General features: G+C 38.8%; 3 protein-coding genes, 1 non-coding gene and 1 pseudogene across 4 annotated transcripts; 3 read left to right on the forward strand and 2 right to left on the reverse strand.

Moving 5' to 3' along the window:
• Positions 1–43,725: 43,725 nt before the first annotated feature.
• Positions 43,726–43,832, forward strand: LOC130741516 (small nucleolar RNA R71). The gene has a single exon (XR_009020411.1). It is a non-coding gene; the product is annotated as a small nucleolar RNA R71 (small nucleolar RNA).
• A 5,044-nt stretch (positions 43,833–48,876) lies between these two features.
• Positions 48,877–49,547, reverse strand: LOC130735486 (60S ribosomal protein L23-like; annotated as a pseudogene).
• Positions 49,548–58,878: 9,331 nt separating this feature from the next.
• On the reverse strand, positions 58,879–60,803 carry LOC130736700 (uncharacterized). Its single transcript, XM_057588497.1, has 3 exons — positions 60,420–60,803; positions 59,280–60,230; positions 58,879–59,058 (listed from the first exon to the last, which is right to left on the reverse strand). Exons 1-3 carry the CDS (start codon positions 60,801–60,803, stop codon positions 58,879–58,881), a joined length of 1,515 nt encoding a protein of 504 aa, XP_057444480.1.
• Positions 60,804–66,900: 6,097 nt separating this feature from the next.
• Positions 66,901–68,157, forward strand: LOC130736701 (uncharacterized). Its single transcript, XM_057588498.1, has one exon. It carries the CDS (start codon positions 66,901–66,903, stop codon positions 68,155–68,157), a length of 1,257 nt encoding a protein of 418 aa, XP_057444481.1.
• Positions 68,158–68,246: 89 nt separating this feature from the next.
• Positions 68,247–69,095, forward strand: LOC130736702 (uncharacterized). The gene has a single exon (XM_057588499.1). The coding sequence runs from the start codon at positions 68,247–68,249 to the stop codon at positions 69,093–69,095; it is 849 nt and encodes a 282-aa protein (XP_057444482.1).
• Positions 69,096–72,089: the final 2,994 nt, after the last annotated feature.

The raw sequence follows: 72,089 nt of genomic DNA on the forward strand, positions 1-72,089 counted from the left end.
CAAATTCCTAAAATACATAATGGATTTCCCTTTATTCCCCTGTTTCAATTTCTTTCCTAGACTGTTTGTATTCCTTTTCTTTCAATTGGATCTGCCCCCCTTATTGTCCAATAAACGATGTTCATTCCCACTAACAGACCCTACTGCCCAATTATTAAAAACCCCAAATTATATTTACATTTTCTTAAACCCTGAAGAAGTCCAAATGTTGCACTGGCTGGATAATTCTATATAAGACCCTTATTAGTTCTCATCTGCTCATCAGTCCTCTTGCCACCCTGTCTTCCTTTTCCTAATCTCTGTTGTTTGAAATTTTGCAATGGCTTTCAAAGTGGATGATGACTCAACAATTGACACATCCTACCCTTCCAACGAAACCGTCGCGGTGGAATTATATGCAGGAGTGATTTCTTATAGGTATTCAATTTTGACGTTTCTTATTTTCCATTCTCATTTCTTTACTGTAGTGTTTTTTTTTTTTTTTACTGCAGAAGTTCCTTCATTCCATCTCTTATAGGTTTCTACCTATAAGGATTGATGTATATTAGTTTCATATTTGTTTTGTTGGGAAACAATGTCACAAAAGATGAGTTTTTTTTAAGTGTTGTTCTTGTGTGTTCTATTTTTACTAATTAGATTTTGTGTTTTTCCCTCTTGCTTTTAATCAGATTAAAATAGCAGGGATGTTCGTCTCAAAATCCGAAAATGAGCAGGTCCTATGATTACTTATGTTTTCAAATTACTTAATTTTTGCTAGACATTATATACTTATTAAATTTTTTCCCTAATGTTTTCAGACTCAGGAAAAGGAAGCTGAAGTTGATGGATATATGAAAGTTGTTGTCCCAATCAATGGCAACTCTCAGGACTCCCTTCAAGCTGAGGATCATGATTCTCCTCCTTCTAAATGTCTCATCCCTATTGACGCTGAAGCCATTGCAACTGATTTAGCAAGCAAGTAGTTGAAGATTGTCAAGGAGGAAATGTATTGTTATTGATATTGCTTTTATTTTTTGATGTATTTTGTTGGTTCTTTGAGCCGTGGTTACCCTTTTAAGATCCTTGATTTAGTTTTTCTTCTTTTCTTTGTTTTCTATTTCAAGTTGCTCTATGAGCTGTGTACCTGGATGTAATGAATGTTTCAACTGATATTATGTTCATCCTTTTGTTTGATGCAATGGTTACAGTTGTCAATCAGTATTATTTTCATTAGATATGTTTTTTTTTTAAATTCATTAGATATATTTTTTTTTTTTAAATCATTAGATATGTTTTAGAGTTATATTTCCAAATCTGTTCTTGAATAAACTTTTTACAAAAAGTTGTTTATTTGATATTTTTCCTACGTTCTATCTTTCAATTTTTTCCTATTTTTACGGTAACATGTAGGTTATCTTTTTTTTTTTGAAATCAATAAACAAAAAGTTCTTTCTATGTATTTTCAATTTCTCTTTGCCATGTTTTATAAAACAAAATCATTATTTATTATATGATTTGCAATGACATGTTTTTTTAAGTTCCCCAATAATGGGAGAAAATCATAACAATTTTTTGTTTCTAAAGAAGTTTTTTTTATGAAATTTAAGTTTTTTGTTATTTGATTATTTATTGTTTTTTTTTTTAAATAAATGAGTAGTAATTGTTCTTTTTTTTCCTGCTTCTATTTATACGTTAATTAAAATATTTATTTTTCTTTATTTTCAATTTATAACTTCTTTCACTTTCAAAAAAAAAAATTTATAACTTCTTTCCAAAGCTTATCATATCTATTTGATATGACATTGTGTTATTTTTTCCAAATCATAACAATATGATTCTGTTGCTATTATAAAATTTCGAATTGTCCTAGTATGTATCTTTTCTTTACAAACAATTTAATTTTTCCATTGAATCTTTACTCATATCTTTTGGGTTTCCAATAACTTCTCTATTGAATTTTTCCATTGAATTTTTCACTACCCTTTAATATTCGAATACATAAATGCATTTCAATGGGGGTGCTTATCCATTAGTATACGTTTGGAATTCCCACATGGTTTAATTTAATTGATTTAGCTTAAGTAGTTCCCAATTAAAGGTTGATTCGTTATTTAAAATTTATATTGGAGTTAGATTTCTTTCGAAAAAAAAAAGACTTATTTTTATTGTTCCTGAAAATTATTTTATAAAATGAGTTGATTAAAAGATTTAATTTAATTTAATGTTTTAAAATAACTAAACCTGTCTATCGTTTCCTCTGCCTATAGTTTGAGCAGATCATGCAAACTTGAAAATATTTGGTTTTAGCAGATAATGAAAACTTTTTAAGAAGAAATTAATTTTTTTGTTGACAAAAATAAAATATTTTAAATCATATAAAAGAATAAATTTTCACTTGATTTAAGTTTTTTCATAATTTTTAAATGATTTTCTATAGAAGTTGTGCGAAACTTTGCAGGTTATATGAAATTCATTTTGGTTTTATTTTGTTGAATGCTCATCTTTATTTAGTATTTTTATTTTATCAATTAAAAAATTAACAAATATTGGTTTTAGTATACCAGTTTTATTATGGATCATTGTATTGATACATGCTTAAATAATAAGAGCTAAATCCATTGTACAATGACTACTTTAAACGAATATATGTAAATTATCCTTTGAGCTTCATTATGTCGCTTTATAATTTATCTCAATCTCATGACTTTCTATCAAATTCATTTTTCCCTTTATAAGGACTCCGTTAGTTGATGTGTCTAATACAATATCAAACTTCGTCGTGCAGCGCACGGGAAAAAGCACGGGAATGAACATTTTACAATCAACTACATTAAATTTTTTATTCTTAGAATAAATTCACACTTCAAAGCTATTATTTTTTAATAATAGAAAATTCCTAAAATTAGAATTAATTTTCTAATAAATTTCAGTAATAATATTTTTTTTATTGATTGTTTAAAATTGGTAAACTGACATTAATAAAAATATAAGATTATAACTAATGTTAAATAAAATATAAAAATAAATTAAATAATTTTATGAATAAGTATATACAATTTTAACTAATGTGAATGTAAAATTATGTCACACACTTTGAAAGAAAATACTTTGAAATAAAAATTAATATATATATATATATATATATTTTCATAATTTTTTAAATAATTTTAGGAGTAAATATATATAAAAGTTGTGTGAAATTTTGCGGGTTGTGTGATATTCGTTGTGGTTTTGGTTTGTTGAATGCTCATTTTTTTTAGTCTCTTATTATAGCAGCTAAAACATTTGCAAATATTGATTTTAGTATATTAATTTTGTTTTGAATCGTTGTATTGGTACATGCCTAATAATAAGAGTAAAATCTACCGTGCACGGGTAAGAACATTCTACTTGAAATCACTTTCATGTTAAAGGTTCATTTTCGAATAATTTTTTGCTGCATGGAAAATTTATTTTTAAATAATTTAAGTGCACTGTTAATAATTCTAAGAGAAATTTAGTGTAAGGCCCAAGTTTTAACGCTTTGGATAAGCGAATAAAATAAAAGAGTTATTTGATTAAGATAAATTTGGGAAGGAAAGAGGTTCAGGAAAAGTCCAAGAATGTATCGAAAAACCGAAAGAGTTATAGCACAACTAACATACGCTTAATCCTAGGTCGAAGGTATTAGTGAATAGTTAATTTACGCTTTAGGACACGATGGAAACTAATTCCAAAAATCCTCAGAGAAATGTTAGAACTTCTCTTTTCCGTCCTTAAACAACCATTTCGATGCGAAATCCTGGAAAGTACGAACGTCAAATTCCAATTCTCGGAAGTTTGCCGAAACGGAATCCCTGATAGTTCGAAAAACCTAAGATCGACAGACGATGAAGACTTTTTCTATCCGGAAACTCAAATGAAGATTCCACCCGCGTTCTCCTACTTCTCTCATCATTCCTAATCTTTCTTCAGAAGGAAGTTTTCTCATCCGACGATCACTGCAAAAAGTAGTTTTTCGGGATAAACCGACTTACACCGACTTATGCCGATTTTGGATCTTTCGGTTTAATTCCAAGAATCCTATTTTGAGTTCTGGAATTCTGTCGCCAGAACCTATCTTAGAATGCGCAGAGGAACGCGCAGGAAAAATCGGAATCGCAAAAAAATCATTTTTCCGTTTTTTCCAAAACCTATAAATAGCTTGAAAATTAGATTTTTTGAGAAAAAAAACCCATTTTCCCCACCCCCAAAACCGCGAGTTCCTAGAGAGAGAGAGAGATCCGGATCTTCGTCGTTTCTTGCCCGTTTGCTTCACCGATCGTCACTAATCGAAGACCTCGAGGTAGGTAATCTATACTCTCCTTCGAATCGTCGTTTCTGTCCATTTCTCCTGCGACTTTCTGAGTTCAAAATTTTGAGGTTTTTGAAAAACTGTTCAAATCAGCTGATTTCAGCGTCTAAACTTCTTCCCTGCATGCTCCTGAGCGTGTTCTGCGGATTAGATTTTGTCAAATGTCGACGAAATGCCGCCGGGATCAATTTCTACCCTAAATACCCATTTTTCGGCAAAGTCGCAACCTTTACGCTTTAATCTATCGACTTGGCTTAGTGCTAGTAGGATTTGTCGTCATAAACGTCGTTGTGGACGTCCCCATCCAATTTGTTTTTCAAAAATCCAATTTTGAAATTCTGAGCTAAAAATAATGACCAAACTGCCCCTATATCAGTTTTCGATCCGAAAATTTTTCCGAGCCTAGAACCGTCTTAGTTACGGCTTATGTTAACCTAGGAACCAAGTTTGATCGAAGAAAAATCGACCCTCCCAATTAAGGAAAGTGGCCGAGAGCTATATCAAGGGGGGAGGAGAATCCGATTTTTCGAAAACTTGTCTTAACGCGTTAGATTGTCGTACCAAGGAGGTAGTAGTGTACTGTGTAACCCTAGGACTCTTTGATTGCTGAGTTTCTGACTCTTGGTGTTGATTTCTGTGATTTTTGCTTAAGGTTCGTTTGAGGAGATTCCCAGAAATCAAGGAGAAGAGTTTGGAGAACATCTTGAGGAAGAAGCTGGAAGACCCACCGGTGAGGGCTACTCTCTGAATTACTAGATAATGCTCTAGGTGTCGACAAGTTCGACTTGATCTATGTGTTATGCACTTAATTGCTAAATGTCTGAATTGTTCTCTGAGGCTTCGGCCGACCTTGTTGAGTACTTGAGGCCATGATATTGTGTGCTAAATGATTCACATGCTATGTGCTACATGGTTAACTTAGGATGTGTTGGAATATGCTGTTTATGCTTTTGACTGAGCTGTTTTATTTATGCTATTCCACTTGTACCTGAGATTCTGAAGAGTGAGGTTTACGGGCAGGTCATGCCGAATTTTTATGAGATTTTGAGAGAGTTTTAAAAGGACGAACGGAGTTCGGACCTTGTCATGCTCCAATGGATCGAGACCTTCTCAGGGAATTACTTGGGTTCATGGGAACTTTGAAACTCATAGGGAATACGATAAGACTAAAAAGAGCTATTTTTATAAAGAAAATTCATAAGATATTAAACAACCTCTAAACCTTTAAATAAAGATAACAATCTCGGATGCAAGCTCTGGATTGAAGTTTAGTTTTGGAAAACGAGAAGTGTCGTCGGATCCAAGTGTTGAGAAGATTTCGAGTTCTGGGTATGTTGATACTCATTCGCTCTGGGAGCAGTTTGTTTAGCCATCCAAGGGATGAGCCGAGAAGCTTCACGGAGGTGTGAGACCTTGTGAATGCGTGATACTCCACTGAGGCGTGAGACCTTGTGGAAAGCATGGATCTTCACTGAGGCGTGAGACCTCGTGAACAGCATGAAACTTCATTGAAGCGTGAGACTTCGTGCAAGTGTGTAAATTCACTGAGGCGTGAGACCTTGTGAAAGCATAAAACTTCACTGAAGCGTGAGACTTTGTGAATGTGTGAGACTCCACAGAAGCGAGAGACTTCGTGAGAGCATTGATGACTCGAAGAGTTGTCGTGAGTGGTTGCACTCTTTTGTTTATGATTAATTGTATTTTGTCGCAGAATCGACATTTACCTTAGGGTATTCTTTTAGAGACTTTAAGTTATCTAGAACACGTGGCGACGTGTCGGGTGAGGTCGGAGACGTTGTTTGGCTAATCACTTGCATTCATGCACTCATTTTGAGGTTAATACACGGCGTGATACCGGACCTCGGTGGATTCCAAAATGGTCATAAGACCCGGATTTCCATATTTAGGACACTACGGTGGTCCTCAGTAGCAGACGGAATGGCAGACCTACGGGTTCACTGCTGATCTGACTACTTTTGTGTGGTGTAAGAGACACGCGAGCAGGAAGGTACCCACCGTGGCTGGTGTTAGGGCCTCGTTGATGTCCATCCTTCTTCCGGAATGCATTTTGTTACCCAGCATTACATTTCATGCAACATACATGCTGACTTAGTTGCTGAGTGTGATTGGTAACTGTTTATCCTATTTTTGAGGCATGCTACTTGTTTTTATGGCTCTTTATATTCATTGTGATACATGCAACCCTAGGAAGCTATCCCAAAACTTATAAGCCTGAGAGGCGAGTATTTATTATCCTATAATTATGTCTGGTTTTATTAATTATATAATTCTTTGGAGTTGACCCTCGCGTCTGCTGTGTGTGGTTGGGCGGACTACGCCATTTGTCAGATGAGTATGGGGGATTGGTTTACCATGGTCAGCCCGTCGGGGGGGACCAGGTACGAGATGCTTGATCAAGACGACCCAGGTGCATGGGTGGTCGATCCCGAGGGCCACCGTGCGACCTACACCGGTCGGATCATGGAGGACCGTGTCGACCGATTTGGACGCTTGACGGAGGGAGTGATGAGGAGGCACATAGTGAGCTTCAACCTGCCTCCAGGAGTACACTGTGGACCCGGCTTGGGAGTACCTCCACCGCCACCATCCCCTTCAGATGATGAGGACCCCTCTGAGGAGGTGCCAGTAGGTGGGGCTTCGACGGAGTCTAGTCCGTCTACTGCTGCTGCTGTCGTCGCGGATCTCGTTCCGGGCCCCGAGCCCGAGAGTCCAGTGCAGGAGCGCATTAGGGTGGACAGAGAGGGCAGTGTTGAGTACGTCGACCTAGTTGTCCTGGATGCAGATTCGGATGACGACCGCGCTAGCGTGTAGGATCGAGTGCTAGTGTGGGCTCCTCGGGTAGGGATAGTGCAGGAGTAGTGTCGATGCTCTGACCGTCATGTATCCGTTTTTGGGGACAGGGTAGTTTTCCTACCGGTAGCTTTTGTGTGGTTTCCTATGGAGATCACAGAGAGCTGGTTGGATTTAGGGGGTCTTCTCTTAGGCCGCTGGGCCAACTTGCTCTCAGATTTTGTAGTTAGTGTTGCGGACACAGTATCTTTATCTTGGACTGTACATATTGCCTTCGGGCGTTACTCTTTTTCTGTCACCCGTCACTGGAGGTTACTCGTGACGTGGTAGTGTTTAGCGAGGCATGTATATATAGTTGTATAGTAGTTCCTTTTATCTTTTGTTGGGGAGTTTTATTGCTTTCTGTCTTTAGTTATCTTGTCGAAAAAAAATAATTCACGTTTTCCGCTTAAAGTATTTTCTTTTGGTTACTAAAGTGACGCCACCGAAATCGGGGTGTTACATTTAGGAGCAATTATATATATCTATGTATTTTTGATTCACTTTGTAAGTCCAGAATCGAATAAATTGAAATATATGTATTTTAATCTTCAAGGCAAAATTCATTTATATGTCACATGTGCAGAATTGGTGATTTTGACTAATTTCTTTTTTTTTACCAAAATTTTTATATTATTTAAATGGGTGTATGAGTATAAATATTATATGTGTCCGAATTTATGTTTTTTAAATATTTACATCTTTATTATGATTGTTCTTTCATTTTTTATATTTTAAATTATTTATAATCAAAATAAAAAATTTATTGATGTGTCAAATATAATAATAAACTTCGCCGTGCAGCGCACGGGCAAAAACACTAGTTTCCTTATAAACATGTATACGCGTTCCAATACCCCACCTAATGCTTTTTTTTGGGGTTTTAATATAGCTTCCTTCTTTACATATATCATTTGCCAACACAATAAAATTAAGGTTTTTATAACTTAATTCTGAGTATTTAGATGATCGATGTGAGGCAGATGTGATCCAATCTTTTTTTTTTTTTTTGAAATAAGATGTGATCCAATCTTGGATATAATCTTTTATGTATATTTTTGTTAAACTTATAAGTTTGTTTATAAACTTATTGATAATATTTATTACGAATTAAAATAAGAATTAATAATAATTTTTTAGATTTTTATGTAATATTTATAAAATAATATATACGAAAATAATAATATTCTATTCAATCAACTTAACTTTTATGCTAAATCAAATATTCAGCATGATATGAGTATATATGTATTTAATTTGATGATCATATTCTGTGTGCTTTATTTGTCAAATTAAGTTTATAACATTATCTATATACTTTATAAAAGAAAATCTTTATCCACAAAATTTTAACAAATGACATTCCCAGAATGATTTTCCTCCCACCCCTCTCTCTGGCAGACTTTCACACATTAATTATACAAAGGCTTAATCGCACTTTTGGCCCTCCACGAATGCTATATGTGCAATTCGGGTCCCTAAACTTCAAAAATCCCATAATGCATCTCCAACGTTAATCTCCGTTAACAACTTTGGTCCCTCTTAACTTTTCCATCCAAAAACTAACGATTTCTGGAAAATCCAGAAACATTCATTCACTTCTTCATCTTCTTCATTTATCATTCCATTATCATCATCATGTTCTTCAATTTTTTTTCCAGAAAGAAAGGGAAGAAAAAATAACCAAATTCAAAAATCCCTAACTCACCCAAAATCCCAAGCAACATTATCAACCAAAACCCTCAAACATTAGATAAAATTACCAAATCCAAAAACCCCAATTTAGATCCCTCCCCAAACGGTGGGTTTGGAAGACAATAGAATCACCCAATCCATCATCACACTCACATTAAAATTCACCCATATTTTACTCATTAATTTCTAAAAAGCAAATCTTTAACATAACGAAACCCATTTCAAACCCATTCAGATTGTAACCCAAAAAAAAAAAAAGGTAACCAGAAAAACCCCATTCAGATCATTTATTGTTCTTCTTCCAACCTCGTTCAGCAAAAGTGAAAAGCACTGCTCCAGATAAAGAATGAGAGTAGAAAGAAAACACAATCAGAGAGGGTCAAGGGAGAAATGACGAAACCCTAAGAGAAAGATAGACACCATGAACAAGAGGAGAACGCGATGACTGGAAGAGGGATAGAGGAAGAGATCGATGGGGGAGAAAAGGGATGTTGCTGATCCAGCAGGATGTTGCTAGGTTTTCAACATTTCCCCCTTTTCTTCTTCCCCCCTTCTATTGGAACCCCTTCAATACTCTCTGTTTTTTTTTTACTTCTTCGTTTCTGTTTTTTCTTCTCTGTAGCTTCTCGTGTTTTTCTGTTTTTCAATGTTTCCTTGTTCCTTTGTTTGTATTGAATTGATAGTAACGGGCCTTTCCCTTTACTACATTGATTATACATTATCTTTTGGTTTTCAAAAAAAAATACTGGGTTTAAATTGCTTTATCAAGATTTAATTGGGTTTATGATTTGGGGATTTTTGGATGGTGGTTGTTTGTACTTTTTATGATGATGAGAAGATGATAGAAGAATGATGAAGATTTTGAAGATAGAGCAAGAAGATGAATAAATCTGGAGAATATTTGAGGTTTGATATTTTTGGATTTGAATAACTTTGATTTTCTGGAATTTTTTTTTAAAGAAGATGAAGATGATGGAAGGATGTATGAAGAAGATGAAGAAATGAATGAATATTTCTGGATTTTCCATAAATCGTTAGTTTTTGGATGAAAAAGTTAAGAGGGACCAAAGTTGTTAACGGAGATTAACGTTGGGGATGCATTATGGGATTTTTGAAGTTTAGGGACCCCAATTGCACATATAGCATTCGTGGGAGACCAAAAGTGCGATTAAGCCTTATACAAATTAATTTCTCTAATTTTGATTATTTGTCACCTATTAAATGACCTCTCCTAAATAAAATTCATGCCAGATCAATTGAATATAATTTATTTGAAATGTGTTGACCATCCATCATAGTCAACTATATATACTCTCTTAAGCTGACCCTTTCCTCCATCATTCCAGATATTTTACAGGACTTGATATCTTTGAAATAAACCTCTGTTCTCATGGCTGCCAAAATCGAAGATCTTGCCAAAATCGATGCCTCCAAAGAGAACTGGACTATTGTTGCAAAAGTGAATCGTTTATGTCTAAGCCAGAGCTAATACGGTTCAAAGCTTCCATTTTCAATGGACATGGTTCTTATGGATGACAAGGTATCACATTTTTTTAAAATTCTCACATTGTTTTAATATCAATTTTTAATGGTTGGTAAATCTCTTATCTTTTTTACTTTTTAATTTCAGGATTGTAAGATTCATGCTTCAGTTAGGAAGACTCTGATTTATCGATTTCAGTCTTTGCCAAGTGAATGACGCGTATATCAGATTTCATTCTTTGATGTTGGTGATAAATAACTCATTTTGGAGCAATATTGATTTTTCATGTATACAAGGTTTGATAGATAAACAATTTTTCGGTAAATTCTATTTTGAATTTTATATCTCTATCATTATTTGTACTCAAATCTAATTACCGAATCATGTATCTCTCAGGTTATCAGAGTCAAATGGTTCTGCAACACAAGTTATTAGCCCGCTACAAGACTCTGGAAAACAATCCACCCTTGAAGATGATTTTTTGAAACAAACCAATGAGAAAACCATTAAGCAACTCAAAGATCTTGTTGAAGTATATGCTTTACTTTCCAGGTCAAACCATTTTATATCTCTACCATTTTTAAAAAAATGAAGAAAAAAAAATTCGAAATCAATCTAAACAACTAATTAGGTTTTGACTTTAAAGTTAAAGCCTAATTCGTATTTATGCAAAAGAATATTATTTTTAAAGAATATCAGATAAGGAATATTCACACTTTAAAAAAAAAAATCAAAGTTTAAGTAATCAATGTAAGATCAAGATTTGGTCATGTGGTACAACTCTATGTTTTGATGATAACAAGTATTTATTTGTGGATGAACAACTATGATACTCTAATGTTTGTCTTGAGTGTTTTGACAAACAGGTTCTGATTCTGACACCAGAAGATATATTCGTCAGAAGTTCTGAAGATCAGAAGATCTGAAGATCAGAGGATCTGAGGATCAGAGGATCTGAGGATCAGAAGATCTGAAGATAAGAGGATCTGAGGATCTGAGGATCTGAAGATCAGAGGATCTGAGGATCAGAGGATCTGACGATCTGAGGATCTGAGGATCAGAGGATCTGAGGATCAGAGGATCTGAAGATCAGAGGATCTGAGGATCAGAGGATCTGAAGATCTGAGGATCAGAAGATCTGAAGACCAGAAGCTCTGAGGGACCAGAGGCTCTGAAGGTCCAGAAGCTCTGAAGGTCCAGAAGCAGAAGTTACGAAGGTCAGAGGATCCAAGCATCCCTCTGACTCTGATCACCAAGCTTCACAAGTTCCAACACGAAGCATAACTCTGATCAGAAGTCATTGGTTAAAGGCAAATGTCTCTATCAAGAAGTACAAGAGCAGTGTACTATTCTGACAAGCCTACCTACCAAGGTTCAGCCACAGCAGGTTCTGGAAGTTCCAGAAATGCCCTCCAACGGTCATATTCTCTCAACAGAAATATCCTTTGCACCTTGGACTATAAAAGGCTGAAGAAAAAGAAGAAAGAAAAGAGAGAGATCAAGAGCTGCAATACAAGAAAAGATTCAAGCCTCTACTTTCTTCATCTGTTCTTATTTAGTTTACACTCAGCTTATTTAGAAGCAAACCTTTGTAAACACCAACCTCAAACAGTTGTTTGATTTTCCTTAAGGGACCGGGTAGGTCAGTATCCTTAAGAAGACTAAGAAAGTGAATCTTAGTGGTGATTCCTTTAGGAGATCAAGGTTGATCGGATCCTAGAGAAGACTAAGAGAGTGAATCTTAGTGATAGCTAAGTCAGTGTATTGTTAGTCACTTGTAGGTTTCAAGTGCAGTTGTAACAATTATCTGATTAGTGGATTGCCTTCATTCTAAGAAGGAAGAAATCACCTTAACGGGTGGACTGGATTAGCTTGAGGGATTTATCAAGTGAACCAGGATAAAATACTTGTGTGCTTTTCTCTTCTCTCTATCTTTATCCGCTGCACCATCTATCTTAGAGAAACCGAAAAGATTTACTTTAAATCTTAAGGGGAAAGTTTTTATATTAAAAACGCTATTCAACCCCCCCTTCTAGTCGTTTTTCACACCTTCAATTGGTATCAGAGCGCAAGTTCTGATTACCACACTTAACAGTGTTCAGTAGATCCGGGCCAGTGTGAAAAACTCATGGATTCCACCACTACTACAAGCAAATATCAATATAGTGCAAGACCACCTATCTTTGATGGTCAGAGATTTGATTTCTGGAAAGACAGAATCAAAAGCTTCTTTCTTGGCTTTGATCCTGATCTCTGGGACTTTGTTGTTGATGGCTACACCCCTCCTGTCGATGAACATGGTGTAAAGATCCCAAGGAAGAAGATGAGTGAAGATCAAAAGAAGGAGTTCAGAGATCATCACAGATCAAGAGCTATTCTGCAAAGTGCCATTTCATATGAAGAATATGAGAAAATTACTGATCGTGATTCCGCTAAGTGTATCATTGATTCCTTAAAGACGACACATGAAGGAAACAAAAAGGTGAAAGAGACAAAGGCGTTGTCTTTGATCAAGCAGTATGAATCCTTCCAAATGGAACCTGACGAATCCATTGAGGATATGTTTTCCAGATTCCAGTTGATTATTGCTGGAATAAGACCCCTCAACAAAAGCTACACCGCTGCTGATCATGTCATGAGGATCCTTAGAGGTCTTCCTGAAAGCTGGATGCCTTTGATAACTTCCTTGGAGCTAACTAGAAATGTTGAGCAGATGAGTTTGGAAGAACTCATAAGCATACTAAAGTGTCATGAACTAAAGCGTGCTGAACATCAGGATCAGAAGAAGAAGTCTATAGCCTGGAAATCCAAATCTGAAAAGGCTAAGGTTGAGAAGTCAAAGGCTCTTCAAGCTGAAGAAGAAGAATCTGAAGAAGCATCAGAAGATTCTGATGAAGATGAGCTGACTCTGATCTCCAAGAGACTCAACCGCATCTGGAAGCACAGGCAGAGCAAGTTCAAAGGCTCTGGAAAGGCAAAAGGAAAGTATGAGTCCTCAGGCCAGAAGAAGTCTTCAATCAAGGAAGTCACATGTTTTGAGTGCAAAGAATCTGGGCACTACAAAAGTGATTGTCCAAAGTTGAAGAAAGACAAGAAGCCAAAGAAGCACTTCAAGACCAAGAAGAGTCTGATGGTGACATTCGATGAATCAGAGTCAGAGGATGTTGACTCTGATGGTGAAGTTCAAGGACTCATGGCTATTGTCAAAGACAAAGGAGCAGAGTCCAAGGATGCTGTTGACTCTGACTCAGCATCAGAAGGAGATCCTACCTCAGACGATGAAAATGAGGTATTCGCTTCTTTCTCAACCTCTGAACTGAAACATGCTTTGTCTGATATCATGGATAAGTATAACTCTTTATTGTCTAAGCATAAAAAGTTGAAAAAGGACTTATCTGTTGTTTCCAAGACTCCTTCTGAACATGAGAAAATTATTTCTGATTTGAAAAATGATAATCATGCTTTGGTAAATTCTAACTCTGTGCTTAAGAACCAGATTGCTAAGTTAGAAGATATAGTTGCTTGTGATGCCTCTGATTGTAGAAATGAATCTAAGTATGAAAAGTCTTTTCAAAGATTCCTGGCTAAAAGCGTAGACAGAAGCTTAATGGCTTCAATGATCTATGGCGTAAGCAGAAATGGAATATATGACATTGGTCATTCTAAACCTTCTGAAGTTGCTCCATCATCTCTTAAGAAAGGAACTTTCTCAATGTCAAAATATCATGCTCAAATTCCTTTATATTATCCTGTTGAATGACCCAAAGTTGTCAGAACTTCTGGGCTAACTAACAAGAAAGGACCCAGAAAGTGGGTACCTAGGGATAAGATTATATATGTTGCAGATATCTTCAATAGGTCCATCGAAACTCCAACCATGGAACCTGGACAGTGGATGCAGGCAACACATGACGGGAGAAAGGCATATGTCCCAAGATCCAAAACTTGAACCTGAAGGTGAAGTTAATCTTGGAGGCATCAGTAGAGTAAGATTTGGTCAAGTCAAAGCTAGCTGAAAAAGCTTGTAGAGATGAGCATGACTGTTTCAGATAGAAACAAAGACTCAGAACTTGTCAAACCAGAAGCAACAACATCAGAAGATGCTACTACAACTTCTGACTTGCGTCATCAGAAGAAGAGTAGGTTCATAGCTTTTCATTCTGAAGCATCTGAAGATGGAATTTTTTCCAGAATGGAGATGTCACCAGAACCTCTGGACTTTGACACTTCTGCTCTCATAAGAAGATATACTAATCAGCAGCCAAGTATCCCTTGGTATTCCTTCTGAGGGGGAGTATTTCGTCTTATGCTCTTACTATTTTTTTTCCACCTTCATTCTTTTTGCTTATGACAAAAAGGGGGAGAACTTATAGTATCTTGACAACTCCTATATTATTTAGCTCAGAATCTAGATATTACTAACGTTGATATTAAGTATTAGATTCAGGGGGAGCTTAGCTCAGAATCAAGCACGAGTCTTGGATTCAGAAGGAGCAAGATAAACTATACACATCAGGATAAGTTTTAACTCTGATACCTTATACTCTGAGTGTATTCAGTTTATTTGTTTAGAGTTGTTCATCAAAATACATGGTTTTGTCATCATCAAAAAGGGGGAGATTGTAAGATCAAGATTTGGTCATGTGGTACAACTCTATGTTTTGATGATAACAAGTATTTATTTGTGGATGAACAACTATGATACTCTAATGTTTGTCTTGAGTGTTTTGACAAACAGGTTCTGATTCTGACACCAGAAGATATATTCGTCAGAAGTTCTGAAGATCAGAAGATCTGAAGATCAGAGGATCTGAGCATCAGAGGATCTGAGGATCAGAGGATCTGAAGATCAGAAGATCTGAAGATAAGAGGATCTGAGGATCTGAGGATCTGAAGATCAGAGGATCTGAGGATCAGAGGATCTGACGATCTGAGGATCTGAGGATCAGAGGATCTGAGGATCAGAGGATCTGAAGATCAGAGGATCTGAGGATCAGAGGATCTGAAGATCTGAGGATCAGAAGATCTGAAGACCAGAAGCTCTGAGGGACCAGAGGCTCTGAAGGTCCAGAAGCTCTGAAGGTCCAGAAGCAGAAGTTACGAAGGTCAGAGGATCCAAGCATCCCTCTGACTCTGATCACCAAGCTTCACAAGTTCCAACACGAAGCATAACTCTGATCAGAAGTCATTGGTTAAAGGCAAATGTCTCTATCAAGAAGTACAAGAGCAGTGTACTATTCTGACAAGCCTACCTACCAAGGTTCAGCCACAGCAGGTTCTGGAAGTTCCAGAAATGCCCTCCAACGGTCATATTCTCTCAACAGAAATATCCTTTGCACCTTGGACTATAAAAGGCTGAAGAAAAAGAAGAAAGAAAAGAGAGAGATCAAGAGCTGCAATACAAGAAAAGATTCAAGCCTCTACTTTCTTCATCTGTTCTTATTTAGTTTACACTCAGCTTATTTAGAAGCAAACTTTTGTAAACACCAACCTCAAACAGTTGTTTGATTTTCCTTAAGGGACCGGGTAGGTCAGTATCCTTAAGAAGACTAAGAGAGTGAATCTTAGTGGTGATTCCTTTAGGAGATCAAGGTTGATCGGATCCTAGAGAAGACTAAGAGAGTGAATCTTAGTGATAGCTAAGTCAGTGTATTGTTAGTCACTTGTAGGTTTCAAGTGCAGTTGTAACAATTATCTGATTAGTGGATTGCCTTCATTCTAAGAAGGAAGAAATCACCTTAACGGGTGGACTGGATTAGCTTGAGGGATTTATCAAGTGAACCAGGATAAAATACTTGTGTGCTTTTCTCTTCTCTCTATCTTTATCCGCTGCACCATCTATCTTAGAGAAACCGAAAAGATTTACTTTAAATCTTAAGGGGAAAGTTTTTATATTAAAAACGCTATTCAACCCCCCCCCCCCCTTCTAGTCGTTTTTCACACCTTCAATCAAATAGTTTCATCTATTATGAGTTTAATTCAATCAACCATAATTAATATTCCCTTTTTTCTTTATTTAAAAATAAATTATGGAAGACCTAAACAATTAATTAGGTTTTGACTTGAAATTTAAAACCTAATTCATATTTATGGAAAAAAGCATTTTTTCAATGAATATTAAACAAGGAATATTCAAACAGTTTTTTTAAAAAATTACAACTTTAGCTAATCAAATGGTTCCACCTATTATGGGCTTAAATCAATCAACCATAATTAATTTTCCATTTTTATAAATTATGCAAGATCTGCATAATTAATTAGGTTTTGACTCAAATTTTAAAACCTAATTCCTATTTAATGAAAAAAGAATTGTTTTAATGAATTACAACTAAGAAAAATTCAAGCAATTTTTTAAAAAAATTTCAAGTTTAAGTAATCAAATGGTTGCATCTATTATGAGCTTAAATCAATCAAGCATAAATAATATTCCCTTCCTTTTTTTTTAATTAAAAATAAATTATGCAAGATCTAAACAGTTAATTATGTTTTGACTCAAAATTTAAAAGCTAATTCGTATTTATGGAAAAAAATATTTTCTTAATGAATATTATATAAGGAATATTCAAACAGCTTTTAAAAAAGTTCCAAGTTTAAGTAATTAAATGGTTCCATCTATTGTAGGCTTAAATCAATCAACCATAATTAATCTTCTGTTTTTTTTCTTTATTTAAAGATAAATTATGCAAGATCTGCTCTAATTGGGATCAACCTAAATACAATGTTACTTTTAATTATCTTTACAACAAATTAGGAAAAGTCAAGTTTTTCTAATCCTATTTTTGTGAAGGAATCCACGTTTTTTTTATATATGAGGAAAGGTATATTCGAGTAAAAAATCTAAATAATTAATTAGAGGTTAACTCAAATTTTAAAACCTAAATCGTATTTAAAAAAGTATTTTTAAATGAATATTCGAGAAGATTATTCAATCATTTTTTTAAATCCAATTTTAAATTACCTTTTTTTAATTATTGAAAGATAAATTATGCAAGATCTGCTCTACTTTTGATCAACCAGTATTCAATGTTACCTTTTTTTCCTTTACAACAAATTACGAGAATGAAAAGATATTTCAATTCTATTTTTGGGAGGAAATCCGCGTTTTAATGGTAAAAAATAGGCTTAATTCCATTTTGGGCCCCTGATGTTTCAAAATTGAGCGATTGGGGCCCCCGTGTTTAAACGTAGCGGTCAGGCACCCCAACGTTTTAACAACGTGCGTTTCAAGTCCTTTTTTTAAGTTCCGTTAGTTTGACCAAACGGAGCCCGTGACGTGGATTTTCTTTTTCATTTAACATTTTTTTTTACCCAGAAATTTCCCCTCGATACACAAACACGATTCCCCCAATTTTTAACCCTAATTTCATCCTATCCTAACTTAGCAAGAGAAGAGAGATTGAGAGGTTGGTGCAGCTTCACCCCCTGAAGTTCCTGGTTTTCTTCAAACTTCGAATCCAACGGTGCTCAGCCAAAGATGGTGCGCGTGGCATGGAGAGGGAGAGGTCGTGGACGGAGAGGATCTTCTGTCGTGGACGAAGGGAATCCAAGGCAAACGCTCCCTGTAGCTCCTGCTGTGCTCCACCAGGTCACTCCTCCGAGGTACCTTTATGGCCTTTTCTCTATCGTTTTTCTACATAGAATATGTTGGTGGTGTTAATTTATTGAAGGTCTTTACTGTGATTGTTGGATTCTAGGTACTTACCTGTAAATATTTTTCATGGAGGGAAGTTTGTGACTCACCCTAGGTATGGATATATTGATGGGGAATGTGTGAAGCTCGAAAAATGTGATATTGATACCCTAAACTCAATTGGGTTGAACAGTATTGCCAAGGATCTAGGTTATAGGTCATTTAAAGTCTGGTACCTTGAACCTGGGTTTAGGCTTCAAAATGGTTTGAGACCCTTTGTAGATGATGCAGATGTGTTAAGGTTCTTCAAAGAGCACAGTGGGAGTGATATTGTCAATTTCTACATTGAGTAATTTACTGATGTTCCTGGATCTTTAGATAACCTGGTAATTGATGATGATGTGGTGTATGATGAGGTTGATATAATTTCTTGCTCTGTTGCTCAACCTAGTCATCTTGAGCCTGAATCTGATGCTCAACCAATATCTCATGCCCCACCTGAACCTGAACCTCAAAGTGAAGCTGAAGCTAAACCTATGCCAGTTGATGTTGAACCTGTGGTAGTTGATGATGATGTGGTGTATGATTAGGTTGAGATAGTTTCTTGCTTTGTTGCTCAACCTAGTCATCTTGAGCCTGAATCTGATGCTCAACCAATATCTCATGCCCCACCTGAACCTGAACCTCAAAGTGAAGCTGAAGCTGAACCTCTGCCAGTTGATGCTGAACCTGTGCTAGCTCAACCTGAAGGTGAAAATCCATCAAGTGAAGATGAAGATTACATTGGTAGTTCAGATGATGAGGATGATAGTGAAGTTAGCCTTGATGACAGTGATTATGAAGAAGGTTATGACTGGAGTCAAGTTCTTCCTGTGAATTACAAAGCTCCTCCTGCTGTTTGCCCAAGCAAAATTGTTTCTTATTTTGAAGATGAGAATGAGAGTTCTAAAGACCTAGAAACTCCATATGACAGTGATGAGGATTGTGAGAAGCTAAGGAGGAGGAAATTTCCAAAATTCAAGGTGGGAGATGAAGGTTCTGTGATCAAATTTGAGGTTTGCCATATATTTACTGATCTAAATCTGTTTAGAGATGCTGTGAGAGACTATGCCCTGCAACATAAGAAGGATATTGTGTTTAAAAAAATGAACCTAAGAGGATTGTAATCAAATGTCAGGAAGGGTGTCCATTTTATTTGAGGGCTTCCAAGTATGAACAGAATAGCTATTGGCAAATTGTCACATTAAAAGATGAGCACACATGCTACTTGAGTAATAAAAACAGACAAGCAAGGCCTTCCTTTGTTGCTAAGAAATTTGTTCCCCTTCTAAGGCATACCCCTCACATGAAATTAAAAGCATTGGGTGAGGAAGCTAAAAATAAGTGGGGTGTGAGACTGAGTAGGTTTCAGTTATCTAGAGCTAGAGTCAAGGCACAAAAGATGATTGAAGGGGCAACCTTAGAGCAATACAAGCATCTCAGAAGTTATGGTGAAGAATTGAGAAGAAGTAAACCAGGGAGCACAGTGGTGATCAAAACCATGGCAGGGGCTGGTGTAGCTGTATTTGAGAGGATATATGTATGTCTAGCTGCATGTAAAAGAGCTTTTACCACCACATGTAGACCTCTAATTGGTTTAGATAGGTGTTTTCTCAAAGGTGTTTATGGTGGGAAACTCTTAACTGCAGTTGGAAAGGATGGTAACAATCAGGTGTATCCTATAGCTTATGCAGTTGTGGAGGCAGAGACAAAAGACTCTTGGGACTAGTTTCTGGATTTGTTACTGTTTGACTTAAACAATATTCAGAACAAGAGATGGTGCTTCATCTCTGATCAACAGAAGGTGCTTATTTTACCATATTTGCATTTTATTAGTCCTACTTTTATTGCTACTGTTAAGCCTTACTGTTATTGTTATTCCTTACTGTTGTTGTTAAGCCTTACTGTTTCTGGATTGGTTGTTTTTGAAGGGACTTGTTCCTACACTGGCAGCCATGGATGAGAATGTTGATCACAGATTCTGTGTTAAACATTTGTATGCAAACTTCAGGAAGAAATACCCGGGGGATGAAATGAAAGGAGCACTGTGGAATGCTGCAAGGGCATGTACTATGTCATGGTGGGAAAAGGCCATGCTCAAAATCAAAGAATTGACTTGAAGCAAGGATGCTTGGAATGACTTGAAGCAGGTCCCTATGAAACAATGGAGTAGAGCTGGCTATAGCACATACCCTGTGTGTGACTTGCAGGTTAATAACATGTGCGAAGCCTTCAACAGAGCAATCCTAGAGTATATGGATAAACCTATAATCAACCTACTTGAAGGATTGAAGTTTTATCTCATAAATAGGATTGTGAAGCAAAGGGATGTGGTTCTTAGGGGGAGAGCTATCTCCAGCCATTCAGAAGAAGTTAGAGGTGTCTAAGAGAGACTCTGCTGCCTGGCTTCCAGTGAATGTTGGTGATCAAAACAATGCTCCGTTTGAGGTGACAAATGGCACATGGAAGTATGCTGTGAACTTGGCTGCAAAGACTTGTGCATGCAGAAGGTGGGACCTAACTAGCATCCCATGCTGCCATGTTGTTGCCTGCTCATGGTATAACAACACTAGGCCTGAGGAATATGTTGACTCCTATTACTGGTAAATGCATCATGCTATTTTGTGCATTCATTTCCTTGCTGCCATGTTGTTTTGCATTTTGCGCTTGCCTATGTATACATTTTGTCTGTCTAATTAGGTGATGTTTCATTTGTAGGAAAAGTACATTTTTGAGGACTTATGAGAATATCATTTTGCCATGCAATGGTCCTGACTTGTGGCCTAGCCCAGGGGACAATGTCTTGCCAATTGTACCACCAGAAATGAGAAGGGCACCAGGAAGGCCAAGGAAAAAAAGGGTCAAGGCAGCTGATGAGCCAAAAGATCCACATAAGCTCAGAAGAATTCAATCCACAGTATTCTGTGGAAACTGTAGAAGGTCAGGCCACAACATCAGATCATGCAGGGCTAAAACAGCTGCTGACATTGTTATTCCACCAGGAGGGAATAAGGTAATATTTGGTTCAGTCATTTATCTTTAGTTCATTCATGTTGTTAATCTATTTAACCTTGATTTGCATGTTCACAGAAAAGCAAGAAGAAAACTAATGGGGCAAGTGGTAGTGGAACAACTCCTGGAGCACAAGAAGGACAAGCTCGGCCACCAAACCAAGGAGGATCTCAGGCACCTCAGCAAGGAGAATCTCAGCCACCAAACCAAGGAGGAAATAAGGTAATGGATTTATCTTGGTGCTTCATTTAGCATTGGTTTAATGTTATTCAATGTTTTGAACCTTGGTGGTTGCATGTTCACAAAAAAATAAGAAGAAAAGTAAGGGGGCAAGTGGCAGTGGAACTCAGGGAGCAAATGAAGGAGGATCTCAGCCACCTACTCAGGGTTCTGTGTTTAATGATGGTGTATTGAGTCAGCAAAGATCATCACAAGCAGGAAGTGCAATAAATGAGGGTGGAAATGAAGGGGAAACTGGAGCATTGAGGACCAGAAAGAGAACAAGAGCATCATTGGCTGCTGTGGGAACTCAATGAAGTCAGACTTCAAGAGCACCATTTGTCTAAGAACCTATTTCTATGTCTAAGAACTTGTAATTTGTTTTGTAGTTTGAACCTATGTGTATTGACTGAGATGTTACTCATGTTGTGATGTCTAAGAACCTGTGTGATGTTTTGAACCTATGTGATGTTCTGAACCTATGTCATGTTCTGAACCTATTTTGTTGTGTTGTATTGAATGATGAGTTAAGTAAGGTTGATGTTATAATTGTTGTCATGTCTAGTTTGTGTTCAATTGTTATGATGTCTTAATTGTGACATACTGAATTATGTAAAAGGATAAAGAAAGGAAAGGAAAGCAGGGATAGATAGCATCATAACATTAGATAGCAAACAACCTTTCTCATTGCATTAGAAAATGGACCCAGAAAACCTAACATAATCTTTCTCATTCTCCTTACATTTCATCATTCTCTTTCATTCCTAGCTTATGTCCTATAAATTTTCACCAACAACATTACAATGACAAGTAACAAAGCTGCACAAAGTCCCCACCCAATTACACAACACCTAGTCAAATACATCTCATTCTTCTTATGCACTTCAATCTTGCGGATTAGGCCTGAAATAACCTTCCTTTCACGTGCATTGCCTTCCCCATCATACCACTGGAAAAATCCGCACATCCTCCTCCCATAAACCTGAAGATTAAACCCAGTGAACCAAACTCAGCAAATAAAATGGCAGATGTGAAGAAATTGACAGTGAAGAAAATTTCAGTGAAGAAATTAGATAGCAAACCCAGTGAACCAAACTCACATGATATTTGCCACAACCATAGAATCGACGCCCAGCATTATCACCCACCCAACATGTAACCAGCTTCGACTCGACCCCACAATCGCAGTACCTTGTTCGAACAGATCCATGGGTGTTGGAGCATCCACTTGCACTTGACATTTGAATCGAACGAGCTTCTTCCTCGTTTCTTACTCTTAGCGCTTCTTCCCCCTTCTCTTCGACCTTCTTCCTTTCTCCTTCTCTTCGAGCTTCTTCTTCTCCCCTTCTCTTCTTCTTCTTCCTGTTTACAATTAGGTTAAAATTGGGGGAACCAAACTCGTGTTTCTGATTTGAGGGGGGAATGAGTTTGGGAAAAAAAATGTTAAATGAAAAAGAAAATCCACGTCAATTAATGAAAGGGGCTCCGTTTGGTCAAACTAACGAAACTTAACAGAAGGACTTGAAACACACGTTTTTCAAACGTTGGGGTGCCTGATCGCTACGTTTAAACACGGGGGCCCCAATCGCTCAATTTTGAAACATCAGGGGCCCAAAATGGAATTAAGCCTAAAAAATATGATTAAAATTTGAATAAAAAATTAAATAATAATTGTGAACAGTTTTATTTTGTATTCAAAATAAGGTGGAACAACATAAATTTCGTAACCCAATATTGATATATTCACATTACCTTATTTATTTATTTATTTATTTATTTATTTATTTATCATTCTTTCCTCTACATACAGTTTAAATTTCTTTTCCTCTGACGTATTTATTACTTTCTACGTTCTTCCAAAAACTTCCTTCACCACGCCTAAGTTTGAAGATTTCCCATGGATGAACTACAAGCATTAGTATTCATACTGTATTTTCCAATACAAAACGCTGATTTCCTGTTAATATGAAAACGCTGATTTCATGCACAGGGTATTAAATGAGGAAAACGTTGACCGCTGCTTTTATTACTGATCAATCATAGGGAAAAAATCAGCGAGCAAACCCTAATTTCAGACTATATATACCCCCTTATGTGACATTTCTCCTCCATCATTCCCAGCATTTTCCATCATTCCTTGCATATTTCAAATTAACCTACATTCTGATGGCTTCATGAAAAGAGATTCGTTGCAGATGAGTTGAATTACAATAAAGATGAAATGCTTAGGATACATGAAGAATTGGTTTGTTGCCTTACTTCAGAGCATGAGGGAGTTTATAAAAATGTTTTGAATGTTGTATTATCTGATAATGGGGGATTCCTTTTCTTATATGGTTTTGGAGGAACTGGAAAAACATATGTTTGGAACACCTTATCCGCTGCTTTGCGTTCAAGGGGCCTTATTGTGTTAAATGTTGCATCCAGCGGAATAGCATCCCTATTGTTACCCGGAGGTAGAACTGCTCATTCCAGGTTCTCTATTCCTATTTCAATAAATGAGATATCAACCTGTAATCTTCGTCAAGGTTCACCAAAAGCTGAATTATTGAAAAAAGCAAGCCTAATTATTTGGGATGAGGCACCTATGTTGAACAAACATTGCTTTGAAGCTTTTGACAGATCTCTAAATGACATTATGAAGACTAGATCTACTTATGGTTATGACATTCCATTCGGAGGGAAAGTTGTGGTACTAGGAGGTGACTTTAGACAAATACTCCCAGTTATTTCCAAAGGAAGTCGTTCGGAGATTTTGGGTTCTGCTATCAATTCTTCATATCTATGGAAGCATTATATTGCAAGGTAATGAAGTTGACTGTTAATATGAGATTGCAAAATGCTAACTCATCTTCTTCATCAGCAGAAATAAAAGAGTTTGTTAATTGGTTGCTTCAAGTGGGAGACGGAACAGTTACAACCATTGATGAAGCCGAATCACTCATTGAGATTCCTCCAGATCTTCTTATTGAACCGTGTAAGGATCCCTTACTTGAAATAGTACATTTTTCATATCCGAAACTTTTGTTTAATTTGGAAAATAATTCATTCTTTCAAGAAAGAGCAATCCTTGCACCAACACTTGAAAGTGTAGAGGAAATCAACAACTTTATGTTAGCTATGATTCCTGGTGAGGAAACAGAGTATTTGAGTTGTGATACTCCATGCAAGTCCGGTGAAGATTCGTGTGTCAATGCAGAATGATTTACATCAGAATTCTTAAATGATTACAAATGCTCCAGAATTTCAAACCATCAAATTAAACTAAAAGTCGGTGTCCCTATCATGCTCATTCGAAACATTGACCAAGCTGCAGGGTTGTGTAATGACACTTGAATGATTGTCAACACTTTGACTAAATATATAATTGTTGCTACTGTTCTAAACGGAAACACGATGGAAGAAACAACCTTTATTCCAAGGATGAGCTTAACTCCATCTAATTCTGACATTCCATTCGAATTCCAGCGCAGAAAAATCCCTGTTACTTTATGTTTTGCAATGACTATAAATAAAAGTCAGAGACAGTCTTTATCTCATGTTGGACTGTATTTGCCAAGACCTGTCTTTACTCATGGGCAGTTATATGTTGCACTATCAAGAGTTAAATCTAGAAAAGGTTTGAAGATACTAATCCTAGATGACCAAGGAGTAGTTTCTAACACTACCCGCAATGTTGTCTATCAAGAAGTCTTTGAAAATATTTGATATGTAAGTGCTGTTTTTTACTACAATTTTGTTGGGTTTATATTTTTTAAATACCAAATCTGATATGTCTTTGTTTTAATTGTTGACAGTATAAATAAAAGTCAAGCAGCTTATTGGTCATCTAACTTGAAGGATAATTCTGTGGCTATAAGGTTTGTTTTTAATTTTCAAATGATATATCAAGTTTATCTTTGTATTTTCATCTTTGTATTGTTTACTAATTATTACTCTGATATCTACTTTTTCCAGTGTAGGTTACGATGTTCAAATATTGAATTGGTAGCAAATTTCAACTTCAAGTCTAAAGTCATTATCACTGAACATGGACAGCAAGTTCTATTAAGCAATCATGTTGTTGACATTTTTGCGATTTTTTAATTTGTTTGTTTTTGCAACACATTCTGTAAAATCTTGGATTTATAATATTGTTCATGTGTTGACATCGGTAGGCCATACAACGAAATCTATTTAAAAATTTTACGTTGGTCTATTCACATACATGATTGAACATACTCTCTGTTATTTGATATTCTACAGATATATCTACAAAATAAACTTAATCGTCGTGCAACGCACGAGTGAAAATGACTAGTTACGTTAAAAAAAAGTTTATAACATTATTGTCTAGTCATTCCGTTTTATTCTGTTCTATTATATGTTTTGCCATGTTATGTTTGGTTTTCAAACGATACCATAAGGGCATAGGACTATGAATAGTTACTTTCATGCAAATGATATGGGTTTTCGCACAACAAATTCTCCAATTCATGATCGTGGGCCTTTTTTTTAAATGATGAAGGATATAATATCTTTGGATACCCGTGTTGCAAATAATAATATAAAATTATTTATGTGGCTCTCATCCAACAGTTTAGACTTTTGGGACAATTGGTTATTTGATATGGTACCAAAGCTTCTATGACCAAGTGGTCTAGAGTTAGACCATTGTCGCCCCCATTTTTTAATAAAATGTGGGATTTCAGCACAAGGTACCGGTGGACATCTGCATTATCCACGCATAAAGCCCAAGTGGGCATGTTAGAAATAATAGTAAGGGGGCATGTTAGAAATAATAGTATAAAACCATTCATGTGGCCCTCATCCAACAACTTAACCTTTTGGGATAAATGGTTACTTGATAATCTGTTTGGCATTGGTGCAAAACGGACGCTAGCATTTATTTCGAGATAAAAAGTTGTACCCCTCATATCCCGTCAAATTAAGGCAGTCCAACCCAGGCGGAGAAACATACCCCTTAGCCACGGTAAACCAAATCTTGGATGAGCCATAATATAAGTACAAGCATGTCCACTTCTTAAGCCTAACCTTAAGGGGTTGTGTATTTTGTTAATACTCAAATTTTGAATTAAGGGAAGCCCTACTAATTAAGGTCAAAAGTTGGAAGTTCATGCACCACTAGAGATTTCGAAGGCAAGTTCGAGGAGAAGCATGGTTAAAGGTTTCGACCCAATAAGGAATAGAAGAGAAGACCAAGCACTAAGAGATTCTGGAGAGTTCTAGTTCGAAGGTTTGTTTGAAGTCACAAGAGGGTCCCGAGAAGATCCCAACACTTAGGATTCCTATGACAACCCAAGAAAACAACAGACTTGGAGGAAGGTTCAACACTTAGTGATTTTTACCACAAGCGATGAAAGGAGGAGGTTCTCGATGTGTATTCGAGCACGTGACATAATTAAAGTCTTGAACCCACGTTTGAAGCTAGAATGATCTTTAACCCACAATCTTGAGGATTCAAAAGCTTCACGCATCATGCCTCTCCCCACGTCCACAAAAGGGGGAGATAACTGGAACATGCACTACAACAAAACATGAAATTATCGATGGCTATTTACCGACTGCCTGGTAAAATAATGCAGATTCACATTTTGTTTAAAAATAAAAACATTAATCTGTTGGCAGTAAAGTTTTCAATGGTTCTTGTGACGACTATGTCTGTCAACAATTCCTCTGATAGGTTTCGACGGATGTTCGGACGGTCAAAACCGTCGGTAATGCCACCGCCCACTTTGGTGAACATTTCGTGGGTTTAAATTGAAGCATTCAATTCCCGGCTCATTTTTTGGGATGTTACCTACAACTTAAATTATAAGTACTAGAACTTTTATATAGCTTACTGACGACTTTAGCGATAGCTAAAATCGACGATAACATATATATATATATATATATATATATATATATATATATATATATATATATATTAGATGTATCTTATGAGAAATGTGTTTTTATATGAGAAAATAAGAATGAATTTCGACCATAAGATCTAATTATGAACGGTCCAAATTAAAACAAATTGATAGTGACATTTTTTAAAAGTCACAATTTTTTTTAAGTGAGCACATGACTATTAATTTGTTTTAATGTCGACCGTTCATGATTAGGTCTAATGGTCGTAATTTATTCTCATTTTCTCAAATAAAGTTACATTTCTTACTATAAACATTCCACACATATATATACATATATGTATAGCATTTCTCATAACTTTCATTCACACCTCTTCTCTTTTCTTCTCTCATTTTCTTCATCTTCATATATTTTATGGTTTCTTATTGTTGTTAGTATTTTTTTTTATTTTATGTTTTTGTGTTTTATTTTGAAGTATTTTTAATTCTTGTGAGAATTTTACTGAGTTTTCCTTTTGTAGGTTATATTTAACAAGTAGTATTTATGTGAAATTAATATGTTTATGATTGTATTATTTTATTTGTTATTAATTTAAATATTCTATTTGTGTGTTAATGTATTAAGCATGGTGTGGACAAGAAAAAAATACCTTCATCACTATGATGGTTTGTGTTGTCAGTTATAAAAATGGCCCGTGTGGTTCCTTTAATTGTCGGATCGAGCTCAAATTTTAATATGTTATTCACAACACATAGATCTCCAATCTAACTGGTTTGATCTTCCAAAAGATATTTGTGCTGTGAGAAACATGCCACGAAATACACAGCTCTTGAACTTCCATCAGCTCAAGTTCTAATCTTAAATGCACTTAAGGGCCTACTTGAGCTTTGTAATTCCTCTCCAACAGCTCTTTTGGTCTTCATTGCTCACTTATGAAACCTCTTTGCTCTAACTCTTCATCAACTCATGTTTATTCTTCATCAAAGAGATTCCATGGACAAGGGAATTCCACATTAAGTGACTTTATTAAGGGCTGCACAATGAACACACATTTAATCCATTCTTTGTAACCACAAACACATAATCTCATGCACATTATGCCTTTGAAAATTCAGATTATGATCACAAAGAATCCTTCCCATTATGCGCTCAAATGCTCTAACATTCTAGACCAATGATGCAAATGCAAAAATGACTAAGTTCTAAGGGTTAATATGCAATGAAAGACTAAAATGGAAAAATTTGCAAATGATGACTCTAAAGTACTAGAAAGTCCTAAATGCAACTAAAGACTCTATTTATTAACTAAAAAGATAATAAAACCTAAATGAAAGACAAGAAAAATAAGGCAAAAAAACCATATAAATTCCTGTCATCACACCACTATACTCAATGGAAGCTTGTCCTCAAGCGTAAAACTCAAGAAAGCTTGTCCTCAAGCTTTTAACCACACAGATACTTCACCAAAAAGAGAACAAGTCAATGTACAAAACACAAGGTAAAAGGTTAGCGCAAGTGAGTAAAATCACTAAACAAGAGTTCACCAAATTCCTCACATATTAAACACTTATCATCTTACCTTTTGGGTGCTCTAACATACAAGCACAAAACTCTAGCCCTGGTAATCAATCAATTCAAAGTTAGTTGCAAAATAGCAAGAATCAGAGAGAGACTAAAAGGGTTATAACTTTGGCTAAGGCAAAGGTAGGGAATCAAGAAAAATGGCACAAGGGCTCTCAAAATCATATTGGACTTACCCGGAAACCAGGGCATGCATGGATAAATCGAGCACAAGCAATCAACAAAAACACTCGAGTATTATCGTCACATCAGCATAATTGATACCAGTCCAAGGTGTACATTAGAGAATCACCGCTCTGATATTAACCCTTTAGGGGCCTTCTACTCCGCCTGCACCACAACTAAGAGAACCTCAACTACCATTATAACTTCGCCCTTTCGCCTGAAGTTATAAAAAACATTTCTTTACAAAACATTATCGTTGAAGACTCTTGACCTACCTTAAATTTGTGTTCGCCTCTTAGTCATTCAGGTCTCTTAACTTGTTGCAAATCTTTGTCGGCCTCTTAGTCATTCATGTCTCTTAACCTGCTTTAAATTTTCGTTGGCCTCTTCGTAGTTCAAGTCTCTTAACCTACTTTAAATTTTTGTTAGCCTCTTGGTCATTCATGTTTCTTGACCAACTTAAAATTTGTGTTGGCCTTTTGGTCATTCAAGTCTCTTGATCTGCTTTATATTTCTATTGGCTTCTTGATCCTTCACGTCTCTTGACTTAATCTTTTGCTTGATTTTATTTTATTTTCTCGCTGAAACTTTTATCTAGTATCTCAGTTTGTGCACAACGAGACTAGTTGGATGCTTTGGTTCCACGATGAGAATCCCCGTCAGCAAACTTGCCAAAAAAATCCATATGTGAATATCGATTTAACAAGGGTAAATGTAAACACTCAATTTTAACCTTGCAATTTTTTTATTAATTCGATAAATAATTAGGGAAAACTGTGAACTTCATTTAGTATCCTACCCTGTGTATCTTTCCCTTATTCAAAATTTATTTTAATTACTTTAATTTTAACTTAAAAAGAAGATGGTCTAAAAATAAATAAAAATGAAAATAAATCAAGGAAAAGGAAAAAAAAAATCGGTGCATGTCTTAGACCATTTTCCATTTTTCTTTCCCTCGAGCATCACGTTTTGAAGAGTAATGATATATACACACCTCATTTTTTAAACACTTCATTTTCACCTCTTTTTGTTTCTATCTCTCTCATCTTATCATCTATCACATCTCATACTTTCTCTCTCTTATTTTTTCTTTTTTTTCTATCTCTTTCTTCATTTTACCTCTTCCACCTCAAATGAGAGGTGTGTAAGTAACATTATTGCGTTTTGAAAGATAGAAAAGATAAAACATTTTGGTGCGTGTCTGCACTATTTTCTTATCTTCTGACCGTGTGCAATATTTTCCACATTGACCCTCAATTGTTGAAGCACATGGGAAAGACAAATGGAGGCTCTGAAAGTTCCTCGAGTAGGGAGCAAGTGTCCCAAAAGAGGAATAATTTTCCACATTGACCCTCTAGTTGATTCACTACAAAAAAAACTTGTTTTTAGTGGCACTATATTTGTGACATTTACCAAAAAATGCCACAAACTGATTTATTTTGACATTTAATTAGAATGCCACTAATTTAAAACCGCTTCCTAGCTAATTAGTAGCTATTTGGCAACAAACTGATATTACTTTGGCATTTAATTAGAATGCCACTAATTTAGGACCGCTTCCTAGCTAATTAGCAGCTATTTGGCAACAAACCGGTATTACTCTGGCATTTAATTAGAATGCCACTACTGCATTCCTAGTGAATTGGCAGCTATTTGGCAGCAAGTTTTCTAAAGTGGTCATTTCACCTAATTACTAGTGTGCTAGAGAGAGACTCTGCAAAGCTCAATTATCAAACATTCATTACTTAAGTTTCTAAAAATCTCTTAAAGAGCACACTCTTTCGATTTCTCTCCCTTGATCATCGTTTTCTCGCCGCTTCTCCGTCTTTGAGCAAGGATTGACGACGATGTTGGTGCCATTCAGGAACTTGTGGTAGAGTTCACCAGCGGCGTTTTTGGCAGAGAAGTTGCTTGATTGAGCGAGGAGGGCGACGATGATGGCGTTGGAGACCGTGAACTCGAAGACAGGGTTGCGGCGAGGCGAGGGTACAGAGGAAATTGGCGGAGACTTTATGAGCGAAGGGGGAGTCATGTTAGGGTTCAGGAAATTTGCAAAACGGTGATGCAGAGATCCAGAATGCGTAGGGTTTTTGAGATGCCTTTGAATGGTGTTGGGCTCCGTCGAGGTTCATCGTCATTGGTGCAGCTTTTTCTTTTGGTATGATTCGATCAACCTTTTTTCATGTTCTGATAGTCCTTATAGTTAGGGTAACTTGGAAATTTATGGAAATTTTGATTAACTTGAAAATTTGTGGAAATTTTGATTAACAATGCTTCTGAACTGTTGATTTATGTTGCTAACCTTGCAAATGGTGATGGATATGTTCTGAGTTATGTTAAGATGATTTGAAAATCATGATTCCGGTTTGAGATTGATTAGAGAGTTGGTCTTGATTATGAAAAAAGGGTGAGAGGATACTCATGATTATTGCACTACTAGGTAATGATTTTAGCTTCAATGTTGAATCTCTTGACTACTACTGACTGATACCATGATTATTGCACTACTAGGTAATGATTTTAGCTTCAATGTTGAATCTCTTGATTTATCCACTTAATGACAAGGAGGTGGTAGATTGTGCATAAGCTGTTTGATGAAATGACTTAGAGAGAGATTTGAAATGTATATGTATAGTTTCATCTAGGTAGCAATCATAGATGTTTTTATATTATCCGAGTCATGATTTGATGGACTTCCACTTCTAGCGGCACCGTCGCTACTACCATCTTCTTGGAGTCTTTGCTTACCAACTCTGTCCCCTTATCAGCATACTCCAGCATTGTGTATTTTGTTATGGCCCTTGATTCTGCATTACAAATTCTTAGATCAATGATCCATATATTGCCTCTTAACACTGTGCAGTTATATGTGGTTGTTTTGACTTTATAGACATAATTCAATATGATTTGGTTGCTTTTCATTATTTTTAGAGATCTAGTAATGTGAGCTCAGATAATTTCTTTTTAAGTGATAACTTGAACTTAGTGATATGGTATTTGTTAAGGAGCTGCACTAAGAATTAATTTCCTGAGGGGGAAAGTATGATTTGTAGTGATCTTAGGTTACACAAGTTCAGCTTTGATATTTTATGATTGATCATTTTCCTGTTTCTAAATGACTTATGAGCAGGTGATCCAGTGAATAATCCGACAGTGTTTCTCCTATGTCACTGATATTTTCTTCCACAGGAAAAGAAACTTCTTTTGGAACAGAGTGGGCCTCATGTTACAAGAATTTATGTCTTTGAGGTGAGGTAGCCTATAAGAATTAAGAACCTTATCTTTTCTTTGATTATGCATTTGCCTGGAGTAAGCATTTATTGCAGTGTTGCCCTATTACATGTATTCTTTCGGTGATAACTTGGAAAGAATAATTGATAAAATCATTGCAACTCTTTTATTGCAGACACCCATGGTTAGCTATCTAAATGTGCATGATGTGTTAGAAGGAAGAAGAAGTCGAGCTAAGGCTTCGTCTTCAGATGATCCGGAGTCTTCTCAGGTAATTTTTTTTGTATCTCACAATTAGCAGATTGGGTGTTTGCTTTTACAAAATTTGTACGGTTTTATATACTGCTGGTAATACATCTATCTGAACTGTAGAGTATTATGCTTTCTTTTAGATAAAGTGTGCTGAAGTGTTTCTATGTCTCAAAGGGAGCCTCCACCCTTGGGTTGTATGTCATATGTTTTTAAGTTTATTTGAGTTATGATTATTATTTTATACATGTAGCCATACTAATTTTACTGTATTTTTTGTGCTGCTGATTCAAAATAAGTTAAGTTAATGACATGCTATCAACTCACCCAAATGACATGTAGGAGCAGGTGGAACAAGAACTAACTCAAACCAACAATTTTACGATGAATCGATTGAAACTGCTGATCATGCAAAAGGATTTCACTAATGTTAGTGAGGTTAGTCATGTTTGCCACTAGTTTGGAAATTTAGTTTTGAATCCTAAATGTTTTCCTTTCTATTTCTCATTGAAGTGATTACTTGATTGGGTCCTTGCATCCACAACTATTCTCTCATTTGTTATCACCTAGCATTGGTTTTTTTTAGGATTTCAGCTACTGATTAGAAATTTGACATATGCCTACTCTTTTCATTGCAGGGTCAATTGATGGCAATATAGATACAATGAAGAAATGTCTAACAATATTTGAGTCTTTATATCTTTATGTAATTGATTAGCTAGTGTTGGTTGTTTACATATATCTTCTTCTAATTGATTTATGTACTTTGGTGTTTCAATCTTTATGTACTCAAATTCAGATGCTGGAACCATATATGTCCTTTCATGTTCATGCCCATTTGTTTATTTCTCTTGTGAAGGTAGAGCTTATATTGATTGTTAAGAATATTTTCCTTTAATTAATCATTTTCTCTAAAAAAGATAACAGGATTTCATTTTCAAAAAAATAAAAATAACAGGATTTCAGCTACAAAGTATAAAAGTATGAATATATAAGTAAATAAAATATTATTGATAAAATGAGGCATATATGTAGTTTATGGCATTTAAAAAGATGCCAGTTTCAATTTGTGGCATTTAGAAGATGCCAGGAGCATTTGTGGCATACAAAAACCGGCATTTAAGCAAAAAATGCCACAAAACAGTTGTGGCACCTGTAATAGAGGCACTTAAAGGTGAATGCCACTAATAACACTTAGGGCATTTAATAAATGCCACAACTGAACAATATCAATGCCACTAAAAATACATTTTTTTGTAGTGATTGGACTTGAATAATGTTTTATTCACATACATTTTTTATCTTTATCATCTTACATGAAAAGAACCGAAAGAGAAAAAAAGAGGAATAAATACATTTTTTATCTTCATCATCTTACATGAAAAGAACCGAAAGAGAAAAAAAGAGGAATAAATACATTTTTTATCTTCATCATCTTACATGAAAAGAACCGAAAGAGAAAAAAGAGGAATAAGAGTGTATGACACATTTGATGTGACATAAAATATAGAGAAAGATAGAAACTATAATATGTGGATTGGAAATGAGATAGAAAAAAAATAAGATTAATATAAATCATTACTCATTGCGAATTAACTTTCTAATTTTAAATTAAAAAAGAAAAAAAAACGTTCTAATTTTGCTGCTCCACATGCAAGCTGGTTCCATTATAGGTATGTTAAGGAAAAGTCTAAAGCAATTAATACTTTTGTGTTTTTCTTTTGCGCCTCGGAAAGTAATACTTTTGTGGTTTGTGAGACTCTTCCACTACTAGTGTCTCACACCATTGGAGAGAAACTGTTCTTTTATCATGTCTAATTTGGGTGTGGTAGTGTAGACACTTCTCTCTCATGGGTGTCTCATAAATATGTTCATATAAAATATTATTGTATTTGCTTATCATTTAATCACCCAAAGTATGTAGTTGATTGTGGGGTCTACAAGAGAAACTTTTAAGTGTTTTTGGGTTGAATTAAAAAATTAAAGCGATTTAGATGACGTGACACTATGGAAAATTGTAAAGAATGAAGTGTAGACACTCTAGTGAATGTGATGGATAAAAATGCTCTAAAAGTATTCAGAAAGTGAAAATTGTTGTGGTGAATATTATTGTGCCACATCAGAATCACTATCATATGGTTAAATATGTTTTTGGGTATCTGAATTATACACCTAAATTTAAAGGTCATTAAAAGAAGGCTTAATACATCAGAAGACCCCTGAAATAGTAAAGGGAATCAGTTCCAGGGCTTGTAAAATTTTCGCATCAAATTGGGTCCCTAAGAAATTTTTTTTAATTCAATTAAGGCAAAATGCTGTCAGACCTCAATTTTTTCCTAGTCATCAATTACACACGGCTTTTATAATTTTTTTTAATTAATAAATTAAAAAAAAATTAATTCCAACTCAATTATTTAATTAGAAAAAAAATTAAAAACTTAATAAAAACCTAATCTAATAATCCCTTAACTAAACATTCTAATATTCTAAACAATAAACTAACCTAATAATCTAATTATAACCAATCCATAATTAAACCCTTTCATCCCCAAATTGAACCCAAAGCTCTCCTTCTTCCTCCATCACCAAGAACAAGAAATTGGATATTGGTAGGGTTTGGTACAGTTTTGGGTTTGGTACGGTTTGAGGGTAGTGTTGGATTTGGCTGCAGTGAGGCTTTATGGTGGTTGAAATGGAGATTGTGAAAGGTGGGTGGTTCGAATCAACGAGTGGGGTTTTGGTCGGGTGTGTGTAGCTGCTGTGTGATGTGGGTGTAGAGATTCAATGGTGGTTTTTGATTTTGGTGGCGGCTGGTTGCGGAGGAAAGGCTTGAGGGTTGTTCTTGCTTTGATGGTGAAGTGGGAGGTTTGTTCTGCACTGGGTTTCATGGAAATACATTCAGCTTTCTAAGAAATGAATGGGGTTTATGTGGTTGTTGAGTGATGGCTTGTGAAGGAGATGAGATGAGGTTCAATGGAGGAGTGAGAGAGGGAGACGTATCAGAGATTGAAGGAGAGATGGAGCTAGGTAGGAGGTTGAAGAAGGCTGAAGAATATTGTTCTATCCCATATCTGTTTTTTTTTTTTTTTAGAATCTTGTTCTGGTTTGGGGTTGAACACAATGGTGGGTTTTGCTAGGTTAATGAAAATTAACATGAGTTTGGTTTTGATGAAGATGATTTGGTGTTAATTTGAGAGGGTTTGAAATTAAAAAATTAAGTTTTAAAAATTTTCAATTAAAAAATAATTCCAAATGCCACGTGGAAAAGCTGAGTAGGCTAAAATTGAAGTCACTTCAGCATCAGACACACTTTGTCCTTAATTGAATAAAAAAAAAATTCTTAGGGACCCAATTTGATGCAAAAATTTTACATGCCCTGGAACTGATTCCTTTTACAATTTCAGGGGCCTTCTGATGTATTAAGCCTTAAAAGAATCTCTGAAAATATTGTTTGATTCATATTAGTCCTGAAGATGAAAACAAATATTTTTAACATATTTTTATGTTGTATGTCATTAGTTCACGTGACAATCCTTATCAGATATAAAATTAATGTATTTTTCTCTAATTTTTTCCACATATATAATCATTTAATAAATTTTTTCTCACTTATCACATTTTATATCAACCAACCATAACGCTCCTCCATTAACTACATTATTCTTTATCCAATGTAGAATTTAATAGTTGCTGATAAAAAGTGATGCAATTCTCTAGAACATTGTAGAGAAAGAAATCTCATGATAATTCTAGAATACATCTAGATAGACCTAAGAACTAATGCATCTAGATAGATCTAAGAATTAAATATTACTTACCGACTTAATGAGGTGGTGAATACGCTGCCTATATATAGGCCTTGAACCATAGCTTTGTGATACAACTCGAGAAGCAACCAGCTTCTGTACACAACCTTGTAACTCTCCTTTTTACTAACAAAAACCCTTTGTTCTATCAACCTTTTGTAAACCAAATACTTGTCTATTATCCACAGAACCAATATTCACATTTCTATTGCCTTAAATACTAACAGTGGTACCAGAGCTACGTTCGATCATAAACTGGGCGTAGTTATATTACCCACCTTCTATTTCAAAACTATCCCAACTATTACTAAAAATTTCTCTTACACTTATAACCCACTTCAATAATTTTTCTAAGCTATGGCTAATGCCTCCCAACCTTCATCTATCACTGTCCCTATTTTCAATGGGGAAAACTATGATTGTTGGTGTGCAAAAATGAAGACATATTTTTGCTTCCAAGACTGTTAGGATGTCGTAGAAGAAGGATATACTGCTCCTGCAGATACTAAAGGAGAATAAGCTCAAAGATTCAAAGGCTTATTCACTTTGAAACAAGCAGTGATCGACGCAATTTTTCCAAGAATATTGGGTGCTAAAAGTTCAAAAGAGGCTTGGGATACGTTAAAGGAGGAGTTCCAAGGTAGCAACAAGGTACGTGCCATCAAACTACAGACTCTAAGACGAGATTTTAAATTGTTAAAGATGAAAGAGTCTGAAAATGTTAAAGACTACTACTCTAGAATTAAAGAAATTGTAAATCAAATGAGAGCATTTGGGGAAGATATTCTTGACAAGAAAATTGTCGAGAAAATTCTAATTACTGTTCCTCGGAAATATGACTCAATCGTGACAACGATTGAACAAACCAAAGATCTGTCCACTCTATCAATGATAGAACTAATGGGCTCTCTTGAAGCACATGAGCAAAGATTGTGTAGACATGATGATGATACACTTGAAAATACCTTTCAATCAAAGCTCAAATTTAGACAACAGAATAAAGGATATGGAGGGAAGAGGAATTATGGAGAAACTTCTAGAAGAAGAGAAAGTTCTAGAAATTTCTCTAAGAACAGTCAAGATAAAAATCCTCCATGCAGCATATGCAAAAGGCTAGGTCACATCGAGGCAGATTGTCGGTACCGTGATAAGCCACAATGCAACTACTGCAAGAAGTTTGGGCACGTGGAGAAATATTGTTACTGTAAAAATAGACATCAAGCTAACCTTGCAGAAGAGCAAGAGAAAGATCAATATCTTCTATATGCCACCCAAGACTCAACTGAAGAAAAAGGAGGAAGTTGGTACTTGGATGGTGGCTGCATCAATCATATGGCCAAGGATGAGAGTATCTTAAAAAATATTGATGACTCTGTCAAAGTGAAAGTTCGTCTGGGAAATGGCGTTGTGGTGGAGTCAAAAGGTAAAGGCATCGTCATGGTGGAGACAAAGAAAGGTACGAGACTCATCAGTGATGTCTTACTAGTTCCCAATCTAAAGGAGAATCTCTTAAGCATTGGCCAAATGATAGAAAAAGGCTACACTCTTCACTTTGAAGGAGATGTATGCCGAATCTATGACAAGCATGACAAAAGGGTTGAGATAGCCCAAGTTAAGATGCAGAAGAGCAACAGAGGCTTCCCTCTAAATTTTAAATATGTAACTGACATTGCCATGAAAGCACAGGTTGATGATTCATGGCTTTGGCATCGAAGATTTGGCTACTTCAATACCTAAGCCTTGAAGCTGGTATATCGGAAGAATATGATGAGAGACCTTCCATCCTTAAAGGAGAGTGATGAAGCCTGCGAAGGGTGTCTCCTTGGAAAGCAACGCAGAGTGCCGTTCTCAACAGGCAAAGCATGGAGAGCAAAAGACCTGTTGGATTTGATCCATACGGACGTGTGTTGACCGATGAGGACGCCATCACATGATAACAGCAGGTATTTCATCATCTTCACTGATGACTTCTCTAGAATGACATGGATCTATTTCCTAAAAGCAAAATCAGAAGTTTTTAGAGTATTCAAAATGTTCAAGGCCCTTGTCGAGAAACAAAGTGGAAAACATATAAAAGTACTTAGAAGTGATCGTGGCAAAGAATACACATCCAGTGAGTTTGACAAATTCTGCGAGGATGAAGGCATAGAGCGAAAACTTACAGTCGCATATACTCCACAAAAAAATGGAGTGTCCGAAAGAAAGAATCGCACGGTTATGGAGATGTCCAGATCGATGCTCAAGGAGAAGGGAATGCCTAACACTTTCTGGGCAGAAGCAGTTTACACTATTGTCTATATACTCAACAGATGTTCAACAAATGCAGTACAAAATAAGACTCCAATTGAAGCTTGGTGCGACAAGAAGCCATTGGCAAAGCACCTAAGGGTCTTCAGATCTATATGCTACATTCATGTGCCAGATGTGAAGAGGCACAAACTAGAAGACAAGAATGTACGAGGTATCTTCCTCGGGTATAGCACAAAGTCTAAAGGCTACCGTGTGTACAACTTACAAACAAAGAAGCTTACCATCAGTCGAGATGTTGAAGTCGACGAGAATGATTCTTGGAATTGGGATGAAGAAAAAGTGGAGAAGAACATTCCCATACCAACGCAACGACCTCAAGAAGAAGTTGAAGAAGAAGCAGAAAACCCAGGTGAGCCTTCTTCACCACCACAACAACAAGAAGAACAACAAGATTCATCACCAGAGTCTACTCCCAGAAGAGTGAGATCTTTGGTGGATGTATACGAAACCTGCAACTTGGCCATACTTGAGCATGAAAGCTTTGAAGCAGCATCAACGCAATAAGTATGGGTCAAAGCAATGGAAGAAGAAATAAAGATGATAGAACAAAATAACACATGGGAGTTAGTAGATTGCCCACATGGAAAAGACATCATTGGGGTTAAGTGGGTCTATAAGACAAAGCTCCACCCTGATGGCACTATACAGAAGAACATGGCGAGGCTAGTAGCGAAGGGTTACTCACAACAACCTGGCATCGACTACAATGAGACATTTGCACCAGTGGCTCGTCTTGATACAATAAGAGCTCTAATAGCTCTTGCAGCATGTTGGTCAATCTGCAAGTGTACAGAATTCACCCGGTTTTAATTTATCGAACCACAAGGAATTGGTGTGGCAATTCAGTTTAAGCCTCGAGTTCACGGTAGGAAAGCAAGTAAAATTCAGTTTTAAAGGTTAATTGTTTTGGTGATTAATTAACAAGCAATTGAAATATAAGTGTGTGAGGAACAATGGTGAGAATGCCTTGGGTTCTTGTTTAACTAATTCAGTTATAATCAACCTATTCTATCCACAAAACTCCGAGTCTTTCCTTGATGTTCTAGCCTAATCAATCATCTACCGATGCCTCGCATAGACAATCCTCTCAAGCCAAAAGATAAGCACAATTCCTTGATAACCTAAACATTTGCTAAAGGCATTAAGCATGCAATTCAGGACAACAAACCCCAACCCTTCCTCTATTCCTAGTAGCAAGTATAGAAGAGGTAATCCCACAACAAGTCCCTAATCTATAACAAACTTCCGTTCTATTATAGAAAAGTATAAAGCTAGCACATGTTCTAACTTGAAACATAAAGCATGGATATGAGATTCAAGGGTTTACTCAGAAGAATCATGAATAGAAATAGGAATTAAGATTAAAACATCATAAGTCTTACAAAGAACCCAAAGCAAAAGGGGTTTTAGCCAAACATGGCTATGAAATCCATACAAGAAGATAAAGATGAAACCTGAAACATAGGGCTTAGAGAAAGCTCCTCAAGCTCCAGAACTCAAACCCTCTCTTCTAACTTATGAAAATATGATAAAATGACAAAAGGTTCAAAGAGAAATGTCTAAAAACCAATTTATAGGCAAAACAGTCGAGTCTGGGCGCTCAGGCGCAAATTCAGAGCGCCTGAGCGCCAATTCCAGCCCAGAAACATGCCCTCTGGAGGTGTCTGGCGCCCAGGCGCCAATTCCCAGCGCCTAGGCGCCAATTCCAAAAGCTTCAGGAAATTGCACTAGCGCCTAGGCGCCAATTCCCAGCGCCTAGGCGCTCAAGCTTCGTTGGAACAGACTTTTCAGCTCCTTGTAACTCCTCTTCAAGCCTCTTTAAGCCCTCCTTCAATTCCAAGCTTCTTGGCCTTCCTCAACCATCAGTTTCAGACCTGGTAACTTAGGCACAAAGTAAAAGAGATATCTAGAAGCTTCACAGAGTTAATTAGCAAGGAGAACCTTCAATTAAAAAAGAAAAGATATGCAAGTCCTAAACTTACTTAAAATGCAAGAAAAGTCCCTATAAAACTACAAAATTACCAAAACAAAGTAACAACTCAAAGAAAGATAAAAATGCATGATAATGCATGAAACACTACATGAGACTCAATAAATAGACTCAAAACAAACTAGGAAATGACCCTAAAAACACTACTAAAATAGGGTCATCACACCACTATACTCAACGACAGCTCGCCCTCGAGCGTAAAAAACACTCGCTTGCCCTCAAGCGCAAGAAATGCTCCCAAACAAGTGCTCTCAACAAGGAATACTTAAAAGAAAATCGGGGGATTTAGCAACTACAGCTGGTTCCAAAAGAAAGACACAACAATCCACTTCATGCAACTTTTAGACAAAGGAGAGTGTAGAGTCCATCATGAGAAGTATATAGATCTAAAATTCCTAGGATGAGATATATATTAAGTGCACTGAACACACAAGCAAGTTCATAGGTCCTGAATGTCATTCACTCAATAGCAACAAAGATCAAACATGCAAATATTCAAAGAGACTTTAAAAAGGGTTGAAACATTGGCTAGGTAGAACATGATGGTGGTTGGTCCCTAAGGAAATTCTAGGCTTCAAGCACATTGAGTGTGGTCCAATTCTAAAACCCCCGGAGCTTTTCACAAAAAACTATTTAGCACAAGTCTCTTGTACCCCCCTTTTTTTCAACTTTTTTTTTTACAACTCCAGCTTTTGTTCAGGAGTTCTTTTTCTTTTTTTCAATGATTTTTTTCTTTTCGGGGCAAGAGACTATTTCACAATTTTTCAGCTCCATACAAATATAATCAAGGACCATCACTCCCCAATATTCCAACCAAACATCCGCCCCAATCACTTGACAACAATAAAATCTCCAAAAAGGCTCAAGTGGGGCAACTAAAGACAATGTTCAATCAACTAATTCAGAATCTCAAGAAATCCTACAAGTCTCAAGAATAAAGCAAGAATCACAAAGCATGCTATGAGTGAAATTAATGTAGAACCAAGAATTGCAAGTGAGTCAGGATCCTCCAGGGAAATTTTATGGTGAAGGGTCAAAGATAGACCCTTAATGGACTCACCTCGACTCCTTTCTCAAGAAACACTCGGAAGACCAAAGTCTCCTCCTCTCTTCCCCAAAGCATGCAATCACTCATCCCCAAAAGAAACACAAGTATTCACAAAAACGTTTTCAAAACTAGCAACATGTTAGAGAGCATAACTACGGGCAAAAACATGTGAGTATAGGGAAGTAACGACCAAAAAACTGACTCTAACAAAACAATGCATGAATAAAAGAAAAATAAAAGCTACAAAAGAAAAATATGCAAAAATGCATGAGCTCAACTAAGGGAAAGAGTCTACCTCCTTTACCAATTACCATGGAGGCCTTAGATACACCTCCTTCTCCAGAATTCAGGCTCTCATTCCCTGCAAAATGCAACAAACAAACAAGCAAAATAAAACAAGACTTGGGTTGTCTCCCAAGCAGCCCTAAGTTATAGTCCTAGGTGGACTCTCCTTCCTTTGGTGTTAGGAAGGAAATTCCTTACCATCAATCTTTCTTCCACATGTGCAAGGTAGGAACCTTGCACAAAACCTTTGGAACAATTCCTCCCAAGAGAGGGTTTCATCTAAACCATCGTACCAAATCCTTGCTCCCCCCCTTCAAGGAGTGAGGGAATAGCTTAATCTTGAGCTCATCACTAGTCACACCTTCCATCTTAACAAGGTGACTAGCTTGTGTGAACCGGGCGATGTGGGCTTGGAAATTCTCATCTTTAGACCCCCCATACTTGTTTTCACTTACAAGCTTGATGAGAGCTTTATTAAGCTCAACATCTTTTTCACTTACCTTGGGGGTCTCCTTTGAAGACCTGGATAAGCTTTTGATCATATCACAAACAAAACCATCATTAATGTTAGTTTGCAAATTAGGATTGAAAATCGAAAATCTTACCTTGTCCTCACCAACTCTGAGAATGAGCTAACCCTTATCAACATCGATCTTCGCCCTGCCTGTGGCTAAGAAGGGTCGGCCAAGAATGAGAGGAATCTTAGCATCCTCCTCCATGTTTAGCACTACAAATCAACTGGGAACACATATTTATCAACCTTAACCATCACATCTTCAATGATCCCATAAGGTGTTTTTAGGGATCGGTCCGCCATTTGTAAGGAGAGCATGGTCGGGGTGACCTCTCCTAAATTCAACCTTCTAAACATGCTAAGCGGCATCAAGTTGATGCTCGCTCCCAAATCACACAAGGCTTCAACAACAGTCAACCCCTCAATCTCCACCGGGATAGTAAAACTCCCAGGATCCCTTCTCTTCTTAGGCATTTTCCTTTGCAAAATGGCACTACACTCCTCGGTCATCATGATAGTTTCATCAACCTCACTCAACTTCATTCTCTTATTTAAAATGTCCTTCATGAACTTAGCATAGATAGACATTTGTTCCAAAGCATCGAAAAAAGGGATATCGATATGGAGTTTCCTAAAAACATCCATAAATTTTGAAAACTTTTTATCCAAATTCTTTTTAGCCAATGCTTTAGGAAATGGAACTTTGCTAAGCTCAGGAATAGGATCATTCATCACTCTAGTTTTAATAGGAACACTCCTTTCCTCCTCAACTATTTCCTCACTTTGTTTTTTTGACTCATGTAACACTCTCCCACTCCTAGTGGTAACAACAGCAGAATTTTCTTGTTTAGAAAAAATTAAAGAATCGGAAGAAAACTTACCTTGAGGTATCTCGGCCATTTGCTTGACCAGCTGGCCAATTTGACTTTCCAAGTTCTTTATAGCCACCTCTTGGCTCTTGTAGTTGTTCTTCATGCGGTTGATGAAAGTCTCAACCAACTCCTCCAAACTCTTCTTGCCAGCATCATTTTCACCAACTTGCTCTTGGACTTGTTGAGATAGTCCAGAGCTTTGACCTCGGAAACCCTTACTAGTAATGGTGCAAAATTCACTAACATTGGGCCCTCCAATAGCCACACACTCCACTTTGGCTGCTGTAGCACCGACCAAATTGGTCGCCTTTATGTGATTTTGAATCTCCGCAATTCGTTCGGAGAGTTGCTTGTTGGAGGCCAAGAGCTTGTCGTAAGCTTCCACTTCAAGCATACTCCTTCGGGTTTGGCGATCATTTTCAGAGTTCATGGCTCTCGCTGCCATCTTTTCTATTAAGTCATACCCCGCTTGTGGGGGAAGAGCATCGAACTCGCCATTTGAAGCCGCATCTAGGCCAAACCTCCAAGAGTATTGTAGACCATCATAGAATGTTGAAACCAATTCAGCTTGGGTGAGATTGTGTTGAGGACATTTCCTCAAGAGCTTCTTGAAGCGCTCCCAAGCTTCATAGAGATTTTCTTCAGTGGGTTGCACAAAATTCATGATGTCTTTTTTCAATTTCCTCAAAAGGACTCTTGGGAAGAACCTTGTTGTGAACTTTTCCGCTAAGTCTTCCCAAGTAGTGAAGCTCCCTTGAGGTTGAGAATTCAGCCATTCCTCAGCGATGTCCTTCAAAGAAAATGGAAACAAGCTCAACCGAATTGCATCCGCCGGAACATTGTTCACCCGGTAAGTGTTGCAATTCCGGATGAACCTCTCAATGTGAGCGTGAGGATCTTCGAGGGCACCTCCACCATATTGGCTTTGGCTCACCAAGTTGATGAATGGCGGTCTTAACTCAAAGTTTCCAACACCCTTGGGAAAAATAATGCTCCCGGGATAGTCATAACTCATAGTAGCTGATGTGAGTTCCCGAAGAGACCGGTTGGCATTCTCAACTTCTTGTTCTCGTAACCGGAGGGTGATCCCCTCTTGGATTCTCGCCTCAATATGTGCTTGCATCTCCTCCTCCGTCATATTGCCACCCATGGCGGTGTCTCCTGTGAGACTAACCTGAAAGTGTGACGCTCAACCAAAGAAAGATTAGTAGCACCAATTCTAGACAAAGATAAAAACAAAAAATAAAACCACAAACTAAAAACTTAAACCAAAAACCACAAACAATTCCCCGGCAACGGCGCCAAAAACTTGTTGGTCAATCTGCAAGTGTACAGAATTCACCCGGTTTTAATTTCTCGAACCACAGGGAATTGGTGTGGCAATTCAGTATAAGCCTCGAGTTCACGGTATGAAAGCAAGTAAAATTCAGTTTTAAAGGTTAATTGTTTTGGTGATTAATTAACAAGCAATTGAAATACAAGTGTGTGAGGAACAATGGTGAGAATGCCTTGGGTTCTTGTTTAACTAATTCAGTTCTAATCAACCTATTCTATCCACAAAACTCTGAGTCTCTCCTTGATGTTCTAGCCTAATCAATCATCTATCAATGCCTCGCATAGACAATCCTCTCAAGCCAAAAGATAACCACAATTCCTTGATAACCTAAACATTTGCTAAAGGCATTAAGCATGCAATTCAGGCCAACAAACCCCAACCCTTCCTCTATTCCTAGTAGCAAATATAGAAGAGGTAATCCCACAACAAGTCCCTAATCTATAACAAACTTCCGTTCTATTATAGAAAAGTATAAAGCTAGCACATGTTCTAACTTGAAACATAAAGCATGGATATGGGATTCAAGGGTTTACTCAGAGGAATCATGAATAGAAATAGGAACTAAGATTAAAACATCATAAGTCTTACAAAGAACCCAAAGAAAAAGGGGTTTTAGCCAAACATGACTATGAAATCCATACAAGAAGATAAAGATGAAACCTGAAACATAGGGCTTAGAGAAAGCTCCTCAAGCTCCAGAACTCAAACCCTCTCTTCTAACTTATGAAAATATGATAAAATGACAAAAGGTTCAAAGAGAAATGTCTAAAAACCAATTTATAGGCAAAACAGTCGAGTCTGGGCGCTCAGGCGCAAATTCAGAGCGCCTGAGCGCCAATTCCAGCCCAGAAACATGCCCTCTGGAGGTGTCTGGCGCCCAGGCGCCAATTCCCAGCGCCTAGGCGCCAATTCCAAAAGCTTCAGGAAATTGCACTAGCGCCTAGGCGCCAATTCCCAGCGCCTAGGCGCTCAAGCTTCGTTGGAACAGACTTTTCAGCTCCTTGTAACTCCTCTTCAAGCCTCTTTAAGCCCTCCTTCAATTCCAAGCTTCTTGGCCTTCCTCAACCATCAGTTTCAGACCTGGTAACTTAGGCACAAAGTAAAAGAGATATCTAGAAGCTTTACAGAGTTAATTAGCAAGGAGAACCTTCAATTACAAAAGAAAAGATATGCAAGTCCTAAACTTACTTAAAATGCAAGAAAAGTCCCTATAAAACTACAAAATTACCAAAACAAAGTAATAACTCAAAGAAAGATAAAAATGCATGATAATGCATGAAACACTACATGAGACTCAATAAATAGACTCAAAACAAACTAGGAAATGACCCTAAAAACACTACTAAAATAGGGTCATCACAGCACAAAATGGTTGGAGCATCCATCAACTAGATGTCAAATCAGCCTTCTTCAACGGTGTGCTCGAAGAAGAGATCTATGTGGAGCAACCACAAGGGTTCGTGTGCGAAGGCAATGAAAGCAAAGTGCTAAGACTAAGAAAAGCTCTCTATGGCTTGAAGCAAGCTCCTCGAGCATGGTATAGTCGGATTGATCAATACTTCATCGATCGAGGATTCAGGAGGAGCAAGAGTGAGCCTACACTGTATATCAAGACTCAAGGTCAGCATACTCTCTTACTCTCCTTGTATGTAGATGATCTTATCTACACAGGAAATAATACAAAGATGATGATGGAGTTCAAAAAAGACATGATGAAGACCTTCGAGATGACCGACCTTGGCTTGATGAGTTACTTCCTCGGTATAGAGATAAGTCAGAGAAATGATGGGATATTTATCTCACAAAAGAAATATACCGAAGGCTTACTCAAGAAATTCCAGATGTACGGCTGCAAGCCTGTAAGTACTCCACTCGTGACAAATGAGAAAATACAGAAGGATGATGGAGCACCAGAAGCTGATGCACCGCGCTACATGAGTCTAATTGGTAGTCTTCTATATTTGACAGCTACACGACCAGACATCATGTATGCTACAAGTCTTTTATCAAGATTCATGCAGAGCCCAAGTCAAATACACCTTGGAGCAGGCAAAAGAATTCTAAGATACCTGCAAGGAACAAAAGAGTTTGGCATATAGTACAAAACCACAACCAACTCAAGGTTGCTTGGCTACACCGACACTGATTGGGCAGGTTCGGTAGATAACATGAAGAGCACTTCCGGCTATGCTTTCTCACTTGGATCGGGAATATTTTCTTGGGTGTCTAAGAAGCAAGCTACAGTAGCACAATCAACAGCTGAAGCAGAGTACGTGGCAGCTGCTGAAGCAACAAGTCAAGCTATATGGCTACGGAGAATACTTGAAGATATGAGAGAAAAACAAAATGGGCCTACTATACTCAACTATGACAACAAATCAGCTATCGCAATGGCAAAAAATCCAGTGCATCACAGTAAAACAAAGCTCATAGCAATCAAATATCACTTCATTAGAGAAGCTGAGACAACAAAAGAGATACAACTCAAGTACTGCAGGACTAAAGATCAAATTGCAGATATATTTACAAAGGCATTACCGAGACCAAGATTTGAAGAGCTACGAGTTATGCTTGAAGTTACCGAATATTGCATCAAGGAGGAGTGATAAAAAGTGATGCAATTCTCTAGAACATTGTAGAGAAAGAAATGTCATGATAATTCTAGAATACATCTAGATAGACCTAAGAACTAATGCATCGAGATAGATCTAAGAATTAAATATTACTTACCGACTTAATGAGGTGGTGAATACGCTGCCTATATATAGGCCTTGAACCACAACTTTGTGATACAACTCGAGAAGCAACCAGCTTCTGTACACAGCCTTGTAACTCTCCTTTTTACTAATAAAAAACCTTTGTTCTATCAACCTTTTGTAAACCAAATACTTGTCTATTATCCACATAACCAATATCCACATTTCTATTGCCTTAAGGCTTAATTGCAACTTTGGTCCCCGACATTTACCAATGCCACGATTTTGGTCCCCCACCTAATTTAATTACATGGATGGTCCCCGACGTTGTAGGTCGTGTGCAATGTTAGTCCTACCGTTTATTTCTTAATGGAGGAGACTTACGTGGACGTCTAGTTGGAGAGAAAAAGGAGGTATGAGGAGAGAGGGAAGCATGTGAGTATCACGTGAACTCACGTGAATCTTATATGAACCCATTATACCCAAATCTGAAACCCTAGGGATCTAAATCGTGTTACCTTCTTCGTTCTAGGGAGGTCAGGGGTTTGGGTATAATGGGTTCAGATAAGGGTCACGTGATACTCACGTGCTTCCCTCTCTCCTCATACCTCCTTTCTCTCTCCAATTGGACGTCCACGTAAGCCTCCTCCATTAAGAAATAAACGGTAGGACTAACGTTGCACACAGCCTACAACGTCAGGGACCATCCATGTAATTAAATTAGGTGGGGACCAAAATCGTGGTATTGGTAAACGTCGGGGACCAAAGTTGCAATTAAGCCTTGCCTTAAATACTAATAGTTGCACATTGTATTGGTAAAACTAAATATGGGTATTTTAATACTACCTCCGGTCCTATTTTTAAGAAGCAAAAAAAAAATTCACATAGTTTAAGAAATGTAGTTAAACTCGATAAAATGCATTAAATTTGTCTTGATAAACTTTCAAAATTACCTTTTGTTATTAGTGTTGGAGAGGGAAAGAGAGAGAATAATTAATGAGACAAATTTTACAAGTTAGAATTAATAAGGGTATCATTGGAAAAAAATAATTAATATATCTCAAACTTTCATTTGCTTCTTATAAAAATGACCAAAATTTTTCTTTTCTTTCATTCTTATAAATAAGACCGGAGGTAATAACTTTGTACTATCAATAATTATCATCTTACTCTTTGTGCCACAATTCCAAACAACTATCTTTTTGGAACAGAAAGAGTATATATTACTCCCTCCGTTCCAGAAAGTTTGTTGTTTTGCACCGTTTTTCAATATCCCAAAATGTTTATTGTTTTAGAAAACCAATGCATTTTTTGCTATTTTTTTCCACCTATACTCTCATTTAATACATTTTCTCTCACTTATCACCTTTCATATTAACCAACCACAACTCTTCTCTATTAATTACATTCTTCTCTATCTAAGTATAATTTAATAGTTGCACATCATACTAGTAAAATTAAATAAGGGTAATCTAGTCAAATTATACTATCAATAATTATTTTCTTACTCTTTGTGCCACAACCTTAAACTACAAACCTTTCTGGAACGGAGAAAGTATTGAGTAATATTGCCCCCCAATTATAATTGCCCCCACACTTTCGTAAATTGTGAATGCTATGACTTGATATCCAGTATTGTATTTTGTACTGAAATGTTCGATCATTCTCCTCTTTATATTGGTCTAAATGTGATGATTTTGTTGGGGCGTTATCATTTTATATATTGCCATTTTTTAGTGCTTAAATAAGATTGGATAAAGCTGTGTATCTTTGGTGTAAAATGTTAGAAGAACATATAATAGCCAATAGATATCATCTTTCAAAATTCATCTGGCTAACAAGTCAAGATATAACCGACACGAATTAAGTCTTTCAAAACAAAACTTAACACAAAATATAAGTCCTCAAGCTGAAAGATAAGCTCATTAAGCTAGAGTTCCTACTCATACGATAGCATTAGCTGCACTTGCAATCCTTGGCCATAGATCAGCACACTCCTTAACAATTGGACCAGTGATAGCAGAACCTTTCATTTCTCCCTTGGGATTCACAATATCCCCAGCATTATCTTCGAAGTACATGAAAACACCGTCCCTTCGGCGTCAAGGCTTGCGCTGGCAAACGATGACACCAGGAAACACCTTCTTCCACAGATCGGGCTTCCTCTTCTTGACGGTGGCCATCACCATGTCTTCGACGCAAGCAGAAGGAAGACGGTTCAGACGACCCTTGATCCCCTTCACGGAAATGATGTAGACATTCTTCGCACCGGTGTTGTCAGCGCAGTTCACCGTCGCCGCCACCGGGAGACCCAACGACATCCGCAACTTGTTCCCGCCGGTCCACCGCGCCCTTGCTTCGACATTTTTTCCTTTAAAGCTGTGTATCTTTTAATTTTTTTTTATCTTTAATCTATATACTATTATACTGTGCTTTTTTTGTGTGTTTTATACAAAGTGCTATATATTTATTACTTAATATTTTTTATTCAATTCATATAACTACTTTTTACTTGTATGATATTTTTTTTTGGTACATTAAAAAGATAAACTACATTCCTTAGGGATGACCCCTGGACCTCTTGATCATTCCTAATTCATATGTCTACAAACTCTTATCATTCGGGGACTATTTATATGATATTTTAATATTTCATACTTTCATTTATCTTAAATATTATTAGTACACTTATAGCTATGATAATTTCACTCAAACTTTGTCTAGACCGTAGGAGTAAATGTCTGGAACTTGAGACTGAAAAGACAAGGCATTTTCAAGCTGAGCTAAACAATACAATAGTTATAAGGTAATTGTTATTGGAACCCCCTCTCATCTAATAAAACCCCCCTAAAAAGTGCAAAAATACCCCTTAAATATAAAAAACTTCCGATAACCACCAAAAACTACCAGCCCCACATTTCAAATCCTTAATCCCTCACCCCCACCCACACATTTCAGTTTTTCACATTCCATCTCCATTCCTTCCTCTTCTTCTTCCTATTCTCCATTTTCAGTGTCGCCACCATCATCCACCGCCACCTTCTCTGCCACCGTAACTCGCTGACGTCGTCGACGCCGCCTACCACAACCTTTATCCACCACATCATTTAACACTGCAACATTCATGGTTAGTTTTCACGGTTTTTTGTAATTTTTTTCTCGTTTCTGGTTTCGTTCGCCCATAAAGGTGTGTAGGTCACGCACCGATAAGTGTTTTTTTAATATTTTGTGAGCCAAACGCACCTGCAAGTGCGTCTACTACGCACATGCACATGCGTGGCCTACGCACCTGTAAGTGTGTGACGTTTGAAGGCTGCAATTATCTTAAATAAACTTGTTTGGAATTTAGGGGCCGAGGACAAAGAACCCAAATATGAAGAATAAGCTAGCAAATAGTTGATGAGGATCAAGTAGCCCCCGCCCGTATTCGTCCCACGAGGTCTGCAACACCCCAATTTCGGTGGCGTCACTTTAGTGACCAAAAAGAAAATAAAGCGGAAAAACATGAATATTTTTTTTCGATTTGTTTAAATAATAAATTTAAAGACTTGTCGAAATAAAGACTCTACAACGAAAGATAAACATAACTAATGTACAATATATTTACAGCCCCCGCTGTAAGTAGTGAACCACGTCACGAGTATCCTCCAGTGACGGGAAGTAACCGAAAGTAGTGCCCGTGAGCAATATGTACAAACCAAAGTGAAAGGTCAAGTGTTCGCAATACAGTCCTCCAAAATGAAAGTAGGTCAACCTAAAACGGCCTGAATAAGACCTCCTAGTCCAACCAACTCTCTGTGATTTCCATAAAGAAAACCACACAAAAAGCTAATGGTCGGGAACCTACCCTGCCCCAAAATACGAACATGACGACCAGAGCTATAACTCTACTCCTACCCTAATCCTGTCCAGAGGAGTACACCCCAGCACTCACAACTACATGCTAGCGTGATCATCGTCCGAATCAGAATCCAGGACGACTAGGTCAATGTCTGCAACCATCCCTCCCCTCGCTACTGCAACATGCTCCTGTGCTGGTCTCACGGGTCCAGGACTCGAACCAAGGTCAGCAGCAACGACAACAGTAGGTGAGCTAGAGTCCGATGAAGTCCCTCCCACAGGCTCCTCCTCCGAGGGGTCCTCGTCGTCAGGAGACGACGTGGTGGTGGTACTCCTACACCGGGTCCGCAGTGCACGCCGGGTGGCAGGTTGAAGCTAACAGTGTAATGCCTCAGAACTCCCTCCGTCAAGTGCCCCAGACTGTCGACACGATCTTCCATTATTCTCCCCGAGTAGATCGCTCTGTGGCCAGCGGGGTCGACCACCCATGATCCGGGGATCTCCTGATCAAGCATCTCAAACCTAGTCCCCTCCGAAGGGTGGACCATCGTGAACCAATCCGCCATGGACATCTGACAATGGGCGTAGTCCACCAAAACACAAACAGAAGGCGCGAAGGTCAACTTCAAAGAATTACATAAGTAATACACCCAGTTGATAAAGTTTAAGGGATAACTACTTAGGCTTAGAAGTTTGTGATAGCATTATAAATTGTAGATCTTCCAATGAATATGAATAACAAATGATGACAATTAACATGTATCAAATAAAATTAACAAGTAACAATCACATTCGGCAACTAAGTCAGTATGCATGGTGCATGAATGAGATGACGAGGAACAAGATGCAATCCGGAAGGATGGGCACCATCGAGTCAATCCTAGCACCGGCCAAAGTGGGATCATTTCCGCTCGGGTGTCTCTTATACCAAACAAAATGTAGTCAGATCAGCAGTATACCCGCAGGCCTGCCATTTCCGTCTGCTAATAAGAATCACCGCAGTGTTCTTATGTGGAAATTCGGGTCTTATGACCATTTTGGAATCCACCGAGGTCCGGCATCCCACCGTGTATTAACCCCTGAAATGTGTGCATGAATGCAAAGTGATTAGCCAAACAACATCTCCGACCTCACTCGTCACGTCGTCACGTGTTCTAGCTATCTAATTGTCTTTAAAAAGAATACCCTAAGGTAAATGTCGATTATGCGACAAAAGACACTTAAATATAAAAATTGTATTATCTCATGATGACTTCTCAAATCATCCGACTCATCTCCATCCGATGGTCAAAAACTGCTCAGCGAGCAAAGAGTATTGACATACTCGGAAACTATCAGTTTCCCGGCTTATCTTTTAGATAGCCAAACAACAAAACTGCTCCTCGAGCAAAAGAGTATTAACATACTCAGAAACTTATTAATTTCCCGGCTTATCTTTTAGATAGCCAAACGACAAAACTGCTCATCGAGCAAAAGAGTATTAACATACTCAGGAACTTATTAATTTCCCCAAAACTTGGATTCAACGACACTTCTCTTTTTCCAAAACTAATGTTCAAACCATAAGCTTTCATCTGAGATTGTTATCATTATTTAAAGGTTCAGAGGTTGTTTAGTGTCTTATGAATTTTCCTTGTAAAATAGTTTCCATTTAGTTTTATCTCTAATCTTATGAGTTTAAAAGATCCCATAATCTCAAGTAACTCCCAGAGAAGGTCTTGATCCACTAAAATATGAATAAGAGCCCGAACCTCCGTTCGTCCCGTCAAATTTCCCAAAATCTCATGATAAATTTGGCATAACTGCCCGTTATCCTCTCTGACGCACAACAGATATATGTGTAATTTCATAATCGAAGTAACACAATCCAACAGTCATGGCACATATATCAACACATCCTAGATTAACCATCTAGCACATAGCATGTGAATCAATAACAACACATCCTAGATTAACCATTTAGCACATAGCATATGAATCAATATCAAAAACAATTCCAGCAATAAATGATCATCATTGTCAGCCGAAGCCTTAGAAAACATTTCCCAGTCAATCACAATCAAGTGCATAAACAATAAATCAAGTCGAATTCGTTGACACCTAAAACATTAGCTAGTATTCAGTGAATAGCCCTCACCTGTAGCTCCTCCAGTGTGATCCTGAAGCGTTCCTTCACAATCTCCTCCTTCCGCTCCTTGGAATTCCTCAAACGAACCTTAGAGCGAAAACCACAGAATTCAATCACAATCAGTCAGAAACTTAGCAGACAATAATTACTAAAGTTACACGAAGCATCATAAACTCCGAAGTACGATAATCTAACGCGATAAGACGAGTTTTCGAAAAAAAGAATTTTTCCTCCCCCCTTGGAGGTGCTCTCGGCCACACACACTAATTGTGGGCGCCGATTTTTCTTCGATCAAACTTGGTTCCTAGGTTATCATTAGTCGTAATTAAGGCGAATTAAAGCTCGGAAAAATTATCGGATCGAAAACTGTCGCAGGGGTATTTTGGTCGGTGTTTTTAGCTCGGAATTTCAAAATTGGAATTTCGAAAAACAAATTAGATGGGGACGTCACCAACGTCATTTATGACAACTAATCCTACTAGCGCTAAGCTCAGTCGAGAGTTTTAAGCCTAAAGGACGAAGCTTTGGCCAAAAATGGGTTTTTTCGAGCAGAATTGAAACTCGGTGGCAATTTGGCGAGATTCGGCAAAATGTAATCCGCTAAACATGCTCTTGGGCATGCAGGGAATAAGTTTAGACAGAGAAATCGAGTTATTTGGACAGTTTTACAAAAGGCTCAAAACTTTGAGCACAGAAAGACATAGAGAAAAACGACAGAATTGACGATCAGAAGTAAGAAATAGCATCTATACCTCGAGGTCTTCGAATAGCAACTGTCGGTGCAGCGATCAGGCAAGAAACAGCGAAAATCTTTTCTCCCTCCTTCTCCTCCAAGCTCGCGGGTTCAATGTTAATGGTGTTGGAGAATTTTTGATTTTTTTTCAAGCTATTTATAGGTTATGGAAAATGCGGAAAAATGAAAATTTCGCGATTCCAATTTTTCCTGTGCCTTCCTTTGTGATTTCTAAGATAGGTTTTGGAGACAAAATTTCAAAACTCAGAATAGGTTTCTTGGAATTAAGACAAACGATCCAAAGTCGGTGTAAATCTATTTTACCCGAAAAACTACTTTTTGCAATTGATGTCGGATGAGAAAACTTCTTTCTGAAGAAAGATTAGAAACCTCGAAAGAAATAGGTGCGCGTGTGTGGAATCTTCGTTTGAAGCTCCGAATAGAAAAAGTCTTCATCGACCGTTTATTTTAAGTTTCTTGAGTTATCAGGGATTTAGTTTCGGCAAACCTCCGAGAATTGGAATCGGACGTCCGTACATTTCAAGGTTTCGTATCGAAATGCTTGTCATGGAAAGATTAAGAGAAGTTCTAACATTTCTCTGAAGATTTTTGGAATTAGTTTCCATCGTGTCTTTAAGTGCAAATTAGTCGTTTACTAACGCTCTCGTCTTAGGTATAAGCGAATACTACTCGCGCTATAGCTTATATCGACTTTAATACTATCCTTAGCCTTTTTCTGAACTTTCTTATACATAAATTTATTCCATTCGATAAACACTTGTTCAGGTTTTCCTTCACGTTATATCGAAACTAATCGTGAATAGGAATTTTATTCGGTTTATTCTAAACTTAAAAACTTGGGTCTCACAAGGTTGAACCGCAAGAAGAAGGAGGAGGCAAACTGTGAGGTGGTGGCTAGGAAGCCTCTACGGGAGTGCCCGCCACATACCCTACACGTGGGGTGGTGTAACACCCCAACTTTCAGGGGTCATAATTAGTAACTTATTTAAGTAAATATGCAGTGATTTTCAAAAGGATTTATAAATGCGGGTATTTTTTTTTTCAAAGGATTTCTAAACCATGTCATACATACTCTCAACTGTAAATAAATTTACATCCAGCCTTGACAAGGTAGGTACCCTAAGGTGACAACGGATCAACACAACTTACGAACCTAACAATTATTAGATTCAACAAAAAATCTATTATGCAATGAAATCATAAATCTGATATACTCCCTACAACTTTTTCACCGGAGAATCGCAAGAAAGCAAAACATCAGATGCAATTATAGTGGAAATTTCTCCTTCTCATCCATTGTGATGATGCGAATCAATTAAAGTGTGCTTTAAAATTTGGGTATAAGCAAGGCAATTACGAGGCAAATCAAGCAAAACTAAACGTTAAGGTCAACATAACATAAGGATGGAAATAGTTAGGGGCGGAAGACTATGAATAGATAGTTACTCTCCTGGAAATGAGATAGGTCGACTTCGCACACCAAAGTTTTTCTATTCATGATCTTGGCGTGTCCTTTGATTTTCAAAAATCAATGATTCACATACAAATTTGAGCTCCACCTTGAGAGAGAAATGAAAAAATATTAAATAGAGAAACGACGGAAAAAGTTAGTGAAATTTTGATGGAGGAGTAATAGGGATGTCAAAATTACCCACACCGGTGGATACCCACGGATAAAAACCCGCTATGGGTAAAATTACCCATACCCACGGGTATCCACAGATTTATTTCATGAATATTTTCACTATCCATTTATTAATGGGGCGGGTACGGATATTGATGTATCCATACCCACGGATACCCACCCGATATATAAAATACTAAAATATCTTTTTTATATGTATATACATAGATGTATATTAAATATCTAATGAATTTGTGTTTGAGTTATAGTTCTCTTTCAAGTAAACTTATACAATGATAATGGTAAAAAGAAGCTCTTAGACCCAAAAAAGAGTAGAAAAGAAGTATTTTCCTTTACACATTGATTAACTGTAAAGTCCAATGTTAAATTTCATATTTAACATAATTTTCTTTTTAACAAATATATGTAAATTCATTTATGTTCATGGGTGTCGGGTGCCCATGGATATCCACAGATAGTTTAAAATCCAGTTAAAACCCACTAAATGGATATCCATGTGGATATGGAACGGGTATGGATATACATTTTTACATGTGGAGCGGGTGGTGGGTATATACTATCCATGCCCCCCCGTACCCATTGACATCCCTAAGGGGAAAGTTTGTATGGATGAATCAAAATTGTTTGAATTTTTTTTTTTTGAAATGAAATGAAGTTATTTGAATTTAATGATGAAATGATAGTTTTGGGTGTAAATTACGAATTTGGTCGATGAAAGTGACAATCGCTCATAAGTTGGTCTTTGCGTGATGAAAATGACTCTCGTGGTCTTTGAAAGTCGCACATAAGTTGATCATTGGATAATGAAAATGGCTCCTGCAGTCCCTGAAAGTGGCAAACGTCGATCAGGTTTTACAAAAAAAAATCAATTAAGGGAGATTCAAACCTAAAACTCGGAGGTGGCAAAACATGTCTTCTGTCAGTTGAGCCAAGCGATTTAACTATAATAATGTGAGCTCATTAATATTCTTTTAACTTCAAAATGTTAAATTGAAACAGTAAATTCAACATTTGACAAAAAGGGAGTGAGTGGACTAAACAAGTCATTTGTCAGCTTAACCAAACAATTAAATGGTAATAATGTGAACTCACTTATATTCATTTAATTTTTAGTGGGTAAGATTGATACATATAAATTAGGCTTAAATATGTTCGAGGTCCTTGAGATTATAATTGGAATCAAATTGGGTCCATTTGTTCTATCTTGAGAACATTGAATGGGGTAGAATACCCAAAGTGTGAGGAAAACGGTATGAATGTTTTAGAGAGAGAAACTCCAACTGCTAGAGAGAGAGAATAACTGAATTTCAATCTGAATATTTCTCAAATGAGCTAAGAGTCCCTTACAACTGGTATTCCCCTCCTATTTGTAGAGTCAGAGTTGGGCTTTCGCGCCTTTAACCTATCTAAATGGGCCAGTTGGGCCTCAAGGAGAGAGGCTCAAAGTCCTGATGCGTTCTGCGCCCAAGGCTGGGTCTCCTGGGCGAGGAACCCTAGGGTCTCGCCCAGTCCACAAGTCCACAAGACACCGAGCTCGAAGCATGAGAGCTAAGTGTGTCTTTAAACAGAAGAACTAAGGCGAGCGCCTCAAAAAACTAATCAACGCTAAACCTAAAGCTTAAAAATGAAGAACAATGGCCAACATGGCTAGGCGAACAAACCTTTTAAAATTCATATTTCAAACTTTTTGCTGCCCTCCCCTTCTCCGGGCGGTCCGAGTCCACAGGCAGGCTTGTGGCGACGACATCTGACTCGCTCGCCTCACCATAGCTATGCACGTGCTCCGAATCGTGACACTTTGACACGTGTTTGGCCTTCGCCTTGGAGGAGAAGATAAGGAGTGAAGCTGCTCACGCAGTTGCCAATGAACATATTCGCGGCTTCCTGATCGCCAAAGCTCAAGTCAAACACCTCCATCCTACCATCAACCTCAACCCTATGGGAGTTTTCAAGAAGATTACCCCCGCCGGGCTGTAGGGCCTTGATGATCCGCCAGAGGTTGCCTGTCTTGACCTAGGAGATGCTGTGGAACAAGAGGGAAAAGACAAATAGATATGAAATTTTTTTATTTTGGATTATTGTAATGTAAGTACTTCTTTGTTTGATTTGCATTTTACTTTGAGTTAGTTAGTTCAATTCTAATTCCCTTATATTTTATGCATGCTTTAGCGCTTTCCAATTTTCCTCTCTCGGGCCCTCACGATTTCCTTGTTTCTGAATTACGTCTGACGACATTGATGGTGTGCTGGGTTCAACTAGGACTTTTTGCTCAGTTTTTGAACCGAGACTTTTGTTTTGCACACACGTATTTCCCGTAAGATCAGGTGTGGTCCCACCAGCCTTATTAGGCGGGGTCTTGCAGTTGCTCAGGGCCCAATGGCCATATGGGTTTACTTGAGACTTTTAAGCCTAGTTGAAAAATGCTCGCCCATATTTCGGGGAGATTATCGGGATAAGAAGCTTATCCGCACACATCGCCGACGAGTGACGGCGAGTTACGTCGGCTTCTCCGGAGCAATCCCCAGACATCAAGGTCGTGTTGGGATTGCCACCTTCAGGGTATTTTTTTCACCGAGCTCTCGCCGTAATTCAGTGTGATTGAAATTGCTAGATACAATTTTTGTATTTTCAATCAAACGTGATAGTCAACAAACTCCCGAGATGGAGAACAAGAACGTGTCTTTGTTTTTACCATTTAGGCACTTTGGCCAATAATTTCTTGAAATGTCATACAAAAGTATACTTCTTCATTTTCATTCTCAACTCTTCAGCCTACGTGAGGCACGCTCCTTGCCCTTGCACCAAATCCAGCTTTCTATCAATCCATCAGCTGTAGTAGTATTTTAAGCTCGCTGCGTTCCAGGACTGTGGCAATCGCTTCCCGTCCAAGCTTTCCAGGTGATAAGCTCCCTTTCCCAAGACTCTCAAGATTCCGTAAGGTCCCTCCCAGATTGGGCTTAGTTTGTTTCCGGTGATCCCTGTTCGTTTCTTAAGCACCAAGTCCCCCTTCTGCATTTCTCTCGGTCGTACTTTCGAATCGTATTTGGCCGCAGCTCGCTGCTTCATCGCGGCCTCCCTGAGGCGGGCCTCATCGTGTGTTTCTGATAGCAAATCTAGCTCTACCTCCATATTTGAAGAATTCTCGCCCTCGAACTTCGGCGCTGTTCGCCACGAACTGTTGTCTATTTCCACGGGAACCATGGCGTCCGCCCCATAAGTCATTCTGAATGGAGTTTCCCCTGTAGTTGAGTGTTGCGTTGTGTTGTACGACCAGATTACAATCAGGAGCTCATCCAACCAGGCCCCCTTTGCCTCTGAGAGCCGGCGCTTCAAGCCTCGCAAGATGACTTTGTTCGCCGACTCCGCAGCCCGTTAGTTTGTGGATGCTCCACCGAAGATAACCTCCTCTGAATGCCCATCTCCTCACAGAACTCTCTGGTTTGATTACTCGCAAACTCTGTCCCATTATCTGAGACGATTGCCCTCGGCACGCGAACCGGCACACGATCCTTTTCCAGTAAAAACTTATGATCTTGGCCGCTGTAATGCTTGCAAGGGGCTCAACCTCTACCCACTTGGTAAAATAATCCACCGCCACGAGGATGAACTTCATTTGTGACCTGGCGGTTGGGAAAGGTCCGACAAGGTCAACTCCCCACATGGCAAAGAGCCAGGGGGAGTTGATTGTGGCCAATTGCTCCGGCGGGGCTCTGGGCAAGCCCGCGAATACTTGACACTTTTCACATTTCTTTACGAATTCCGCACAGTCCTTCTTTATTGTGGGCCAGTAAAAACCTGCTCTGAGAACTTTGCTCGCTAGTGACCTTCCTCCGATGTGGCTAGCGCAAACTCCTTCGTGAACCTCTGTCATAACACCCTCGTATTTCCCCGGCGGGAGACACCTCAGGAGGGGCGAGCTGAATCCCCGTCGAAAGAGGATCCCATCAAGTAATGTGTAGTGCCCCGCCTCTCTCCTTTGTGCCTTTGAGTATTTCACTACATCGCTTGGTTCCCCCGCCAGGATGTTGACGATGGGATCCATCCAAGTTTCCTGGTGATCAACCGACGCCACCAACTCTCCCTCTATGCTGGGATTGGCGAGCTTCTCCTGAATCACGCTTCGATTGTTTCCAGGTTTTCGGGTGCTTGCTAATTTTGCTAGGGCGTCCTCCTTTTGATTTTGTGCTCGTGGCACAAACTCAACTACAACCTCCTGCAAACGACTCATGAGCAGCCGTACGCGCTCCAGATACTTTATCAAGGCCAGCTCCTTTACCTGGAACTCCATGTTGACTTGGTTCGCCACTAACAATGAGTATGTTCTGACTAGCAAACTGTTGATTTGCACCTCGATCGCTAGCTTTAGCTCTGCAATCAGAGCGTCATATTCCGCCTGATTATTACTAGCTTTGAACTGGAATCTGAGGGATTTCTCTAATACTAGCTCCCCTGTCCCTTGCAGTGTGTCCCCAGCCCCACTTCCGTTGTAATTCGACGACCCATCGACAAACAAAATCCATTGCGTGCTCACCTTCTCACCTTCTTCTAGTGTTAATTCAACCACAAAATCAGCCAAAGTCTGTGCATTGACCTTCCCTCTTTTATCATACTGTAAACCATACTTTGACATTTCCATCGACCATGCGACGAGTCTTCCTGACAAATCTGGCTTCTGCAACACCTGACTCAAAGGAAGATCAGTTCTTATTTTTACCTGGAAGCTTTGAAAATATGGTCTTAGGCGCCTGGCGGTGACGAGGACGGCGAGCGCTGCCTTCTCTATCTTCTGATACCTAATTTCCCCGCCTTGAAGTGTATGGCTTACAAAGTAGACTATCTTCTGCTCTCCGTCTACCTCCTGGAGGATTACCGAGCTGATTGCATGATCACTGACAGAGAAGTATAAGTGCAAAGGGAGGCCTTGGACAGGCTTTGAAAGAACAGGTGGTGCTGACAACATCTCCTTAAGGCGGGTGAAGGCTTCTTCGCACTCTAAGCTCCACTCAAATGCTGCATTCTTCTTGAGGCATTTGAAGAACCGGGCTGACTTGTCGCCTGAGTGAGGGAGAAAACGGGATAGGACCGCGATCCACCCTGTCAGTCGCTGCACTTCCTTTACGCTGCTTGGGCTTTTCATCTCCTGGATCGCCTTACACTTATCTGGATTGATCTCATTTCCTCTTGACGTAATCATGAAGCCTAAGAACTTTCCACCCTGTATACCGAAAGAACACTTTTCCGGATTAAGCCACATGTTGTGCTTTCAGATTCTACCAAAAACCTCTGTCAAATCCTCATGATGGTTTGCCCCCAAAACTGATTTGACGATCATATCGTCAATATACACCTCCATGTTTCTCCCCACTTGGCCTTCGAACACTCTATCCATCAATCGCTGGTACGTCGCCCCCGCATTCTTCAATCCGAAAGGCCTGGTTTGATAACAGTAATTTACTCTGGCGGTCATGAAAGCTGTTTTGTCTTCATCAGCAGGATGCATCTTGATATGGTGGTATCCTGAATAAGCGTTCATCAGGCTCAGGAGTTCATTCCCAGAAGCTCCGTCTACTAGCTTGTCTATGCTTGGCAGCGGGTAGGAATCTTTTGGGGATGCCTTGTTTAGGTCTGTATAGTCCACACACATTCGCCACTTCCGGTTTGCCTTTTTTACCATTACTACATTTGCCAGCCAGGTAGGGTACTTGATTTCTCGAATAAAGTCTGCAGCTAGTAACTTGTTCACCTCCTGTTGGATTGCTTTTTCCTTTTCATCGCCCATTCTCCGGCAAGTCTGGGTTACTGGCTTTATTCCTGGGTTTAATGCCAACCTGTGGCAAATAAAGTTCGAGTCGATCCCTGGCATGTCTTTATGGCTCCAGGTGAAAAGATCCAGGTTGTCACCTAATAATCTTGATAACCTCTGCTCCTGGTCCTCACTAAGCCTGGTCCTTATTTTCAGCACCTTCTCGCCGAATTTCAACTCCTTCGTTTCTTCTATTGGCGTGGGCCTATTAACGCGACCCTCGCCCCTTGGGTCCAAATTTTATTCTGGCGCTCCCACCTCGTTGCAACGGTGTCCTATCGAAGCATTCTTCTTCCCGTACCGATCCACAGCATTACAGTAGCATTCTCTTGCGATCTGTTAGTCCACAACAACTCGTCCAACACCCGCGCTCGACAATGGATATTTCAACGCTAGGTAGGCTGTTGAGATTACGGCACATAGACGGTTTAAGGTGTTTCTTCCAATTATCATGTTGTAGGATCCCTCCGCCTCCAAGATTAAGTCTTTCACCTTCAGCGTCCTAGCATTCTCTCGCTCGCCAAATTTGGTGTCAAGGTCGAGAACACCTCTCACCCACACCTGCTCGCCCGCGAAACCCACCAGAGTTCCCGCGTATGGAATGAGGTCTCTTTCGCTCAAACCAAGCCGATCAAACGCTCCTCCGTAAATGATGTCTGCCGAACTCCCTTGGTCAAGGAGCACTCGTTGCACATTGAGCTTATTAACACGAAGAGAGATCACGATCGGGTCATCTAAATGTGGCTTTATTCCAAAGAAATCAGCAGTCAAAAACGTGATGCTTGGGTGCGAGAAACCGAAAGGAACCTTCGTGGCTGCATTCACCGCCCGAGTGTAGCGCTTCTGCGCTGCGCTAGTGACTCCTCTCCACCGAACCCTCCGGCGATCGTGCCTACTTCCTTAGGCGCTGAAGACACATTGTCCCATGCTTTTCCAATTTTTCCTGTTGTTATCAACTTCCCCACCGCGCATTGTAAAGCGTGGCATTCTTCGGTGGTGTGGCTGGAGTTCCGGTAATAAGCACACCATTCCGCCCTCAATCTTCCTTTCAAGGAAGGAAACTTTCGATGTCGCAAAGATGCTTGATAGCTCTTTCCATATGAATCATCAGGCGTTGGTGTTGCATCTGCCGCTCGGTTCTCCGGATCTTGTCCCTCCAAACAGTTAATGACATCGGAAATCAGCCCTTGCCAACCGTTACCAACATGTGGTGCCTGAGGTGGAGGTTGCGTGCCTCTTGAACCGCTTGATAAGAAAGCTGAAGGCCTCGCCTTCTCCCCGTGCCTCCTCATGTTTGCGCGGTGCAGCAGCGGATTGCTTGTACTCTTCACACTTCCTTCTCGTGATCGTCGATGTTCCTCCATCGAGCTTTGCCAATGTATTGAAGAAACGCAATCGGAAAACCTTGAAAATTGAAGAAAAATCGCACAGAAAATCGAGTTTCATGCAACTGAATAACGATCCACGTAGTCCGGGAATCGAAATCTACCGTTCCCCACAGACGGCGCCAAATGTTCTATCCTGGGAACATTGAATGGGGTAGAGTACCCAAAGTGTGAGGAAAACGGTATGAATGTTTTAGAGAGAGAAATTCCAACTGCTAAAGAGAGAGAATAACTGAATTTCAATCTGAATATTTCTCAAATGAGCTAAGAGTCCCTTACAACTGATATTCCCCTCCTATTTATAGAGTCAGAGTTGGGTTTTCGCACCTTTAACCTATCTAAATGGGCCAGTTGGACCTCGGAAGAGATCCAAAGTCCTGATGCGTCCTGCGCCTAAGGTTGGGTCTCCTGGGCGAGGGACCCTAGGGTCTCGCCCAGTCCACATTAAAAAAATTTCTTTTAAATGTCATCTTGAAAAAAAAAAAAAAAATTAATCAAATTATGGACAAAGTGTCATTTATGATAATGTGTCACAAATTTAGTCCAATCATTACCTACACATCATCTCCTAATCCTCCTACGTGTTATTTTAAAATCGTACATGTCATTTTAACTTTTTTAAATTTGCCCCCTTCATCATATTCCCCTTCCTCCAACCACCAACCACCATCATCTTCCTCAATCTCCTTCCATCCATCAACCATCAAGAAAATATTACACAGAAATTAAATCATTCTCAAACCTAGAAAATGAAACTCAAACCCAACTACACTTGTCAATTCTTGCTGGAAATGTTGGTTTAGTAGCATACTTGCAGTACTTTCATTTATCTTGACACTCTCATCAAACACAGATAAAAAAAAGTCAATGTTTGGTAACCTGATCACCTCACTCTTCCAAGCTAGATTTTATTTCTCACCACTCTGTTGTGAGCCATGATCAGCTGGAATGTTTGTGTGTCAAATATTGCATGTGCAGCTGAGAATGAAACTATAATGTAGTTAATATTTTATATGAAAATGGTGCCCCAAGGAGACCCCTATGGCAGATATAACATGTGAGCTGATCTGAACCTTCTTTTTGAAGTGCACGTGGAGTTCATCACCCCCTGTCTTGTTAATTAATTTTTGGTATTAAAAAACTATCTCGGAACTAATCCCTTGAAACTCTAAAATTACATAAGGGGCTTAGATTCTTATTAATAAATCATTTTTTATACACATTATTCGGGATGAAATTGAATTATCTAATATTTAAGAAATTCAACTATCTATCTATTGCGCATAAATTTGTTGATATTCTCTCTTGTTAACTAAAGTGATTTCATCTTGAGCACCACGTGCGTGAAAGTAATTCAATTTGGTCTGAATAGTGGTGGGCGACGTGAAAGGTGGTGTTGGAGTTAGTGGAGGTGGTAGGGTGGCATAGCAGAGGATGACATCACGGTAGTGGGGCACGACAGAGGGCAATTGGTCGAAACTTGTGGTGGTGGCAAGGTGGCACCATAACAGGTGGTAGCGGTAGAGGTGGCATCGCAACACAGCAGAGGGCGCAAAAAGGGAGATGTAATGACAGTGAGAAACAAGTGGCGTCGCAACAAAACGAGTGGCGGAGGGGGAAGAAGGGGTAGGTGGGAGTTAGGGAGAGAGTGAACTAGTGGCGAAGAAGGGAAGGGGTGGCGTCGTGTGGCCTCATAGGTGGTTGTTGTGTTTGAAATACACACGCAAAGAGTAAGTGCACTCTATAAGTAAAATAACATTTATCGTACCTTAGAAACTAAGGCATCAATACTTGATTTCAAAGGCCTAATATGTGTTTTAATTTTATTCCTTGCATTCGCCTTGGTTAACGCAAATCCTTATCTCCTGTTGTGTCAAATTCAATTCGCGTGCAGTCAAGTGAATCCTAATAAACAATGGACTTTTTTTTTATTTGCCCCCTTCATCATATTCCCCTTCCTCCTTCCACCCACCACCATCATCTTCCTCAATCTCCTTCCATCCATCAACCATCAAGAAAATATTACACAGAAATTAAATCATTCTCAAACCTAGAAAATGAAACTCAAACCCAAATACACTTGTCAATTCTTGCTGGAAATGTTGGTTTAGTAGCATACTTGCAGCACTTTCATTTATCTTGACACTCTCATCAAACACAGATAAAAAAAATAAGACTGCTTCTGTGTTGCCCTGTTCTTCTCTCTGTCAGTTGTTCCTTCAATTTTTGATTTGTAACAGAGGAGAATTCTTCTTTCTGTCAGCACTACCACACGCGATGAGTTTTCTTCACAAACTCTGGACGAAACGCTGGCGAGACCCGCACCTGAAATGGGTCTGGGCAAGCCCCGCAAGTATAACTCCTTTTCCGACGGCGACGACCAAACACTTGTGGCGGAGGATGTACTCATCAGTCACACCATTGCCATTGTTCGGACTTCGCACCCAATCAGCCTTCAAAACTATCATCACCACCATCTCAGAACCTGCCTCTTCTTCTGTCACCCTCACACCCCTTTTTCCCATTAGTATCATTTGTCCATTGTTCCTCCAATGTTTCCAACACAGCCACCATTCTCCTTCCCATATATATCACCCCAAAACCGAGAGAGCGAGATTATCACACAAAATTATATATTGAAAGAGACTCAGAGCATCCATCGAAGAGAGATAGGTGAGGATTCAAATCACCTAAAAGCTTCAAATCACGGCCAAAATATCATCGCAACCCATCATACTCTTGTACTTTCTTCAACAATTTCCTTCATCATCAACCCAGAAATAATCTCATGTGAGTGGGAATTAAAAAGTAACTATTTTTACGAAAACACAACATTTAAAAATTAAATATCTTATTAGAAATAAAGAAAACCAAGTGGAAAGGTTGATTGTGTCAAATTCATGACATCATCATAAAACACACGTTGTCTTTAACTTGATTATAAAAAAAATCACATGGATGGCATTTTAAAGAAAAAAAATTCAGAAATCCAATTTGATTCCTCTTATCATTTCAAGAACCTCGAACATATTTAAACCTATATATTAAATATGTGTATATTGGAGAATACTCAATTTGTGAAAATATTACAAAACTAATTACTGATAACAAAAATTTTTTTTTTATATCGGAAAGATAAATTGTACCATTTAAGAATTGATCTTTGGACCTCCCTCACCCAACTTATATGTCCCCTAAATCTTACCACTTAAGCTATCATTCGGGGAAGATAACAAATATATATGAATATATATAAAAATATATTAAAACTAAAATTATATATTAAAACCCTTCCTTAAAAGATAATATATATATATATATATTACAATTTGGTCCATTTTAATACAGAAGATGTATCATATGAGAAAGATGTTCTTATGTGAGAACATGAGATCAAATAAATCATGACCGTTAAATATAATCATGAACGGTCAAGATTAAAACATGAAGTCATGTGACTTTTTAAGTGGTCATGTGAGCATGAAATTGTTTTAATCTGATCCGTTCATAATTAAATCTAACGGTCATGATTTATTCTCATATTCTCACATAATATCACATTTCTCATATGATTGATCCCCTTTTAATACAAATATAATTATGAGTATCTTTCTTCTCTATTTGAATATCTCTTGATTTGTGTACTTTTTTTCCTCTCTAATAGTTTTTCCAACTAGGTTTTTCTTATGCAGGTTTTAATGAGGCACATTTCTTGAGTAAGGTTGATTACTTCGTGGATGTTTCGTTTTGTAATCTTTAGAGCATGAGAGGTTTTTCTCATGACTTCATTATATCAATAAAGTCTTCACTTTTAGAAAAAAAATTATTTCTTCTCTATTTATAATTCTATCATTAACTTCAGAGTATGAAATCTTATGTGAGAGATTATTGTACGAAAATGGTTATGGTTATTTAGAAGAAAAAAAGTTATTAGTTGTTGTGCTAGGGTTTCCTGCTGATGGACATTGACGGCGGCACCGCTCCACCCGACGGTGGAGTACCAAAACGGGTTACATTTCGAGACAAACTCATGGGGGGGGTCTACCGCTCCATCCCCGACGAAGGTCAAAGACTTAGTTGACCAAGGGAAGATGAAGTGAAGCCTAGTGAATGGGAATCGCTTACTTCCACAGATCAACACGGACAAAGAAGTGATTGACGGCATGTGCACCCCATGGAAGGAGGCACTGCTTGTGTGTTTACTAGGGAAAAAATTGGGTTACCGACTGATGAAATCCAAACTATCAAACGTTTGGCGGCTGAAAGGCGGCTTTGACTTACTAGATGCAGACAATGGTTTTTACATGGTAAAGTTTGACATGAAAGAGGACAGGGAGATGGTGATCAATGGGGGCCCATGGATGATATTTGATCACTATCTAGCAGTTTCCACTTGGAGCAGTGAATTCATCTCACCGGCAGCCAAGGTTGCTAAAACATTGGCGTGGATACGCATCCCAGGGTTGAATGTAGTGTTCTATGATGAGAGCTATCTACTGTCAATCGCCAGAGCGATAGGAAGACCAGTTAAGGTGGATATGAATACGTTGAATGCCGAGAGAGGGAGGTTCGCCAGAATCTGTGTGGAATTGGATCTCTCCCTCCCGGTGGTGGGCAAGGTGTGCCTCGAGGGCTATTGGTATAAGATCGAATATGAGGGCCTGCATGTAATCTGTACGAAATATGGCTGCTACGGCCACCGGAGTAGAGAATGCTCAGCCCAAGCGATTGCAGTGGCACCGCAATTAGAGAAACATGGGGACGGGATTAGCAATAAAGACACGGCGGAGAACGCAACGGTTACTGTCCCGGAGGTAGCTTCCCAGCACGTGGAAAGCGGTGCTAGTGGAAAAGGGGGCCCACAGCATGATACCCCAATGGATTCCGGGGAGAATATTCCAACAATGAATGCTGAAGTAACTCCCCCAGCACCAGTCACGACGAGACAGGACCATGTGATTGATGCCAATTTTGAAGTACTAGGAGAGTGGATGACTGTGGTCAAAAAGAAAAAGAAACAGATCCCGAAAAACATGGAAAGGGAAGCGGGCCCATCACGCAGGGAACCTAAGGGTGTAACGATAGAGCAATCAAACCGCAATCATGGGGCTAAGAAAGAGAGTTTGAAGGAGAAGGTAGCATCCAACAAGATGGGGCCCAAAGGAGTGTTTAATTTCTCCGTTGGTAGCTCCAATCCCAATGATAAAAAGGTGGATGAAAACAAAAAGAAAAGGTCTCGTGTGGTGGGACCGGAGCGTAGTAGTCAGCAAACTCTCATATTTCCCCCAGCAACCAACCCACGTGGGGGCCCCAATCAGGTGCAGATTTTAAGGAGAGCAAATGATGAAGCTGCCATGCCAATGATTGCCGACGGCGAGGCACATCCCCAAAGCATTGGAGTCATCAAGAACAAAAATTGAGGTGTCATAGTGTCGGGTCCCCTTTATTTAGCCTTTTAATGATAAGTTTCGAAGATTTAAAAATTCTGTCTTGGAATGAGCGTGGGGCCATGCATCTAAATGGCCAAAGGTTTATTAAGGACTTGATCAGAAGCAGGAAACCAGATATAGTAATTCTTGTGGAGACTCGATGCCAATTTGCCCAGGCTAGCCAATTATGGAGCTCCATGGGCTTCACTCCCTCCTTCATCTCGGAAGCTTCCGGATTTCGAGGTGGCATATGGGTCCTTACAAGAATAGGAGGGTACCTACACTTCAGAGAACTGGACACTCATCACCAAGTAGTATCCTTCGAGATGTGGAGGGACAATTTTGCGTGGGCTTGCAGTGCGGTTTACGCCTCCCCCGTTCCTTCTGAGAGAGAAGAGCTATGGCAGCATCTCATTTACCTACGCAGCACTATAAACGTCCCTTGGTTCATCATTGGGGACCTAAATGAGGTTCTTCACCCCTCAAAGGTTCGTGGCGGCGAATTCATTGCTAGCAGGGCCTCAAAGTTTGCTGATACTGTTGAGGCTTGTGGCTTGGTCGACTTGGGCATGGTTGGCGGTAATTTCACTTGGTTTCAGAAGAGAAATAACCAGCTAACTCTTTCCAAGCGGCTGGATAGAGCCCTGGGTGACGTTGAGTGGAGAATAGCGTTCCCGGAGGCCTATGTAGAGGCCTTAAACCGCATCCATTTAGACCATTGTCCCTTGTTGGTACACTGCTGCGTGACAATGAATGGCAACGGTGAACGTCCTTTTAGATACATGGGTGCCTGGGCCGATCACCCGGACTACAAGAACGTGGTGGAGATGGCGTGGCGCCGCGTTAGGGGTGACTCAAAAAATTTCAACCAGGAGGTCTTTGGCAACATATTCCGTCGTAAAAGAAGGGTGGAAGGTAGGCTAAGATGAGTACAAAGAGAACTGAACTCTCGAGTAACCTCTGATATGGTTCATTTTGAGGCGGAGCTCCAATGCGAATACAGAAATCTCCTTAAACAAGAAGAGCTTCTATGGTTTCAGAAAGCCAGGGAGAATAGAATTCGGTTCGGGGATAGAAACACTGCATATTTGCATGCGCATGCAGTCATCCTCCAGAAAAGAAACAAGATCCACCGCCTGAAGCTCAATGACGGGTTGTGGTGTTCAAACCAGGAAGTCTTGGCGCAGGAAGTTCAACGGTACTTTGGGACTCTCTTTGCAGAGGACACAAATGTGGGTCAATCCACCTTTCCACATGACTCTTTCCCGACGCTCTCTGAGGTGGGTAAGAGGACCCTGATTGCTTCAATTTCCAAAAAGGAGGTGTATGCAGCGTTAAAGGGTATACGGTCTTTTAGTGCCCCTGGACCTGATGGTTTCCACCCAATATTTTTCAAAAAACATTGGGGAGTGGTGGGAGAGGATTTGTGGCACTTGGTCCGCAATGCTTTTGATACTGGTACATTGGATCCCAACTTGTTGGAGACGCTTATTGTGTTAATTCCCAAGGTGGACAACCCTTCCGTGGTAAAGGAGCTCCGCCCCATTAGCCTCTGCAACGTAGCTTACAAGCTAATAACGAAGGTATTGGTGAATAGGATTAGACCTTACCTGAACAAGTTAATTGGTCCGATGCAAAATAGCTTCTTACCTGGGAGAGGGACTATGGATAATGCATTCTTTGCCCAAGAGATCGTACACTATATGGGAACCTCCTCTTCCGCCACAGGAAGTTTGGCTTTCAAAATAGATCTAGAAAAAGCATATGATAGTGTTTCCTGACAATTCCTAGAGGAAACCCTTACACTATTTGGATTCCCAGACAAGGTAACAGATCTCATCATGAATTGTGTCAGGGGTTCCAAATTGTCTATCCTTTGGAATGGCTCGCGGTTGCCGTCATTTTCCCCTGGAAGAGGCCTCCGGCAGGGGGACCCTTTGTCGCCTTATCTCTTTGTTCTGTGCATGGAACGACTGTCGGTGAAAATTCAGCATTTGGTGGATTGTGGAACTTGGAAACCAATGCAAGTTGCACCAGGAGGCTCGCCGATATCCCACCTCTTTTTTGCTGACGACGTGCTTCTTTTTTGCAGAGCCACGACTTCGCAGGTGAATTTGGTAGCGGAGGTACTGAGAAATTTCTGTGAAAGCTCCGGCCTGAAGATCAACATGGGAAAGTCCAAAGCTATAACTTCAAAGGCGGTTCCAAACCGAGTCAGGGAAGAAATCAACAGAATTGCTCCCATTCCGTTCGTTCGCAACCTTAGGCGCTATTTGGGGTTCCCGCTTGCAAAAGGTAGGATATCCATAAGCCGATTCAACTTTTTATTGGAAAATATTCAGCGCAAACTTGCATCATGGAAAACAAATCTCTTGAACTTGGCCGGTAGGATCTGTCTCGCAAAGTCCGTCATTGCAGCAGTGCCTACATACACGATGCAAGATTTTTGGTTGCCTAGAAGCATCACGAGTCAGATCAACAAAACAGTGAGAAGCTTCATTTGGTCCAAGCACAACGGTGGTCGAGGCTGGCACCTAGTAAACTGGGAGACGGTGATCCATGACAAGCAACATGGAGGGCTCGGTATAAAATAGATGGAAGATTTCAACTCCGCCTTACTTGGTAAAGCTGTTTGGCACCTCCTAATTAATTCCAACAAGCTTTGGGTCAGAGTTCTTTCTCACAAATATCTGCAAGGGGCATCGATCCTTGGTGTGGCGCGTCACACAACTTCTTCTCCGGTTTGGCAGGGGATTTTGAAGGCCAGAGACCGTATTTGCGAAGGGTTTAGGTTCAGGTTGGGCAATGGTGAATCATCTATCTAGTACAGCAATTGGACAGGTTGTGGTATGTTAGCTGAGCATGTTCCTTACGTGCACATATCGGATTTGAATATGGGGCTCAAGCATGTGGTGGAAAATAATCAGTGGAGATTGGAAAAGCTAGCAACGCCTTTGTCAATTGAGGTGGCTGGTAAATTCGTGCACGTCCAACCTTCTCTCTGTGCGGGCGCTGCAGATATGTGGACTTGGAATGCCATAGAATCAGGTATGTACACGGTGAGAGACGGCTACCAGTGGTTACGAGGTTCTCATCAAAATAATGCCAATGAGGAGTCTTGGACCTGGCTTTGCAAGTTGCCGGCGCCGGAGAAGGTGCGAACATTCCTGTGGTTGGCCCTCCATGAAGCGCTCCCGGTGAACGCTAACAGACATCGTTGCCACATGTCTGCGTCTGGTGCATGTAGTAGATGTTCAACTGGATCAGAGGATGGGCTGCATGTGCTTCGCGATTGCCCCCACTCTCGTGAGTTATGAGGCAAGCTTGGCGCGTGGAGCTGGAGGAACTTTTGGAACCTGGACCTCAAGGAATGGATTAAGTTCCACTCTCGGAGCCACAATGCAATGAGATTCATAGCCGGTGTTTGGGGAGTTTGGAAGTGGCACAATAATGCAATTCTAGATCCCAACCCTTGGACAATTGAGGTAGCCTGGCAACGGACTCGCCATGATCATGATGAGTTCGTGCGCTTCTGCACCCCGGAGGCTCTCGGAGACGAGGACATACTTCTGAACAAGTGTTGGAGGGCACCACCGGATCGTTGGGTGAAGCTTAATACGGACGGGAGCTTTCATGAGGAGCACACAAGCAGGGGAGGTGGCGGTCTAGTGAGAGATTCTGCTGGGATCTAGCTTGGTGGCTTCATGTGGCACGATGTAGGGGGAAGCCCCTTCCTGGCTGAGGCGGCAGCGCTGAGAGAAGGGTTATTAATGGCTGGGACTATGGGCCATCGACAAGTGTTGTGCGAAGTGGATGCCCAGAACCTGGTCATGCTGCTACAAGGGGATGAAGCCTGGAAGTATCATGTCCATGCAACCTTATTGGGCGAAATCAAGGACCTGTTTTCTCGCCATTGGAACATC

The sequence above is a fragment of the Lotus japonicus genome, chromosome 2 (assembly GCF_012489685.1).
Source record: "Lotus japonicus ecotype B-129 chromosome 2, LjGifu_v1.2".
Lineage (NCBI taxonomy): Eukaryota > Viridiplantae > Streptophyta > Magnoliopsida > Fabales > Fabaceae > Lotus > Lotus japonicus.

What these genes read in the sequence shown, in the direction of transcription:
- LOC130736701 (XM_057588498.1), top strand. Translation starts at nt 66,901, where the DNA reads ATGTGCACCCCATGGAAGGAGGCACTGCTTGTGTGTTTACTAGGGAAA.
- LOC130736702 (XM_057588499.1), top strand. Translation starts at nt 68,247, where the DNA reads ATGCATCTAAATGGCCAAAGGTTTATTAAGGACTTGATCAGAAGCAGG.
- LOC130736700 (XM_057588497.1), bottom strand. Translation starts at nt 60,803, where the DNA reads ATGTGGCTTAATCCGGAAAAGTGTTCTTTCGGTATACAGGGTGGAAAG. An exon ending in GTGATCATGCAATCAGCTCG is followed by an intron (nt 60,231 to 60,419) that starts GTAATCCTCCAG and finishes CCTTTGAGTCAG; the next exon opens with GTGTTGCAGAAGCCAGATTT. An exon ending in AGAAATGTGAAAAGTGTCAA is followed by an intron (nt 59,059 to 59,279) that starts GTATTCGCGGGC and finishes TTACTGGAAAAG; the next exon opens with GATCGTGTGCCGGTTCGCGT.